The 54,527-nt window shown below is 43.9% G+C and overlaps 2 protein-coding genes across 2 annotated transcripts; both read right to left on the minus strand.

The window, feature by feature from the left end:
* Window positions 1-6,287: 6,287 nt before the first annotated feature.
* On the minus strand, window positions 6,288-23,001 carry LOC122735147 (zinc finger protein 345-like). Its single transcript, XM_043976487.1, has 5 exons — window positions 22,835-23,001; window positions 17,820-17,912; window positions 16,394-16,520; window positions 14,939-15,034; window positions 6,288-8,987 (listed from the first exon to the last, which is right to left on the minus strand). Exons 2-5 carry the CDS (start codon window positions 17,853-17,855, stop codon window positions 6,790-6,792), a joined length of 2,457 nt encoding a protein of 818 aa, XP_043832422.1. The 5' UTR covers window positions 17,856-17,912; window positions 22,835-23,001; the 3' UTR covers window positions 6,288-6,789.
* Window positions 23,002-32,057: 9,056 nt separating this feature from the next.
* LOC122744197 (zinc finger protein 345-like) lies at window positions 32,058-47,720 on the minus strand. Its single transcript, XM_043989624.1, has 6 exons — window positions 47,643-47,720; window positions 47,124-47,253; window positions 43,713-43,783; window positions 36,477-36,603; window positions 35,796-35,891; window positions 32,058-34,189 (listed from the first exon to the last, which is right to left on the minus strand). Exons 1-6 carry the CDS (start codon window positions 47,718-47,720, stop codon window positions 32,271-32,273), a joined length of 2,421 nt encoding a protein of 806 aa, XP_043845559.1. The 3' UTR covers window positions 32,058-32,270.
* Between the last annotated feature and the right edge of the window lie 6,807 nt (window positions 47,721-54,527).

Raw genomic sequence — 54,527 nt, forward strand, 5'->3', positions numbered from 1 at the left:
GATACTACCTCCCCTTTTACATTCCTAAGTCCTAACTCCCCCTGGTACCAGCTCCTGGTACCATTACTCCCTTCTTCCCCCTTGTCCCTCCTTACCCGGCTGGAGTGGTTTGGAGTGGTTTCACCCTTTCCCCCTCCCTTGATCTGACCTTTTCCCCCCTTCCCTTTCCCTATCGCTCTTGGAACATGTACCTATACCCTGATCACAAGCTAAATACACAGCTTGTGTGAGACAGGATTGGATGTTAGATTGTGAGCTTACCCTGTGCACGAGGGGACCCCCCCCTCAAAATCTCTATAAAAACCCAACTCATGAGCCCATTACTGCAGACCTCATCTCTGGCATGAGTTCGCCCATTCTCATGAGAATGTAATAAATCTGCCTCTGCTTGACTTGGTGGTCTCCTCAAGTTATTTGGGTAAACTGAGGCAAATTTTGTCCCAAACATTCAGTAAGCATTTTATCATCTAGGAAGGTCTTACTTCATTTATTATCTTTCTATAAAGGAAGCCTTAAATTGACATGGGATGGAATTTAGGGTCAAATTGATTGAGTCATCCCAAAAGAATTACAAGACTCAGTGACTCAGTTTCCCAAGTTTTATTGCAATACTGTGAGGGAACACGGAGAGAACCAGAAAAGTGGAAAGGTATCTCTTGAATAGGAAAAGAAAAGATAGTTATATTTATAGTATGGATAAATTGATTATCAGTCGTCTCATTATAATCATTTCCACCTTAGGGAGGTACAGGGGAGGGCTTATCCTAATTTGGAGTTCCTGGGGGCTTAAACCAACCCTCAGGGCAGGTACCTTTTTCCGTGGAGGTGTGTTTGGGGGGTTTACATGTCATAAAGTGAATTTGGGGACAAATTTGGCCTTTTCTGCGCATGTCACTTTTTGATTCCCATGTCCAGTTTCAAAATATCTTCATTTATCAGTTTAAATTTCTATACCCTATATCATTGTTATAGTTAAAATCCCTATGACCTGCCTCTTTATGTTCTTGTTATGGGTGCTGATTAATGTGGGTAAGGAGAACCTAGGCCCTGACTACTTGTATTAATGAAGACTCAAGTCTTAAGTTATCCATTAACTTGGGTCTGAATTCCTTTCAGAGCTCAAATCTAAATTAGAGCTTGGGTCTTAGGTTTTTCTGTTAACTCCTTTTTGCCTCCTACATCAAAATTATCTTTACATTCTCTATGATGGAAGGCTTTGTAAGATTCACTACATTCATATGGCTTCCCTCCAATATGAATTTTCTGATAGGCTTATAATTCATTGCAAGTCCTTTCAACACACATTATATTCATTAGTTGTTTCTGTTATGAATTGTGATATTTAGTAAGTTCTTAGTTTCATTGGTTAGCCACCCTATATTCATTACATTTATAAAACTTCCTTTCTGGGAGGACTCCCCAGATGTTCCATAATGTATAACCCCTTCCCAAAATCAGGTTTTTAAAAGTAATCATTTCTAACATTTTAAGGTTTGCAAAGCTCTTTTTATGTATATTCATTATGATGTTTGATAAGAATTATCATCTTGAAGATTATCCCACATTCTTTATATTGCTGATTTTTCTCCAGTATGAATTTTCCGATGGAAAATAAATCCTGTCTTCTGACTTAAGGCTTTCTCTTATTCATTACATTCATAAGTTTTCTCTCCAGTAAGAATATTTGGGGCAGCTAGGTAGCATAGTGGATAAAGCACTGGCCTTGGATTCAGGAGGACTTGAGTTCAAATCCAGCCTCAGACACTTGACACTTAACTAAGCTGTGTGACCATGGGCAAGTCACTTAACCCTCATTTCCCTGGAAAAAAAAAAAGAAAGAAAAGAAGAATATTTGGTGTTCAGTAAGTATACTTGTATTAAAAATGTGCTGTGAATACATTTTCTTTTCAAGGAATTCAGCTGATCATCCTTTATCAATACACACCAGTGGAGATCACAGGTTATATAATCTGATCCTTTAGAATTCTTGTAGATTAATGCACTGTGATAAATTTTTAAAGTTGCTTTTCTTTACAATGTTAGTTACTATAAATGCTGTTCTGGTCCTTTTTACTTTTATCAGTTCCTAAAAGCTTTCCCACATTTCCCAAAAATCACAGCATAATTTGTTCATCCATTCCCAATTACAAAGCAGCTCTTTTGTTTCCATTTGTTGGAAAAAAGTGCTTCTATAGTTTATTATTTCATACAAATTTATTTTCCACATAAATTTCTCCCTTGCATTTCTCCCTTAGATATTCCCAATTTCATCCCATATAACAAAGAAGATATTAAGTGAAGAAAAAAAAACCCCTGCACAACTGATCAGCACATTGGAAAAAAAACAACTCTGAAAATATATTCAATTCTCCAAAGATCAGAGACCTATCCAAAGGAACAGGGAAAGATATCTTTTAATATTAGTCTTTAAAATGATGCTTGTTCGGGGGCAGCTAGGTGGCGCAGTGGACAGTGCACTGGCCCTGGAGTCAGGAGTACCTGAGTTCAAATCCGGCCTCAGACACTTGACACTTACTAGCTGTGTGACCCTGGGCAAGTCACTTAACCCTAATTGCCTCACTTAAAAAAAAAAATGATGCTTGTTCTTTTGGTTTTATCGAATTTGTTGACAATTTCTTTGTGGCTGTTCTTCCCAATTATACTTTAGCATGAGAGTAGTTTGTTCTCTTGGTTCTTGCTTTGCTATATGTGAAATGCTCAAATATAGAGCCATCTCCACTCCAAATGTTCAGCTGGACTATTTGTGCCTGACCTGTGATAGAGCCTTGTAAGCTCATATTGTGTGATCAGTCACACTATACCTTCACCCCAACAGTGATATCATTTTGGTCCTCTTTTGAGCACTAAAGGGTGCCATAAAGGATGATACCATAGGTAAATCAGGAGAGGAAGGGATAGTTTACCTCTCAGATCTATGGAGAGAACAATTTATGATCAAACAAGAGATAGAGAATATTATGAAATGAAAAATGGATGATTTTGATTATATTAAATTAAAAAGGTTTTGTACAAACAGAAGCAATGCAGCCAAAATTAGAAGGGAAACAGAAAGCTGGGAAGCGATTATTACAGCCAGTGTTTCTGATAAAGGCCTTATTTCTAAAATATATAAGGAACTAAATCAAATTTATAAGAATGCAAGTCATTCCCCAATTGAGAAATGGTCAAAGGGTATGAACAGGCAGTTTTCAGATGAAGAAATCAAAGCTAGCTATTGCCATTTGAAAAAAATGTTCTAAATCACTATTTTGTGTGTGTGTATGAGGCAATTGGGGTTAAGTGACTTGCCTAAGGTCACACAGCTAGTAAGTGTTAAGTGTCTGAGGCCGGATTTGAACTCAGGTCCTCCTGATTCCAGGGCCGGTGCTCAATCCACTGTGCCACCTAGCTGCCCCTCTAAATCACTATTGATTAGAGAAATGCAAATTAAAACAACTCTGAGGTACCACCTCATACCTGTCAGATTGGCTAATATGACAAAAAATGGAAAATATTAAATGTTGGAGAAGCTGTGGAAAAATTGGAACACTAATGCGTTGTTGGTGGACTTGTGAACTGATCCAATCATTCTGAAGAGCAATTTGGAACTATGCCCAAAGGGCTATGGGACTGTGCATACCCTTTGACCCAGTAACACCACTACTAGGTTCTTTGTCCCAAAGAGATCATAAAAAAGGAAAAAGGACCCACATGTACAAAAATATGTATAGCAGCTTTTTTTGTGATGGCAAAGTATTGTAAATTGAGGGAATGAATACCCTTTAATTGGAGAATGGCTGAACAAGTTGTGGTATATTAATGTAATGGAATACTATTCTCCTGTAAGAAATGATGAGCAGGCAGATTTCGGAAAACCCTGCAGAGATCTAAGTGGACTAAAGCTGAGTAAAGTGAGCAGAACCAGAACATTGTATACAGTAACAGCAACACTGTGTAATGATCAACTGTGATAGACTTGGCTCTTCTTAGCAGTGCAATGATCCAAGACAATTCCAAAGAACTCTTGATGGAAAATGTTGTCCATATCCAGAAAAAAGAACTATGGATTTTTAATGCAGATTGAACCATACTGTTTCTACTTTTGTTTTTGTATTTGTGTTTTCTTTTTTGAGGTTTTCCCCTTTTGTTCTGATTCTTCCTTTACAACATGACTAATGCAGAAATATGTTTAATGTGAACGTACATATATAACCTATATCAAATTGCTTTCTGTCTTGGGGAGGGAGGAGGGAAGGGAGGGAGTAAAATTTGGAACTAGAAATCTTATGAAAACAAATGTTGAAAACTATCTGTACACTTATCTGGAAAATAATAAAATACTTTTGATTTTAAAAGACAACAACCAATTTCACTATTTTATAGTTCATGTCCATCTTCCCAAGCATCCATATTCATCCAATTTGCTGGGGTTCTCTTCACAGTACTGTAATATTTCATTTGGGTACCACCATTTATCTAGCCATTCTTCATAACTGGCATCTACTTCCTGTTCTTTGCTACCACAACATGTACTGATAGATGCTTTCTTTTTGTAGGGACTTCCTCAGGGCATATGCCTAACAATCGCATCTTTGGTTCCAAAGGATATGAACATTCAAATCACTTTATCTAGATGATTCCAAACTGCTTTGCAAAACTAGCTGGACTAATTCACAGTCCCAACAAAACATTACTGTGTTTATCTTCCCATATCCTTTTGAACACGGACTATTCCCATCTTTTGTGATCTTTTCCAATTTGCAAGATGTGAGGTAAAATTTCAGCGGTTTTGATTTGCATTTACCTTTTGATTTGAAGCACTTTTATATGGTTGGGTTTGCAATTTTTCTTTGAAGAATCATTCCTTCATTACCTTTTGAGTGTTAATCACTTGATTGTTTATCATTTGATACTAGATGTTCCTATAATTTGCCTATAGACAGCATTCCCAAAATCTTCATGCAGCTTTAAACTTTTTTTTTTTAGTGAAGCAATTGGGATTAAGTGACTTGCCCAGGGTCACACAGCTAGTATGTGTTAAGTGTCTGAGGCCGGATTTGAACTCAGGTACTCCTGACTCCAGGGCCGGTGCTCTATCAACTGCGCCACCTAGCTGCCACGCAGCTTTAAACTTTTAAGTTTAAAATTGCAGGCAGTCTTTTTGGACACTACGTACCATAAATATTAGAAATTTTTGATAAAAATTTTTGATCTTGGGGGCAGCTAGGTGACACAGTGGATAGAGCACTGGCCCTGGAGTCAGGAGGACCTGAGTTCAAATCCGGCCTCAGACACCTAACACTTAATAGCTGTGTGACCCAGGCAAGTCACTTAACCCCAATTGCCTCACCAAAAAACAAAAAAAACAAAAACAAAAAAATTTTGATCTTCATTACATTCATTTCACCTCTCTCCTTACCCTAGTTGCATTAATTTTATTAATAAAAAAACTTTGCAACTTCATGAAAGTAGTTTTTCTTGTAATTGCCTGTATCCCTCATTTGGTTAATTCACCCCTTAGTCATCTCTTGTTCTAGTTTTCTTCCAATTATTTCTTATGGCACCTTTAATATTCAGGTCCCATATTCATTTTTCTTATTGTAGTGTATGGTATAAAATGGTAGTTCTAAACTTAATTTGTTTTCCCAGACTGCTTTCCAGTTTCCCCAGCAACTCTTGTTGAATAGGAAATTGTTTCCTGATTACTTGTATTATCTTGGTATTTTGAAATGTAGCATTAAAGCTTGGTGAGAGATGTAGCTATGCTAAGTCATCCAAAATGAGTTTAAAGAATGACAACAAAAAACTAAACAAACAAACAAACAAAAAGAATGACAATGGAAGGACAATAAAAGAAAACAGAAAAGCTCTGCCAATATTTCCATCATTATAATTTTTTTTCACTGATAAGCATAGTAGTGCAACCATATATTGATTTTAAATTACTCTTCTGGAAATGCTAACAGAAAAGGTAGAAGAAAAGGGGGGAAGTGCATTGGAACAAGCACACATAGATGAAACCCATGATGAAGTTAAGGAGGGTGTTGAATGAATGATTCATAAGGTATGTAAAGAGGAAGCAGGCAAGGAATTAGAAAAAACCTTATACCTTATTCCAACTTTATAAAAAGGTGAAAAAGAGAACATTGACAGCTACTGATTCATATGCCTACTTTCTCTATATAAAATACATTTTTCAAGAATACTAGACATCAAAGGCACACTTGAAGATATTATGGAAGAAATAAAACAATTCTAGCAATCATAGACTTTTTGAAAAAGGGACTTCAGCAACTTATATGACTTTTTTGATGTTCCATTAGTTATATCTCCTTCAAAAAGCCCTTCCTACAATCATTTCTGTAGAGCTAGCATTTATAGTTCAAGGCTTGCAAAACCATATGCACATTTTATTTCAATGTATTTTCAAAGCAACCCCTATTGTCCCTCCTTTACAGATGGGGAAACTAAAGACAATAGAGGTTAAGTGACTTGCCAAGAGTCTTCCTGAGTTCCAAAAAACAGATTTGGTATTCTTACACACTTTACCATTTAAGTGCCTTATCAGAGTATTAAGGTTCCTCTCTAGTATTTTCTAATGTTCAGTAAGTATCTTCTTTCATCTGAAGGCTTTCCTGTAATTAAGTTTCTCTCCAGTATGTATTATAATTATGTACAAGTTCTAAGCTCCCCTATCTGACATTCCCACATCTGTTAGTTTTTTTCCTGTTTCTAAGATTTAAAAGCATACAATTTAATAATTTAAAAAATAATTTAATAGGACAAGATTTAAAAATGTGTCTTCTCTGCCAAAAGCTCATTATATTCCAAAAGTTTCTCTCCTATATTTCCCCTGTGGGTTTTCTGATGTTCCGTAAGAATTGTCTTCCTGCCAAAAGCCTTCCCACACTGATTACACTGAAATGGCTTTTCTCCAGTATGAATTTTCTGATGTTGAGTAAGGCTTGTCTTCTCTCTGAAAGCTTTCCCACATTCATTACATTCATAAGGTTTCTCTCCAGTATGAATTTTCTGATGTCGAGTAAGTCTTGTCTTCCTGGAGAAGGCTTTCCCACATTCATTACATTGATATGGTTTCTCTCCTGTATGACATTTCTGGTGTTTACTAAGTCCGGTCTTCTGACCAAAGGCTTTCCCACATTCATTACATTCATAAGGTTTCTCTCCAGTATGAATATTCTGATGCTCAGTTAGTGTTCTCTTCTGACTGAAGGCTTTCCCACATTCTTTGCATTCATAAGGTTTCTCTCCAGTGTGAATATACTGATGTTTGGTAAGTCTTTTCTTCTGATTGAAAGCTTTCCCACATTCATTACATTCATAAGGTTTCTCTCCAGTATGAATATTTTGATGTTCAGTAAGTGTGTTCTTCTGATTGAAAGCCTTCCCACATTCATTACATTCATAAGGTTTCTCTCCAGTATGAATATTTTGATGTTCAGTAAGTGTTCTCTTCTGACTGAAGGCCTTCCCACATTCGTTACATTGATAAGGTTTCTCTCCAGTATGAATTTTCTGATGTCTTGTAAGTCCTGTCTTCTGACTGAAGGCTTTCCCACAATTGTTACATGCATAAGGTTTCTCTCCAGTATGAATTTTCTGATGGCATGTTAGTCCTATTTTCTGACTGAAGGCTTTCCCACACTCATTACATTTGTAAGGTTTCTCTCCAGTATGAATTTTTTGATGTTGAGTAAGGATCGTCCTCCTGGTGAAGGCTTTCCCACATTCATTACACTGATAAGGTTTCTCTCCAGTGTGACTTTTCTGATGATCCATAAGAACAGATTTCCTGCTGAAAGCCTTGTCACATTTATTACATTGATATGGTTTCTCTCCAGTATGGATTTTCTCATGGCAGGTAAGTCCTGCTTTGTGGCTGAAGGCCTTCCCACATTCATTACACTGATAGGGTCTCTCTCCAGAATGAATTTTCTGATGACTCCTAAGTCCAATCTTCTTGTGGAAGACTTTCCCACATTCATTACATTCGAAAAGTTTCTCTCCAGTATGAATTCTCAGATGGTAGACAAGTCCTGACTTCTGACTAAAGTTCTTTCCACATTCATTACATGTATAAGTGTTCTTTCCAGTATGAATGTTCTGATGACCATTAAGCCCTGCCTTCTGACTGAAGGTTCTCCCACATTCATTGCATTCATATGGTTTCTTACCTTTATGAATATTCTCATTTTCAATAAGTGTTCCCTTCAGCCTGAAGGCATTTCCACATTCATTAGTTTCATAAGGTTGTTCTCCAGTATGAATTCTATTACAGATAGTAACATCAGCTCTCTGTGGGAAGGCCTTTTCATACTCATTACATGTGTAAGGTTTTTCTCTAGTACGAATTCTCTGATGCCGTATAAGTGCTGTCTTTTCGCTAAAAGCTTTTCTATATTTATTACATTCATATTTTTCTATAATATGAATTCTCTTATTCTGAGAAATGTTTATAGTACTGGAGAAAGTCTGAGTGCATTCATTTCCTAAATGTGCTTTCTCCCTATGTTGACTGTGATTTTCATTAAGGTCTGAATCATAAGTGATCAATTTCTCATGTTCATTATGCCTAGAAAGCATCTTCTTTAAGGAAATTCTTTTCTGTCTATTCACGTATGAATACCATCTGACTCTCCTTTGTTCTCTATCACACGGATGAAGATTTCTTCCAAGAGAAATCTTATATTGTGGAGAACGGATTGTTCCTTGGCAGAAGCCACCACTATATTTTTTATATGTATGTCCTCTAACTGGATTGGAAGTCTTCATTTCAAAGATCTGTTTATATCCAAAATGTTTCTCCCCATTGCTCTTCAGTTTTTCTAATAAAGCACAACATTCCCAGGCTTTGCCAAACTTGAAGACACGGAGATTACCCTCTTGAATTTTTTCTTGGAATGGTTCTTCCATGGAAAGGCCAATCTTGGTAGTGGATTCTCTAGCTTCAGGCCTAGTGTCCCAATCTGGAAGAAAATTTTAAAACTGTAAATATCCCTTGTTACACATGAATTATACTTACCCTGAGTTCTCTCTCTCCAGCAAAAATATTGTTCCCATCTACTTTTCCAGACCAATTACACATTGCTTCCCTTCAGAGACACTACAGTCTATAATGAACTGGCCTCCACAGGCTATCCCTCATATCTCCATTGTAGTCCTTCCTCACCTCTGCCTCTTCAAACTGATTTCATCTAAAATTCAGCTCAAGGTTGACTTCCTATATGAGGCCTTTCACTGTGCCTCAGTGATTAGCATCTCCACCTCATTGGCTTTATATATATTTTCAAATACTGTTATGTGTATACATTGTTTCCTCTTAGGAAATGTAAGCTCTTGGAGAGAGAGGCTGCTTCATGCCAAGAGATGCTCTCTGTCTTCCCTTTGCAAGTCCCTGACATAGTGCCAGGCACAATGCCAGGCACACAGGAGATGCTAAACAAATACTTGCTTGACTCCATAGGCTATTTTCTCATGGTCAACATTTTGGATATAAACAGATTCAAACTGAGGTCTTTTGAATTCATGTTTTGGGCTCTTTCCTGTTTTTTGTATACTAGTGGACAGACCATTTCTGCATAACACTACATGGCAGACCTAGGAGCAAAGCAGAAGCAACAGGAAACCACTTTTGACACGTACACAAAGTATTTTGACAAACAGTTGTCCCCAGTCATATGGTCTACCTTAAAAACTATTAGGTGGGCAGCTATGTGGCACAGTGGATAAAGCGCTGGCCTTGGATTCAGGAGGACCTGAGTTCAAATCCAGCCTCAGACACTTGACACTTAACTAGCTGTGTGACCCTGGGCAAGTCACTTAACCCTCATTGCCCTGCAAAAACAAAAACAAAAACAACAACAAAAACTATTAGGTTTGGGAAAGACCTTAGAGATCACACTCTCCAACTACCTCACATCACTTATTAGGCATCTGTGTTCCAAAGAGGTTAAAAGCACTGCTTAAGTCACTAGATCTAGCAAGTGCAGTGAGTTGTTCTTAATTTGAACCCAAATATAAATGTGCTCAACTCTCAGACAGAGCAAACAGGCTTTAGGAGATATTTCTTGTCCCCTCATCAACCTCCCAACCACAAATCCTGTTTCTATAGACCAGAAAGATACTGGTAGAAAGAGAAAGAACAAAATCAAGTGTACAACAATTTTGACAAAAATCAAGGACTAATTAAATTTATGTATGTTCCACAGCTAGGTAGAAATGATCCAGTAAAAATGACAATATTGCCAGAAATTACTTACTATAGTTATTAAGCATGTGGGACCTGGGGCTGTGGGAACACCTACTATTCATGTATATCATGCATAGTCTTTCTATAACTTCACAGATATATCCTAGGGACTTCCCTGAGGCACAGAAACATTAACTAACATAGGAAAAAAGATGCCAATCAGGAAAACACTGATAATAACGATGTCAATGGGAAGCTCAACAATAACAAAGTAATCAAAATTAATGTTGGGGAATTTTATAACCAAGTTGGGTTTCAAAAAACAACAACACAAGAGGCCTGAATCAGAAGTCAGAGGAGCTGAGTTCAATCTCTGCCTCGGTCACATGTGATACAGGTAACTTTGAATTAGTCAATTAGACTTTTCAAAGCTCAGTTTCCTCATTGGCTTGGATGACCACCAGGGCCCACTTCTCTAATCTGGGATCTGGTGAGATTCCTCCTTTGGTTTGTTGGTTTTTTTTCCAGGGCTATGGGGGTTAAGTGACTTGCCCAGGGTCACACAGCTAGTAAGTGTCGAGTGTCTGAAACCGGATTTGAACTCAGGTCCTCCTGAATCCAGGGCCAGTGCTTTATCCACTGCGCCACCCAGCTGCCCCGAGATTCCTTCTTTGCAGAAGTGGGAGACTACAGGTATGGAGTCCTGCACAACATGGCAGACTTAGCTCATGTGCTGATCAGCTTAGCTGAACTGTTTATTTTTCTCTTTCTTTGTCAAAAGGGGAAGGCTGTCTCAGAGGGAAATGGGAAGATCTTATCAGGAAAATTCAGATGAGATAAAAAGATAAAAAAAAATTGTTGACACTCTGGTAATAAGAAAAATGAAAATGCCTTATGTTTACTGCATCAGAGAAGAGAAAATCTCCACTTTGACATAGTTGTGGAGAAACAAGAAGCTGTTATTCTGCTGAAGGAACCGTGAGTAAATAAGATACTGTGGTAATATACATAGTAAGAGAAAGAAAGTTGCTCACACCCACTCTCCCCAGGGTCTCATTACCAGGCTATCTATCAAAAGAAGATGCAGCTTTCTCTTCTAAAGGATTCACAGCAGCTGGGTTGCTAATAGAAGGTGAATAAGCACTTACTAAATGTGTCCTGTGTTCTAGTCCCTGTACCAAGTACATGGAAGAGAAGGAAAAAAGGCAGACACTGCCCTTGGGGATCTCAGTCTAATGGGAGAGTCCACATGCAGATAAACGTGTACAAACAAGCCACACACGGGATAAATAAGAAATCATCAAAAGAGGAAAGACGCTAGAATTAAGAGGGATTGGGAAAGGATCCCTGTAGAAGGGATATAAAAGAAGCTGAGAAGCCACGAGGCAGAGATATGGGAAGAGCGCATTCCAGGCATGAAAGACAGTCAGAGAAAATGAGAAGGAGGATCTCCTGCCTGGATCAACAAGGAGGCCAGTGTCATTACTTCAAAGAATAACCAGAGGTAGACAAAGATAAGAAGACCAAAAAGGTGGGGAAGGATGGCTGGGTTACGAAGAGCCCTGACTGCCCAAGAGAAGATTCTGTATTTGAGGGAGAGGTGACGGGGAGCCACTGGGGTTGACTGAGTATGGGGGTGACGTACTCAGACCTGCACTTCAGGAAACCACGTTAGTGACTGAATGGATGGGAGTGGGGAGAGGCTTGAGGCAGGCAGACTCTCCCAGCAGCTACTGCAATAATCTAGTTGTAAGGTGAGGAGGGCCTGCACCAGGGTGAGGGCAGTGTCAGAGGAGACAAGGGGTTGTACTGGAGAGATGCTGCAAAGGTAAAATCAGCAGGTCATGACAAAAGACTGGATATAGGGGAGACAAGGACGACATCGGGGTTGTGAATTAGGACTGGCAAAATGATGGCATCAACAATAACAGGAAAGATTTTTAAGAACAGAAGATAAGAGGGAAAAGTTAATGACTTCAGTTTAAGATATCTACTGAACATCCATTTTGAAATGTCTGATAGGCATGTGGGGAGTTGATGAGCAGATTTGAGAGTCATAGGCATAGGGATGATCATTAAATCCAAGGAGGCTGATGAGACCAACAAGTGTAGAAGAAGAAGAGAGGAATGTGCAGAACTGTGCCTGGTGGGACAACCATGATTAGTGGGCAAGGCCTACATGAAAATCCAGCAAAGGACATGGAGAACAAGTGCTCAGTATGTGGGGAGATAACTAGGCAGGGGCAGTGTCGTAAAAACAAAAGGAAAAGAGAGTATGAAGAAGACAATGATCAACAGCATCAGAGGTCAAGACGGATGCACACTGAGAAAAGGCACTGGAGAGACCACCCTGGGTTGAATGATAAAGTGGGAAGCCAGAGGTAGAGAATTAAGAGGAGAAAGAGAGAAGTGGAGGAACCCACGGCAGAGGCCTTTTCTAGGGCACACAAAGGGCAGAAGAGATAGGGGATCATAGCAGAGCTAGAAAAATCAGCTGAGGATTTTTGAAGATGGATGAGATGTGAGAAGGTCTGCAGGCAGCAGTGAAGGTTCATAGACAGGGAGAGAGTGAAGATCAGTGAGAAAGTAGTGACCAGAGGAGGGCATTCTGCTGGGACATTAGAATGAATGGCATCGCATTTGTAGGGAGAACAGTCTGCCTTGGCAGGGAGTAGGGTCACCTCTTCCTGTGAGACAGGAGTGAAGGAGATGGTAATAAAAGACAGGAAACAAGGAATGGTTCCAATGGTTTGGTTGTAGCTCAAGTTTTGATTTTTCGGAACTAAAATTTAATAACTCAAATAAACATGGGGAGCCATTGAAAGGAACAGAATAAAGAAAACAAACAAAAAAGATAACTTATTAAATTTAATTTTTTAAAGTGATAGGAGAAAGATGAGACTAACAAAAATGTAATTAACAGCAGGGGCAGTTAGGTGGCTCAGTGGATAGAACACTGGGCCCAGAGTCAAGAATATTCATCTTCCTCTTGTGTAAAATGAGCTGGAGAAGGATAATGGCAAACCACTCCAGTATCTCTGCCAAGAAAACCCCAAATGTTTATGACCAAAGATGAGATAGAGAACATTATGAAATGCAAAATGGATCATTTTGACTACATTAAATTAAAAAGATTTTGCACAAACAAAACCAATGCAAACAAAATTAGAAGGAAAGCAGAAAGCTGAGAAACAATTTTTACAGCCAGTATTTCTGATAAAGGCCTCATTTCTAAAATATACAGAGAACTCAATCAAATACATACGAATACAAGTCATTCCCCAATTGAGAAATGGTCAAAAGATATGAACAGGCCGTTTTCAGATGAAGAAAATAAAGCTATCTGCAGCCATATGAAAAAATGTTCTCAATCACTACTGATTAGAGAAGTGCAAATTAAAACTACTTTGAGGTACCACCTCACATATATCCAATTAGCTAATATGACAAAAAAGAAAAATGATGAATGTTGGAGAAGATGAGGGAAAATTGGAACACTAATGTACTGTTGGTGGAGTTGTGAACCGATCCAACCATTCTGGAGAGCAATCTGGAATCATGCCCAAAAGGCTATAAAATTATGCATACCCTTTGACCCAGCAATACCACTACTAGGCCTGTATCCCAAAGAGATGATAAAAAAGGGAAAAAGTACCCATATGTACAAAAATATTTATAGGTACTCTTTTTGTGATGGCAAAGAATTGGAAATTATGGGGATGCCCATCAATTGGGAATGACTAAATAAGTTGTATATGAATGTGATGGAATACAATTGCACTGTAAGAAATGATAAGCAGATGGATTTCAGAAAAACCTGAAAAGATTTACATGAATTGATGCTGAGTGAAATGAGCAGAACCAAGAGAACACTGTACACGGTATCAACAACACTGTGTGATGATCAACTGTGATGGACTTAACTCTTCTCAGTAATACAATGATCCAAGATTGTTCCAAATGACTCATGGTGGAATGCTTTCCAAATCCAGAAAAAAGAACTATGGAGTCTGAATGCAGATTGAAGCACACTATTTTCACTTTTATTGTTGCTATTTTGTTGCTGTTGTGGCTTATTCTTGTGGTTTTTTTCCCCTTTTGTTCTGATTCTTCCATTACAACATGACTAATGTGAAAATACGTTTAACATGATTGTAATGTATAACATATCAGATTGCTTGCTGGCTTCAGGAGTGGGGAGAGAAGGGAGGGTGGGAGAAAAATTTGGAATTCAAAAAAATATATTTACATGTAATTGAAAAAAAATTTTTTTTTAAAAATAAACATAGAAAACCCCAAATGGGGTCACAGAGAGTCAGACATGACTGAACAACAATAATAAAAAGCAATCCAAAGGGGACATGACAAACAAACAGGCTGTGTCCAATCCTGATCTTGTTAGACACCATTCACAAAACAAGAGAGAAAGAAGCAATGTTCACAAGGAGAAAGAAAGGCTGCTGAGGATCAGGCACTAAAATGGTGAAAGAGAAAACTCTCCTCTGAGACTGCAGGAACAAACAAACAGGAAAGATGTGGGTGCAGAGAGCACTTGGCTGAGCTGAAGAGGAGGCTCTTGGAAGCAGCTCACCCCAGACAGCCTCAGCTCTTCTCCACAGGGGCCTCAGGAGCTATGAGAAAGGCCTGTCCAAGACTGTCCAAGTCCTCTCTACAAACAACCAGCTGTGCTGTTGCTGCTCATGACTTCCCTGCTTTTCACTCACTCACCTGGACAGGTGCTTCTTGGGCCATCTCCCTCTGACATCCAGACCACTTCCCCTCGCTCCAACTGGTCGATCACATCTGGTTTGGAAACAGCTAGTCCTGCACATTGGAAATGCAGAGAGGCTGGCTCAGAAAGCAGGCTCTGACTTTGGTCCATCTCTCACAGGGAAAAATGCAAATGCCAAGAAGGCCTAAGGAGGGAGACAAAGGACTGGGCTCTGAGGAAGGACAAGGGTTTGCCTCGAGGGGTGGGCCTGGCCTCAGGAAGGACCCACTGAGACCGTGGGAACCTCTCATGTCTCCAGTCTCTGCACTGGGACTTTAGGGAAGAATCTCAGACCTGAGGGGAAAAGGGACAATGGAGGAAGAGCCTCGGGGACCACTCAATGAACCTGTCAGTTTCCACCTGTACCAACCTAGACTCTTTCACCTGCACTCAGGCAGAAGGACCCTGTCCCATGGCCACAAAAGGATGATGAGCACTCTACAGTTTCTCCATGAGAAACCACTGCTGGCAAACCCTGGAAAGATGTCACAGTATTTACTTATCAAGGAGAGAAGCCAAGATGCATTGTTGGTGGAGCTGTGAACTGATCCAACCATTCTGGAGAGCAATTTGGAATTATGCCCAAAGGGTGATAAAGCTGTGCATAACCTTTGACCCAGCAATACCACTTTTGGGTCTTTTTCCCAAAGAGATCATGGAAAGGGGAGAGGGACCCACATGTACAAAAATATTTATAGCTGCTCTTTACGTGGTGGCAAGGAATTGGAAGTTGAGGGGGTGCCCATCCATTGGGGAATGGCTGGACAAGTTGTGGTATATGAATACAATGGAATACTATTGTGCTGTAAGAAATGATGAGCAGGAGGAGTTCAGAGAAACCTGGGGGGTCTTATGTGAGCTGATGATGAGTAAGATGAGCAGAACCAGAAGAACATTGTACACAGTATCATCAACATTGAGTGTTGGTCTACTGTGATGGACTAGATTCTTCTCACCAATGCAATGGCACAGAAGAGTTCCAGGGAACTCATGATAGAAGAACTGCGGAGTATAGATGCTGAATGAACCATACTATTTCTTTTGTTTTTGCTGCCGTTGTTTTTTCTATTTTGAGGTTTTTCATCATTGTTCTGATTTTTCTCTTATAACATGACTAATGCAGAAATAGGATTAATGTTATTATGTGAATATATGTATATATGTGTGTGTGTATATATATATGTATATATGTGTGTATATATATATATATAAAACCTATATCAGATTACCTGCTGTCTAGGGGGGGGGGAGGGAGGGGAGGGAGGGAGAAAAATCTGAAATTGTAAAGCTTATATAAACAAAAGTTGAGAACTATCTTTACATGTAACGGAAAACAATAAAATACTTTATTAATTATAAAAAAAAAAGATTCTCCAATAATAGGAGTCTGAGCTACCAGGGGCCGTCCTTACCCAGCCAGACCAGGTTGTGGTAGTTGTCCAGCATCACATCCCTGTACAGCTCCTTCTGAGAGGTACACAGGCGCCTCCACTCCTCCAGGGTGAAGTCCACAGCCACGTCCTCAAATGTCACTGACTCCTGAAACACCAATGACATTCCTGCACCTTCAGCTCCCCTTCCCAATATGGACCCAAGAGGACAAAGTGGGTTTTCACAGAAGCCTAAGAGGCAGAAGGGCCCTCAGAGGCCATCTGGTGCAGCCCACACCTGAGGAATGATTCCAGCCACCACTGCCTCAGTAGGTTGGGATGGCAGCTGAAGGCGGAATGCTTGAGCTCAGGTGTTCTGAGCTACAAGGGGATGAAAGTCAATCAGGGGGCTCTTCCAACTACAGCACCAACACGGCAACTCCCCCATCAGAAATATACATTGCTTCTAGTAATCTAACACAACAGATCTCCATTAGGTAACTCAGCTCGAGGCAAAATATGGACAATGACCCACAAGCTTTTCCTTGAAGGGTCTCCATCTGATGTGGGTAAAAGAACGTGCAATGGCAAGTAAAGGAAAGACACGAGAGTGTGCGCTAATGGTCACAGGGAAGTGGGATGCCTCGGCACAGGAGGTAGTCTTCAACCTGAACCTTGAAGCATACCAAAGGATTTTTTTTTTTTTGGTGAGGCAATTGGGGTTAAGTGACTTGCCCAGGGTCACACAGCTAGTAAGTGTTAAGTGTCTGAGGCTGGATTTGAACTCAGGTCCTCCTGACTCCAGGGCCGGTGCTCTATCCACTGCACCACCTAGCTGCCCCACACCAAAGGATTTAATGGATGAAAGAGCACTGAGGAGCCTGGGCCCTGCCAGTCCCTGGGCTATGCACCCTCAGGGAGCTGACACTTTAGTAGAGAGAGACAACACAGGAAGAGGTGGGGCTGGGGAAGGGGTTATTCCTGCATGGTGACAACTAAGATGCCAGCAAACGTCCCAGACCCCTGGCAGAGGTCTAGCCACAGTGAGAAATATGGTTTGGGGCTCGTTATAGTGAGTGTGTGCTCCTCACTTATCCCCAGTAAGTAGAGTTGACATATACGGGCAGCTAGGTGCCACAGTGGATAGAGTGCTGGGTCAGGAGTCAGGAAGACTCTGCTTCTGAGTTCAAATCCAGCCTCAGACTCTTACTAGCTGTGTCACCCTGGGCAAGTCACTTCACCCTGTCTGCCTCCATTTCCTCATCTGTCAAATGAACTGGAGAAGGAAATGGCCAAACCACTCCAGTATCTTTGCCAAGAAAACCTCACATAGAGTCACAAGGAGTAAGACATGGCTGAAACATCTGCACAACAACATAGATGCCATATTAGTAAATTAACTGGGAGTCGGGGGAAGGGTGGAGGTAATGGTCTCTGGAGGCCAGGTCCACAGTATGGGGACACATACCTGGTGGTCCTTGTTGGACAGGCGTGTGGGGGCCATTCCCCCTCCTCAATGCTCCCACTGCCTGGGGAAGCGCCCAGTCCTCAGAATTCAGAGCTGGAGAAGAAAAAGGAACCATCAGCAAAAGGACCGGCCCTCTCTTGTTGCCTCCAATATTCCTTAGATCACACCAACTCAGTCAGTACGATCTGCACACTCGCTCTGGGCACTGGGGCAAAAAAGGCAGAAACAGCAACGCTCCTTCCTCGTCTCAGGGAACTTTTAGGTGGAACTGATCTTCAGGCATTTGCTGCTAAAGGTTTAATGCTTTTCCAGGGGAAAAAATGTACAAACACAACTCACTTTTTTTTTTTTAAGTGAGGCAATTGGGGTTAAGTGACTTTCCCAGGGTCACACAGCTAGTAAGTGTTAAGTGTCTGAGGCCGGATTTGAAGTCAGGTACTCCTGACTTCAGGGCCGGTGCTCTATCCACTGTGCCACCTAGCTGCCCCTCACAACTCACTTTTTTTTTTTTTTTGCGGGGCAATGGGGGTTAAGTGACTTGCCCAGGGTCACACAGCTAGTAAGTGTCTGAGGCCGGATTTGAACTCAGGTACTCCTGAATCCAGGGCCGGTGCTTTATCCACTGCGCCACCTAGCTGCCCCTCACAACTCACTTTTAAGCTTAAATTGCATTTTTAACATTTTCTCCATCCTTCAAGACTAGACAGTTGCTAAAGCCATAAACCCTGAGTTGGAGACTTTGCATTTTCAATTGGTAGCATCTGTAGATGCTCACAAAGAAGAATTTAAATCTCCCTAGTTGTAGTTGGCACCAGTATACACCTAATATGCCCCGTATAAATAAAAGTACACATAAGAAAACTTAAGGAAAGAGAACCACATCCTGGGGTGGGCAGGGGAGGGAAAGCAGTATCAGGAAAAGTCTCACAGAGGAGTTGGTTCTGAGAACGGCCTTGAGGGAAAATAAGACTTCTGAGAGCCCAAGGTGATGAGGGTCTATCAGGCAGGGGCTAAGGATGATGGAGATGGGGGTGGCCTAGAAATACATGCAAGCAGTGGATGAAATGCCTCCCTTGGAAGAGAGAGCCAGGCATTTACTCCTGTGGACTGTCTAAAGCTTTTTGGGAATGCGATGTTGGTGAAAGAACCTCAGAACAGCATTCCTGGGTTGGTACATGGATTGGGGTCCAATGGATATTGATGAATTTATTTAGGGGAGCCAGAGAGACATGGGCCTTGAATACCAGGCTGAAGAACTTGCACTTTGTCCCAGGGAGCTACTAAATATCTGGGAGTACAATTATAGGTTCATTCCGAGGCCTTGGGAAGGACATTGTGCAAGTCGTCAGAAGACTGGATGGGAAGAGGCCAGAAGCAGGTAGATCAGGTAGGAAGTGAGTGTGATAGCAGGAGGGGTACACGACAGTGACCTCCGCCGGCGTCCTGGCCGTGAGGATGAAGTAAAAGAGATGATGGATGAATGAGATGGAGGGCAGGCGCTTCTCTACTTCTGTCTGGGCCTCCCAGCCTCCAGGCAGGGAAGTTCATCACAGCCTCTGTCATCCTTGCCCTCTCACTCATTCACATTTCACAAATCCCATCAGCTGCTGAGTCGCACAGGTCCTAATTCAGCACATCGCCTGCCGTGTCTTGTCCCCCTCAGAGCCAGCACCCGTGTTTATGCCTCATCGCACCTCACCTTCACTTGCCTTGTAACAACCTAATGGTTTTCTCTTCCTAAAGAGTAGGTCTGTCCCTGTTACCCCCCTATGCAGTGAACTTCAGCGATTTCTTTGTTGTTGGTCAATCGTTTCAGTTGTGTCCCACACTTCACGACTCCTTTTGAGGTTTTCTTGGCAAAGACACTGGGGTGGTTTGCCATTTACTTCTCCAGTTCATCTGAAAGATGAGGAAACTGAGGCAAACCAGGTGAAGTGATTCGCCCAGGGTCACCCAGCTAGGAAGTGTCTGAGGACAGATTTTAACTCAAAAAGATGAGTCTTCCTGGTTCTAAGCCCAGTAAACTATTCATTGTTCCACCTGAATGCCCAATAGTTCCTGACTAATATAAAACGTGCCATCTATCCTCTGGTGTTCCGAGCTCTTTAGAACCTGGCTCATTCACATCTTCCACCTTCCCGGGGCTCTGGCCTCCTCACCGTTCCTCTCACCCAGTGGTCCATCTGCTGACCAACCCTGAGCATTTCCCATGGCTGCACACCATGTCTGAACCGGCTTCCTTCCTCACCCCACCTCCCAGCTTCCTTCCTTTCTTCCCTGGGCAACTAAAATCCCACCTTTGACAAGAAGCCTTCCTCAATCCTCCTTAATGTTACCGTCTTCCATGCTGATGATAGAAATTATCCAGCACGTTCCCTTTGTATCAATTCATCAATTAATACAGATCAAGCACCTACAATGTGCCCTGTGCTCTGTGCCCGGGTACTGTGCTCAGCTGTTCACAAGGCATTTCATTTCATTTCACTGTGGGCATGTTATTTCCCTCATGACGCTGGGAGCTCCTGGAGGGCAGAAACTAGGGTGGCCCTGTCTTTGTACTCCAGCACTTAGCCCAGTGCCTGACACAGAGGAGGCATCTAATCAACGCTTGCTGACTCGACCGCTGCGTGTCTCTCCTCTCCCTAACCCCTCTTCTCCATGGCTGCCACAGTGAGAATTCTAAAGTTCCCATTGTTACCCCTTGGATTAGGTAGATTCCTTGTCTGTCACCATCTTGAGCCAGGCCATCTTCCCTGGCTCATTATACACTCACAATCTATAGGCACCTGAATCAGCTGCTTGCTCTCCCTTTCTGAAACAAGCTCCGTCTTCTTGCCTGTGCACACAGCCATCCTGAACTCCTTCCCCTGCCCTACAGAGAATTCCTAGCTCCCTGCAAGGCTCCATATCAATGCCACTCCATGAAGACCTACACGACCCGCCCTAAACCCCAGCCCAGTGCCTGCCCATTCCACATAAAAGATGATTTTGTATTCATTTTTATGTTTCTAGTGACTTACATATGTGTACATGATACTTCCTAGTGTGGGGGACAATTATGGATTTGAGTCAGATTAAACTCTGAGGATGGAGTCTGAAAGATACCTAGCCCCACTCCAGAATAGCTAGCCTCTCGCTTTGCTTAAAAGTTAATTGCTTGGGGCAGCTAGGTGGTGCAGTGGATAGAGCACCGGCCCTGGATTCAGGAGGACCTGAGTTCAAATCCGACCTCAGACACTTGAGACTTACTAGCTGTGTGACCCTGGGCAAGTCACTTAACCCCAACTGCCTCACCAAAAAAAGAAAAAGTTAATTGCTTGTCAAATTCTCACTGTCTCCTTTAAGTTTTATTGTTGAGATAATGGACTTGGGACAGTTCTGTAAACTTTAGAGATGGGGTCTGGGAGATATCCAGTGCCCCATTAAGTTTTATTACTTGTCACAGTTCTACCAATTAGCACTATTTACTTTACTTCTACTTAGTTCCCACATGCCAGCTACACCTTGGTTTATGGCCTGTAATAAAAATTGTGTCTCCAAATAGTCGGCTTACTCCTCTCACATGTCAAAACTCCAGTCCCTGTCAGTCAGATAAGGGAGTGATTTCTGCCTCCCTCTTTCTTTGACATTCCTCAGACTTGTACCCCTTCCCCTTCTCCCCTTTGTTCTTGGACATGTATCCATACATGGATCACAAACTGGGTACGCATCTTGGGTGAGACAGGATTGGATGTTAGATTGTGAGCTCATCCACCCTAGGTGTACGTGGGGACAGTCCTTTTCAAGATTACTATAAAAACCTAGAGGATTGGGCATATCTTTGCAAGACTTCAAGGTGTAATTGGGTTTTGCCCGTCCTCATGAGGATGTAATAAATCTGTCTCTGCTTGGCTTGGTGGTCTCCTCAAGTTATATGGATAAACTGAGGCAGTTTGTCCCAAACACTAGGACAGATTCTACATTCCTTTAAGGTAGAGATGGTTTTATTTGTCTTTGTACACTAAGTACCTGCCATAATATCTAGCACAGGGTAACCATTTAATAAGTAATTGTTTGTTTGATGGTTGAGCATTGAGAAGACTTATCAATTCAATGGAAAGGGGGTGGGGGAGAAGTGAAGGACTGAGAGAGGAAAAGACACTAACAATTCTGAGATCGGGAACTTCGGTGCCTGGGTAGAAGGGGGAATGTTCAACAGCATTAGCCCTGTTTCTAGACATGGAAGAGTGTGTATGGAGGTAGAGATGATTTCTATTTGGAAATAAGAATCAAGAACAAAGCAGGGGGAACGAAGAGCGAAGTTCAGCAGAATCCAGGGGCTGTATGGGAAATAAAGTTTGAAGAGAAGGAAAAGAAGAAGAGCAGACACAGTAGAGCATCGCCTGACTGACAAGAGGACGAAACAGGTCAGTGAGATGCAAGAGGGGAGGTAAGGAGGGATGGGGGGGAGGGGGAGACGCAGGTAGGGAAAGACATGACAAAGAGGGGAAGAGAAAGGAAAGTGAAACGAACAGGAAAATTACAGGAGAGAAAGGAGAAAATTAAGCTAGAGAAACACGAGATTAGGAAATATGCAGAAAGAGAAGAAAAGGAGAACTGGGAGGCAGAAAGTGAGACGGGGAAAACCGGGTAGGGAGGAGGGAAGAGCCTGGGAGGAGGACTGGGGAAAGGAGGAGGATGAGGAGGGGGAAGACGGTGAAGGAGGAGGAGAGGAAATCAGAAAGGAAGGGCGCTCCACACTGAGGACAACACAGAGCTCAACCCAAGAGAGTGAAATGGAACCACGGGCAGAAGTAAACCTAAGCCGGTAACCAGCGGGTCCCAAGAGGAAATTAACCACCAGGAAGGAGGCGGGGCTAGCACGAGAGAACACAGGGACTGCGCGTGCGCCACGGCACGCAAGGCGGCGCCGGCAAACCAATGCGTGCGCGTGTCTCAGGACGGGGCCGAAGCGGGAGTCAGGAAAAGAGCCCTGCGAAAAAGCAGACGCAGTACGAGGAGACGGGGAAGCTTACCTTCTCCCCAGGGGCACATTAGGGAGGAAGAACGTGGAGAAACATGGCGCCCCTGGTTTCTCCCTGACTCTCGCTGCCCACTCACTGTGCCTCAGTCTCCACCTGGTTGCCTGAGGGAGAAGGATGCCACAGTCCTAAGTGCCCGCGCCCGAGGCGACAGCAAAGTACGGAAGCCGGCAGAGTGCCGGAAAAGCTTGACTTCCAGGAGGAACCGTAGCCACGTAGGGCAAGGTCTCTCCCCCTGCGAGGGCAGGGCATTCTGGGAAACGTAGTTCAGAGGAAAGAGGAAGTTTCTAAGCCATCTCCTCCCCCAAATAAAAGACCGTTTTAATTCTAATTGGACAGTGTGCAAGAGTGTAATTCTTTACCGAAGAATCCCTAAGGAACTCCACACCCATTTCCCCCGTGACACTTGGGAACTACAGAACACATATTGATGCTCCCCCAAAGACCCTAAATACTCAGTTCCTGGACCTACTTACTTCCCATGAAGCATCCCTCTCCCCCCCCCCCCCCCCCCCCCCGCCACGCATAAAGGTGGTCACACCCTTGATCTTGCCAGCACCCACAAGCACATTACCTTCGTGTTCAAGAATTCTGAAATCTCCTTGTCTGTTTTCCGTTTAAGATGCTGAGTTTAAGGGGCAGCTAGGTGACTTGGTGGATAAAGCACCGGCCCTGGATTCAGGAGGACCTGAGTTCAAATCCAGCCTCAGACTCTTGACACTAGCTGTGTGACTCTGGGCAAGTCGCTTAACCCTCACTGCCCCGGAAAAAAAAAAAAAAAAAAAAAGCTGAGTTTAAGGACATCCAATTTGATGCGTCCAAAAAGCAGGCGAAGAGATGAGATCAGAGCTCCACAAAAAGACTAAGGCTAGGGGGCAGCTAGGTGGCGCAGTGCATAGAGCACCGGCCCTGGATTCAGGAGTACCTGAGTTCAAATTCGACCTCAGACACTTAACACTTACTAGCTGTGTGACCCTGGGCAAGTCAATTAACCCCAATTGCCTCACTTAAAAAATAAAAAAAAAATTTTTAAAAAAAGACTAAGGCTGGATAAGTAGATTTGGGAATCTTCAGCACAAGGAGCACTAGAGACCTGCCTGATGACCCTTCAGTGCCCTTTGGATACAATCTCTGGCCTTCTGTCAGTGGAACAGGGGAGACTGAGACACTCGGGGCCACCCTATCCCCACACAGCCTACCTCCATCAGTGTCTCTGTGGGATTTATAGATAATTCCAGAGCACTGCTCTTCTATCTCCCATTTCTGCCCCGTTGCATAGGCTCATGCCTAGAATGCCTTTCCTTCCTCCCCTTCTCTGCCTCTTATTAAAAATTGCCAAGAGGGGCAGCTAGTGGCGCAGTAGATAGAGCACTGGCCCTGGAGTCAGGAGGACCTGAGTTCAAATTTGATTTCAGACACTTAACACTAGCTGTGTGACCCTGGGCAAGTCACTTAACCCCAATTGCCTCACCTAAAAAATTGCCAAGAAAGAGATAGTGACCGATGATTCTCATTGCCATGATGAAATACTTCCTCTCATGAGATGCTTCATTCACTTCTGACTTCTGCTTCTCTTGAATACCACATACCATGGGGCTACTTACTCTTCCCCCTCTCCTTTAAGGGATGGTCTTGTTTTATTATTATTATGTTTCCATCCCCAGTGTTCAGCACAGAGCTGGGCACACAGTAGGCATTTCATAAATGTTTCTTGTCTTACATGACAATGTCTAGTTACTGGACATGTTAATCCATCTGAAGCCCAAGGATGTGCTAGAGGCTCAATATTAATCAGAAATCACCAATGGGGCTCATCTTCTTTTACACTTGCCCTTATCAATGGGATTTGCTCTGTGAAGAGAAAAGCAGCATTAGATCTGTCTGATTTCAGATATGAACCATAGGCAGCCAATTGTAAGACAAGATCAGAAATAATGAGGTGGGGAAAGGTCTTATTTACCAAGATGGGGGTCAAGAGAATTCTACCTTCACCTTTGAAGGATTGTTCTTTCCCCTCTCCCAGTGACTGACATCCACCTGTGGCAGACCTCAGACTGCAGGGGCACATGGCATTTCTCTTGACTGATGAACTAGTGGCCTTAGGAGGGGCCAGAGACTTATACCTGAATTCAAGATTTAGAATAGCAACAAATTAAAGTCCCAAGAGACTTTACCTCAAGCAGCAAATTTCACTAATTACAGATTAGGACTGGATTATTGTTCAAAATCTCATCTAGAATTTCATCTATTCACAACCATCATTTCCACCTCGGTTTGCAGATAAAGCCAAAGGGGGAGCCTCAAGCCATTTCTAGACTACAATGAGATGAGACCCTTTATCTGAGTCTATGTGGACAAGCAGGTCATAACTGGGTATAATGTCCTTCGTGAAAACGAAGGCTGCGGCTTCAGAACCTTGGTCAAGGACTGACTTGGGCATATTAATCATCTTTTTCTGTAAGTGCTCAAGAAGGTATGCAAGCTGCAGAACTTCTGGGATCTAGGTGCAGTCTGTCCTCAGCTCCCAACACTGTCACTACCAGCTGCTGTTCTAAGGGACGATGCTAGGACACCGATCAAAATTTAAAATTCTATAGACCCTTAAAACACAACAACTGTGTGCAAACGAGTGGACAACCAGCAGCAGATGAGGCTTAAAAAACAAGCTGATGAAAAGCTACACAAGTTGGACAGGTAGCTGTCATGCAAGTTGGAGAAACCCACCCTCAATTAATTGAATCTATTACCCCTTGTGTGCCACAGCGCCCCCCTCCCCCCAAACTAAAAAGTCTATCTGGTGATGGAAGCTCTGGGGAGGATGGCTTCTTCAGTTTCCCAGACCCAAAAGACCTGGTCAGCCTTGTCCTGCTGTTCCCACTTCTTCACCATAAGTTCACACACAGTGAAGAGTTGGTAGCAAAATGCAATTTCACTACATTTAACTCCTGAATTTCCCATATTTGAAAAACAATATTAAATGAGGATTTTTTATTTTAAATTAAGAAAAGAATAATAATAGTGATGGAGGAGGCTAAAAGGGTTAACAGATAACCTATCTATTGTAGCAAAAAGGAGTTAAAAGAAAAACTGAGGCTTGAGTGCTTATCAATAGTACCTAAAAAGGTTAACAGAGACAAAGGACTCAAGCTGTTAACCCTTTTTGTTTTTCAAATATGTTTGTCACAGATACATTTATGATACAATAGCATTCAGACCAAAAAATGGGGAGAAAGGGGGGAATAGCTTGTGTAAACAGCTTTTCTCGGCCTTCATAATACAAGGAAAATTTTTGCATGGTATATAGTGTTTACCACATCAGGATTTTTCTAGGACTTAAAAGTTGCATTAAAGAATTTCAATAGTACTTTAAAATGTTTAGTCTGTGACTTGGTATTTCATAGTATGGGGCAGTTATAATTAGTAAGACTGAAGCCTTTCCCTTTAGGAGACTAGCTTAGAAAAGAATATATCCCATTGAACTATCTCACTATCTTTTAACAGTCCAATAAGATGCTAAACTTAATTTAGCCAAATGAAATCAGTTCAGTTCATTTCAGAGTAACTACCCAAGTCCAGTTACAAATTCAGATCACAACTCTGGTGTGTGTGTGTGTGTGTGTTTTGCAGGGGTCTTCAAACCTTTTATTAAATCATAAGAATTTAAAGCAACAGGTACTTCATTATTACAAAGACTGTTATCACATTCACTTTAATAACTCAGTAGGGAAGTAGCCTAACAGCATTTTGCAATAAGATAAATTTCACATAACAGCATGTGTTATTATTTTTTTTGATGAAGCAGTTGGGGTTAAGTGACTTGCCCAGGGTCACACAGCTAGTAAGTGTTGAGTGTCTGAGGCTGGATTTGAACTCAGGTCCTCCTGACTCCAGGGCCGGTGCTCTATCCACTGCACCGCCTAGCTGCCCCATAACAGCATGTTTTTAAGCATGTTTTCTTAATTAAAAGAGAGTTCACATTTCTAATCATATGTCTCATGTTAGAGTTTAGGGCAACCCAGCTCATGAAGGAGATGAACTAGCTAGAGACTGCTGAGTCTCCTGATCAAACCAAAATCACAGAAGGCGTTTTAGTTCACTTCCTCATTAAATGCCCACCAGTCAGGGTTGAGTTTCACTTGTCAGAAAGCTCCCTTTCAGAAAGAATTTAAGGTGTTTAAGGGTCTTCCTTGAGGAGTTTGGTTACAAGAGAAACCAATGACCATCAATTTATTGATTACCAGCTAGGCTGGTAATAAATTAATTATTAATTACCCAGAAACTGTCTCTCAGTTTTCATTCATCTCACTATTTTCTCCTTGATACTCTCTTCTCTCATCTCGCTCTTTTCTCCTTGATATTCTCTTCTCTATGGGTTTTCAGAACCCCCTCCCCACTCCTAGTTCTCCTCCTACCTCTCTGACAATTTTTTCTCAGTTTCCTTTGATAGATCCTCCTCCAGATCATTCCCTCTAACTGTAGGTGCCAGGGTTCTGTCCTGGGTCCTCTTCATTCTCTGTACTGCTTCACTTGGTCGTCTCATCACCTCCCATGGATTTAATGACCACCTCTATGCTGATGATTCTCAAATCTAGCTTTCCTGCCCCAGCGTCTCTGCTGACCTCATCTTGCATTTCCAATTGCCTTTAAGATATCTCCAACTGGATGTCCAGTAGAAATCTTAAACTCGGGGCAGCTAGGTGGTGCAGTGGATAGAGCACCGGCCCTGGATACAGAAGGACCTGAGTTCAAATCCAGTCTCACACACTTAATACTTACTAGCTGTGTGACCCTGGGCAAATCACTTAACTCACGAAACCTCACGAAAAAGAAGAAAAAGAAAGAGGTAAAAACCACAAAATTAGAAGCTAAGGGAATTGAGGTTAGGGAACACATTAAGGCAGTCCGGATGAGTGTGATCAAAAGGCCACCTAACTACATTTCCCAGAAGTCACTGCTCCCCAAGAGGGGTTGGGAACCAGACCACCACGTGACTTCAGTGAACCAGGCCCCTTCCAGATCCCATCTTCTTGATCACCTCTGCTTCTTTCGGGCCTGGGCCTGAGCGTGTAGCTGGGAAGAGATGAGGAGGTAGGCCCGGGGCGGGCGCAGGTGTGCGGGGGTGGGGCTGGAGGCGAAACTTCGGCCTCGAGGCTTTTCACCTTCCCTCCCACTTCGCTAAGAACGAAAAGAGGAAAGGGCAGAGGCGCATGCGCATTTTCCCAAAGTCGCTGTCTAATCTTCACGCCCCCTATTTGAATTGAATAGCCCATTGGATAAAGGGGGGCGGTATTACGCTTATGGCCCAATCAAAGGCGCCGCAGTTGCCCGGGCCGCTATGATTCCCGTTCAGAGGAGGAAGGGATAATTTGCATACTCCCACCCCTCCACGCCCCTTCTCGCGTCGGCGTTCCATTGGACTGAGTGCGAGGGTCGGGTTAGGGCTGAGACCCAATCAGGTGCCTCTGCCGCCTGGGCTGCGGTGACTTTCATTCTGAAAAGGAGAGAGCCTGGTGGAGGGAGAACTGTCCTATGGTGTGCCACGCCCTTCGTAAACTGAAACACCATAGGACAGTGAAGGGGTGGGGTTAGAGCTTTCGCCCAATCAGAAGCGTTGCCGCTGCCCTGCCCCATCGTCATCCATTCCGGGTTTTCTCCTCCTCTAGGTGATCTCCCCCTCCTCCTCTACTAGCTCTTAGTCAATCGCTCAGACATTGATAGTGCCCCCAGAGTATTTTTGTATGGTCCAGTGAGCTAAGATTTTTTAATTACATTTTTAAAGTATTATTTTACTTTAAAATGTAAAAAATGTAGAGTTTTATTTTAGCTCATGGGCAGTATGTAAATAGGCCACGGGCTGGATTTTGCTGACCTCTGTGCTAGATGATTAAAACAAACCATGTATAGAGAATCCTACTTCGACTTGGACTCTGCTGTATCTCTTTCATAACAGTTGAGACCACCTTTGGCAAGGAAATGTTTCCTTGATTTACACATCACCTAATACCACAAAACACTGTATCACTTAACAAGGTCATTTGTGAACATCTTTCCAAAAATCACCAATAATTATGCCATATCAATGTCTTTAAAGTGGTATTTTGTTCTACCAAATCAAATGTTTTTTGATCATTAAACAGTAAGAATAGGATGCTATATTCTTTCATTTTTTAGCCAGTTGTTTGATGGTAAAAATGTGGTCTACTGCAGAGGACTGTTTCCTACAATCACATTGTGGTGTGGGAAGGGGTTACCTTTGGGTTCTTGAAGACTATGAGAGTGAAGTGAAAGTTCTGGTAAGGAATATAAGGAAAGACACTGAGTAAGTTTCCATCACTATCCCGTATTTTCAGTCATGTGTGACTCGGTGACCCAATTTGGGGTTTTCTTGGCAAGATACTGGAGTGGTTTGCCATTTCCTTTTCCAGCTCATTTTACAGATAATTCTGATTTCTAAGTATCAGCCAAGTGAAGTATAGAAATTCTCTTCACCAATAAGATAGCCATTTGATAATGAATTCTTTGGTCACAGCAACACAAAATAATACTAATTTAAATTTAATAATTAAATAATACTAATTTAAATGGTCTTCAATCCTGTATTTCCCCTTTACGTTTCAGTAGTGATAACAGCAGAGTGGTGGAAAGGGAAAACATGCTAAGAATCTATTTTTTTTTAGATAGTTCATAAGATTTATATTAGCTACTGGTACTTTGAGTGTGAGATCCTTTAACAATGACCATATTCCCAGAGGAACTTAATAGTATTAAGCTTAGCATTCCTACTATAAATGAAGTCATACTAAAGAAGTTATAGCCTAACAGAAAGATGGTTCTATGCTTAGAGAGGAAGCTCACTACCTGCTAAGATAAGGTGTCAAATACAGGAAGCTCAGGACTTGTTTAAGAAGCCATTCTGGATGGCTTGAATTGTTAGGAAGGCTTTCCTGATATCGAGCCTAAATGTGCCTCTTTGCAGTGTCTGCTTCTCTCTTCTAAAATCCAAATAAAGCTGCAGCTGGTGGGGGTTTTCTGTAAAACTACAGTGGAGATTAAAAAAAAAAAAGTTGTTGCTCAAGATACCTCTTCTCTATGTCATATTTTTCCCACTTTGGCCTCAGACACACTTTTGACGATCTTTTCTCAGTCAGTTAACAAGCATTTATTACTTACTATGTGCCAGGCACTATGTGCTAAGCCCTGAGGATACAAATACAAGCAAAAAAAAAAAAAAAAAGGCCCTGGGCACAAGGAGCTTACATTCTAATGTAGGAAGACAATATATAGAAGGGAAGTTGAAAAACAAAAGCTGAGAAGTGGAGGGAGGGGAAGGAGATGACAATTTGGGGGAATTGTGGTGAAGTCTAGAGAATGAGGAATGACTGGTTTGGGCTCTTCCCCCAAGTGGAAGTTCAATGAGATTCCCAATGGGGAGAGTAGCAAGAGGAAATAAGGCCAAGAGTAACACCTTGGGGGAACATTCCCCTTAAAGGTCTAGGGAACAAAAAATAATCAGTAAAGGGCAGGGGGGGGGGGAGGAAGCATATAAAATCATATGAGAATCAAGTAAATGCAATGATTCTGAAGAGAGAATATGCAAAAGTGGGTAGTAATCCATAGTGTCTAAGACTTCAGATGGAAAGGGATGAAAGCATGGCTACTGAATATTGTGATAAGGAAGTCTATGCCTTTTTTTTTTCTTTTTCTTTCTTTCTTTTTTCTGGCAAGGCAATAAGGATTGACTTGCCCATGGTCACACAGCTAGTGAGTGTTCATTGTCTTGAGGTCAGATTTGAACTCAGGTCCTCCTGAATTGAGGGCCAGTGCTTTATGCACTGTGCCACCTAGCTGCCCCCAGTCCATGACTTTGGTTTTTGTTTGTTTTTGTTTTATAAGTGAGGCAATTGGGGTTAAGTGACTTGCCCAGGGTCACACAGCTAGTAAGTGTTAAGTGTCTGAGGCCAGATTTGAACTCAGGTCCTCCTGACTCCAGGGCCGGTGCTCTCTCCACTGCGCCACCTAGCTGCCCCAGTCCATGACTTTTAAGAGGGCAGTTTTAGGTGGGTGGCTGGGAAGAAGTCAGACTAGAAGGTATTATAGAGATGGTGGTGGTGATGAGGAATTAGAGACAATGTATATAAGAATATTTTAAAAGAAGTTTGGAAGAGAAGAAATGTGATGGTAACTGCAGGAAAAATACAGCTGTGTGAGAATGATGAATTTGTTGCTGTTTTTGTTTTGGTATTGGGAGAATTGGAATATGTTTAAGAGGCAGTAAAGAGTAAAAAAGATTGGGGGGAGGAGGGAGGGGGAGGGGAGGGGAGGGGAGGGGAGGGGAGGGGAGGGGAGGGGAGGGAAGGGAAGGGAAGGGAAGGGAAGGGAAGGGAAGGGAAGGGAAGGGAAGGGAAGGGAAGGGAAGGGAAGGGAAGGGAAGGGAAGGGAAGGGAAGGGAAGGGAAGGGAAGGGAAGGGAAGAGCGAGCACACACAAGAGCAAGAGCATGTGTACTGGAATAAAGTTCTGGAGTAGTAAGGAAAGGATAAGATCAAGGGCACAGGCCAAGGATTTAGCCTTAGCAAAATGTACATATTCTTTTGTGACTAGAAAACAATTTGGAAGATTGGGAGTTAAGGGGGAATGGACAAAAATGAGACTGCCATAATTTTCTCAGTCAAGAGTATGTTTTACAGGCCTTGGCAATCAAGATTTGTTATAGAAAGGGCTCTAAAAGGAAGGGATCTCTAGTCCTTGCCATACAAGGAGGAGGACTGGCCTTGGCCACATGTTTCTTTATATGTATCCCTCACTGCTACTGTACTGCAAGTTGATGGCCACTCTTCCCACGAATGCCCTGTAGTTTCTTAAGTAAGTACATCTCAGGTTGTTGGAGGGTTTTGTAGTTACTGCTTTTACTATTCATCTTTTTTTTTTTTTAAAGCGAGGCAATTGGGGTTAAGTGACTTGCCCAGGGTCACACAGCTAGTAAGTGTTAAGTGTCTGAGGCCAGATTTGAACTCAGGTCCTCCTGACTCCAGGGCCAGTGCTCTATCCACTGCGCCACCTAGCTGCCCCTACTATTCATCTTAATAAATACCTTTCCTATGAGCTAAAAAAAAACTTATGTTATATATTGTCTTCATAAGATTTAAAGAGATACATATGGTCTTAAGGACAAAAAGGTTTGGAAGAGCCACTGGGAAACGAGACAGGAATTTGCTTCATTTATAGGGATTTCCTTTTAAATTCTTTAATATTAAGTGAATATGTACTTTGGCTGAAGGCTTGCTCATGCTATTTCAATGCAAAATCATTGCATTCACAAAGTTTCTTTCCAGTATGATTCCTATGCTGTTTCTTCTCAAGGAAGAATTTCCTATAGTCATTACATTCTGTTTCCTCTAGTATGAACCCACTCATGTTGAGTAAACAATCAGCTAATCTAGGAAGCCCTTTCCTTTTTCCTGAGTTTTCTCTCCAGTATGAATTATCTGATGTTTTCTAAGGTCTTTGTTTTGGTAAAAGGATTCCCCACATTCATTACATTCATAAGCTTTCTCTCCAGTATGAATTTTCTGATGTTTGGCAAGAGGTGTTCTATGGCGAAAGGCCTTCCCACAGTCTTTACATTTATAAGGTTTCTCTCCAGTGTGAATTCTCTGATGTTGAGTAAGATGTGTACCTCGGTGGAAGGCTTTCCCACATTCATTACATTTATATGGTTTCTCTCCAGTGTGAATTCTCTGGTGTTGAGCAAGACGTGTTCTCTGGTGGAAAACCTTCCCACACTCTTTACAGTTAAAAGATTTCTCTCCATTATGAATTCTCTGATGTTCAGTAAGTCCTGTTCTCCATCGGAAAGCCTGCCCACATTCATTACAGTTATAAGGTTTCTCTCCAGTATGAATCCTCTGATGCTGAGCAAGTGGTGCTCTCTGACGGAAGGCTTTCCCACATTCTTTACATGTATATGGTTTCTCTCCAGTATGAATCCTCTGATGTTCAGTAAGGTCTGTGCTCCACCGGAAGGCCTTCCCACATTCATTACAATTATAAGGTTTCTCTCCAGTGTGAATTCTCTGGTGTTGAATAAGACTTCTTCTCTGGCGGAAGGTCTTCCCACATTCTTTACATTGAAAAGGTTTCTCTCCAGTATGAACTCTCTCATGTTCATTAAGTTCTGTGATCCACCGGAAAGCCTTCCCACATAGATTACATTCATAAGGTTTTTCTCCAGTATGAATTTTCTGATGTTGAGTAAGTTCTGTGCTCCTAGGGAAGGCCTTCCCACATTCCTTACATTCATAAGGTTTCTCTCCAGTATGAATTCTTTGATGTTCAATAAGGCGTATTCTCTGGCGGAAGGCATTCCCACACTCTTTACATGTATAAGGTTTCTCTCCAGTATGAATTCTTTGGTGTTGAGTGAGTCCTGTCCTTCGGCAGAAGGTCTTCCCACATTCATTACATTTATAAGGTTTCACTCCTGTATGAACTCTCTGATGACGAGTAAGTTCTGAGCTCCACCGGAAGGCCTTTCCACATGACTTACATTCATAAGGTTTCTCTCCTGTATGGATTCTCTGATGTTCAGTAAGGCGTATTCTCTGCCGGAAGGCCTTTCCACATTCATTACATTTATAAGGTTTCTCTCCATTATGAATTTTTTGATGTTCAGTAAGTCCTGTCTTCCGGCTGAAGGCTTTTCCACATTCATTACATTCAAATGGTTTCTCTCCAGTGTGAATTCTCTGATGCCGAGTAAGTCCTGTCTTCTGACTAAAGACCTTTCCACATTCATTACATTCATTAGGCTTCTTTGAAGTAGAAATTTTTTGATGTTGAATAAGGTTCGTGCTATTGGGGAAGGCCTTCTTACATTCATCACTTCCAAATGGTTTCTCTCCAAGATGTATTCTATGGTTGTCATTAAGGTCTGAATCATAACTAAAGAATTTCTCACAGTCATTAAACTTAGAAAATATCTTCTTTGAGCAGATACTATTACATTTATTCAAGTGTGAATGGAATCTGCAGTTCTTTTTGTGAATATCACACTGATGGAGGTTCTTTTCAACAGCTACTCTATGTTGGGGGAAAAGGACTGGTCCTAGATAGAAGCCTCCATTACATTTATTATATGCATGTCCTATCCCTTTTTGGGGAGCTTTCTTTAGAGTGTTTTTAATTTGCCTTGACTGTTTCACCTTACTTCCCTGCTCCTTTTCTAAGTTGGCATTACATTCCCAGGCTTCTCCAAACTTGGAAAGAAAGAGACTCCTCCTTGTGAACTTTTCTTCTATACAGATGTCCATCTTTGGAGCTGATTCCAAGGTTTCAGGGCTAGTATCCCAATCTAAAAGAAAATTGTAAATTGTAAATATCTCCTGTTTCTTCTGTTTACCACTTGGGTCTGTGTTCTCTCTCCTCCATTAACCAAAATTATTGTCAAACTTATATTCTGTTTTATGTTTAGTCAATTATATTTTATAAAAATAATTATCCTGGAGGCAGCTAGGTAGCACAGTGTATAGAGCACTAGCCCTGAAGTCGGGAGTACCTGAGTTCAAATCTGGCCTCAGACACTTAACACTTACTAGCTGTGTGACCTTGGGCAAGTCACTTAACCCCAATTGCCTCACTGAAAAAAAGAAAAGAAAAGAAAAGAATTATCCTTAAGACAACCTTGTGAAGTAGTTAGGTAAGACATTTTCCAAATGAAGGAAACAGAATCCCATAATCTACCTTTTCCCTAACTTCCCTATTTCTGTCAAGGGTACTTCTATCCTTCAAATGACCAAAGTACCCAGCCTGAGTGTCCTCCAAACACCTCATTCTCCCTCTAATCACCTGTGAAGTCTTGTTGATTGTATTCCTACAATCTATCTTTCCACTCATGACTATGACTCTAGTTTAGGTCTCATCACTTCTCATCAGAATTACCTGGTCTCTGTTCCACCACTTTTTCACCTTCTTTCCATACAGTAGCACTTGCTATGAGAGGGATATTTCTTTTTTTTTTTTTAGTGAGGCAATTGGGGTTAAGTGACTTGCCCAGGGTCACATAGCTAGTAAGTGTTAAGTGTCTGAGGCTGGATTTGAACTCAGGTACTCCTGACTCCAGGGCTGGTGCTCTATCCACTGCGCCACCTAGCTGCCCCGAGAGGGATATTTCTTTTTTTTTTTTTAATTTTTTTGTGGGGCAATGGGGGTTAAGTGACTTGCCCAGGGTCACACAGCTAGTGTCAAGTTTCCAAGGTTGGATTTGAACTCAGGTCCTCCTGAATCCAGGGCCGGTGCTTTATCCACTGCGCCACCTAGCCGCCCCCGAGAGGGATATTTCTTAAGCACAAATGGGACTATCTCACTCCCTTGCCCAAAAAATTCACAGAGTTCCCTTTAATTCTCTAGAATTGCATCCAAGTTATTCTGTTTGGCACTTACAGCCCTCCTCATTTCACATTATGTAAAGCACGTTATTACAGCCACATAATCCTTTTAAAATGTTCACTAAGAAATTGACCCCCCCCACCCAAAAAAAAGAAAGAAATTGACCAGAAGGTGGCATGCCAGCCAGATGGATAGCTTTGTCGCAAATAATACACACCAAATGTATATTTTGTGTTAAGACACACATTTAAAAAAGGATAATGAATAAAAAAGGAAGGAAATCAGAATGGACACCGAGAAAGAGCAAACAAAGTAAGGAAGAAAAGAGCAAGCTAGCCCTTCCTAAAAACACCCCTCATATCTGAGAATGGCAGTCCATGGGTGTGGGAGTGGGGTGGGGTGTCAGGAAAGTCTTTCATTTAAGTGCAGAGAAGCCAAAACAGCTCATCAGGGAAAGCCTCCCGGCTCTTCCCTGGCAGAGGAAGTTTGGGGGAGACCTCCCTGACCCATGTTTTCAAAATCTTTCCCCCTCAAAGATTAGCTGTGGTTGGTTTATTGTCTCATTCACTCACCTGCATAGGGGCTTCTTGGGATATCACCCTTTGGCATGCAAGGTACTTTCCCTTGCTCCAACTGGTAAATCATACCTGGTTTGGAAACAGCCAGCCCTATTGGGGAAAAAGGAAATGTGTTAGGTTCATCTCAGGATGTGACCAGTGTCTCTTTTGGAGACAAATGACCAGGTTAGGAAGGCCCAGAGAATGACACAAAGACCTCTTAAGGTAAGACACCCTTAACTCTCTAGGAAGTAGATGGGAAAGGACATAGGCTCAGATGAAAGGGACAGAAGGGAAGAATCTTGGGGCTGCCAGACCACAGCGAGAGGCAGGAGCTCAAGCCGACACCTTCGATTGGTACAAACCAAAGCGCTTTTACAAGTTTCCTTTTAACCCTATAGCATGTAATGGGGTACCAGAGTGCACAGCACACTGGGCCCAAAGTCAGGAAAACCTGAGTTCTAATTCAGCCTCATACACTTGCCAGCTGTGTGATCCTGGAGAAGTTACTTCACACCTGTTTGCCTCAGTTCCCTCATCTGTAAAACTGCACCTATCTCCCAGGGCTGAATGATAGTATTTGTAAAGTGCTTTGAAAACCTATACAAACAGCGCTATGTAAATGCTAGCTATTAATGAAGAAAGACAATCCCTCCAATGGCAAGAATATGAAGCAAAGGGGGAAGCTGTTCTTACCCAGGCAGACCAGGTTTCTATAGTTCTCCAGCATCACATCCCTGTACAGTGCTTTCTGAAAAGAGTGCAGGTGCCGCCACTCCTCTGGGGAGAATTCCACAGCCACATCCTTGAATGTCACCAGTTCCTGAAATACCAAATATATTCACGTGGATTTGGGAGGATGGGTATGGTTGGTTTCTAACAGAATCACTAAATCTAATATGCGGAAGGACCTTCAGAGGCCACCAAGTCCAACCCAAACCCAAACCACAGAATCCCGTCTGCTCCTTCCCCGGAGGGTGGGGCTGGAGCCTCAGCATGAAGACTCCAAGGAGGAGGTACACAAAGCACCTGTCTTGCTTTCAGAAAGCTCTGATTTGGGGCAATCTTAATCTTACATTGAACCTAAATCTCACTCTTGGCAACTTCCCCCCATCGTTGCTAGTTCTGTCTCTAGCAACCAAACGTTACGTCTAATCCTTCTTTCCTATGTTGTTGTTTTTCAGTCATGTCCAACTCTTGGTGACCCCACTGGGGGTTTTCTTGGTAGAGCTACTGGAACGGTTTGCCGTTTCCTTCTCCAGCTCATTTTACAGATGAGGACACTGAGGCTGACATGGTGAGGTGACTTGCCCAGGGTCACCCACCTAGTAAGTATCTAAGGCCAGATCTGAATTCAGGGAGATGAGTCCAAGCCCAGGGCTCTATGCACTGCGGCACCGCCTAGCTGCCCCTCCCATAGCATGGCCATTTAAATACCTGGAGATAGCTATCCTCCCTTCTCCAGGATCTTTTTATCCTCACACCCCTCTGGCTGCCTTCTTCTGGGCATGTTTCACTTAATAACTGTATGTGATGACTCTGTGCTTCTTGGGCGTGACTAGGGCAAACGCTCTCTCCTTCCAGAGGTGAGGCCTCTCTGAGGGCAGCAGTGGACAGATGGCTTTTCTGACGGTCACGTCCCTTGCTTTACTCCTATTCAGTTTAAAATCTGAATTTCCTTAGGATTTGTTGCCTCACAACATCTTCTCTAACCTATCCTAGAGACAGTAGTTTTTGGAAGCCGAGTGTTATAGAAATTTATCATCATCCTGATTTACTGATCTAGAGAAAATAACAAAATTTACCTGGAGAAAAAAAGTCCCAAGGGAAACCGTGAAAAAAAGTAGGAATGAAGGGAGCCTAGCAATTCTCCCACTGGGCCCTCCGTACCACCAGGCAATAGGCCCTGCTTGCCTCAGTTTCCTCATCTGTAAAATGAGCTGGAGAAGGAACTGGCAAACCACTCCAGTATCTTACCTACCCTTAGCTTCTCCCTTAAGACCAGGGGATCCTTTCGCCCGCCCTATACATGTGGTCAAGATGTGAATTCCTTGAGAACATGGATGATCTTGCTTTGCTATTTGTATACCTAGAGTTTAGCAAATAGTAAATGTTTAATAAATATTTCCTTCCTTCCTTCCCTTCTTCATTTAATCAGCAAACTATTTTGTACTGGTTAAAAAACTGAATATTTGATCAATGGAACAGAGTGGCATAGTGTTTAATAAACCCAAGGACGCTTATGACTGAGTTGGGATTCCTTAATTGACAAAAAAGGTTGGCAAAACTGTAGGGTAATTTGGCAGAAATTAGGTTTAGACCAACACTCATACCACCTGGGCCCCAAATAAATACAAGACCTAAATACAGAAGGTACTGTCATAAATAAATTAGAGGAAAAGAGAGATAATTTTCACAATCAAGGGTGGGGAACAATTATTAACTAAAGAAGGAATAGAGATGATCATAGAAGTAAAAATGAATAATTTTGGGGGCAGCTAGGTGGCACAGTGGATAGAGCACCAACCCTGGATTCAGAAGGACCTGAGTTCAAATCCGGATTCAGACACTTGACACTTACTAGCTGTGTGACCCTGGGCAAGTCACTTAACCCCAATTGCCTCACCCCCCAAAAAAATTAATAATTTTTGAAGCTTTGAGTAAAAAATAAATGCAATTAGAAGGTAAATGGTTAACTGGGGGGAAAATCTTTTAACCAAGAATCTTGGCTCTATCATAAACATTTATTAAGTACCTACTGTGTGCCAGGCAGTGCTAAGCACTGGGGATACAAAAAGAAGCAAAAGACAGTACCTGTCCTGAGGCAGCTCATAGTCTAATGGAGGAGATGACATGCAAACAAATACATGCAAAGGGAGCTCTACACAGAACAAGAAATAATTAAGAGAGGGAAAACACTGAAATTAAGAGGGGTTGTGGAAATCTGCCTATAAAAGACAGGATTTTAGTCAGGACTTAAAGGAAGCCGGGAAGGTCAGTAGGCAGAGCAGAGGGGGGAGGGCACCCAGGCAGGAGGGATGGCCAGAGAGAATGCCCAGAGCTAAGAGACAGAGGGTCTTGTCCATAGAACAGTCAGGAAGCCAGCGTCACTGGAGCAAAGAGTACGTGTGGGGAGTAATAAGGTGTAAAAAGACTGGAAAGGGAGGAGGGGCGAGTTATGAAGGGCTTCAAATGCCAAGCACAGCATTTTGTATTTGCTCCTGGAGGCCATAGGGAGCCATTAGAGTTTATTGGGGGGTGTGGGGGTGTGGTCAGACCTGCTTTCATGGCTGAATGGAGGATGGCCCAAAGGGGGAGAGACTGGGGGCAGGCAGCCCCCCACTCCCCCCAGCTCGTCCAGGGGCAAAGTGATGAAGGCCTGCATCGAGCAAAGGCAGTGTTGGAGGAAAGGAGGGGGTGTGCCCGAGAAGCCTTGGCAACAGCTTGGATGGGGGGTGGGGGGGAAGTTGAGAATGACTTCAAGGTTGGAAGCCGGAGGGAATGGGAGGGTGGTGTTCCCTTCAACAATAATAGGGAAGATGAGGAGGGAAGGAGGGTTTGGGGGAGACAAAATGAATCCTGTTTTTGACAAATTGAGTTTAAGGTGAACACTGCACGTCCAATTCAAGATGTCCAACAGGCGGCTGGAGACGTGAAGCGGGCGCTGAGCAGAGCGACCCGGGCAGGCCGGCTGAGCCTGAGAATCACCAGCACAGAGATGGCCATTCAGTCCATGGGGGCTGACAAGATCCCCCAGCGAAGGAGCACAGGGGGAGGAGAGGAGCCAGGACAGAGCCCAGGGACACCCAGGGTGAGAGGGTGTGATCCGGAGGAGGTGCCAGGGAGGGGGACAGAGAAGGAGCCATCAGAGCGGGGAGGAGGAGAGAGTGATCCACAGGGTCCGAGGTAGCAGAGGCCGAGGAGCACGGGCATGGAGAAAAGGTCACTGGGTTTGGCAACTAAGCAGTCACTGGTCACTTTGCAGAGGGCAGTCTGGGCGGAAGAACGAGGTCAGAAGCAGAGAGTGAGAGGAGAGAACATGGGGGACCCTGTTGTAGCCACAAAAGGGAGGAAAGATATAGGATGATCGTCAGCAGAGATGGAAGGTCAAGTGACCCTTCTGTGTAGGGGAGACCCCGGTGTATCTGTAGCCAGGAGGGAACACTCCAGGAGAGAAGAGATGAAAATAAGTAAAAGTGGGGATGACAGAGAGGGCAGTCAGTTTGTTGGAGATGGGATAGAATTGGGTCACTTTAACAAGGACAGGGGGGGCAGCTAGATGGCGCAGTGGATAGAGCACTGGCTCTGGAGTCAGGAGTACCCGAGTTCAAATCTGGCCTCAAATGATTGACACTTACTAGCTGTATGACCTTGGGCAAGTCACTTAACCCCAATTGCCTCACTTAAACAAAACAAAACAAAACAAAACAAGGACAAGGGTCAGCCTTGGCCAGGAGGGAGGCCACTTCATCCTGTGAGACAGGGGTGAAGGAGGAGAAGGTGTCAGAAGGCATCTGAGTGATGGGAGATGAGAGCAGGGGAAAAGAGGGAGCTCATGGTAGATGGCCCCAATTTTTTCTGTAAAATATGACGTTCTCAAGGTTCTCAGTTGAGAGCTTTGGGGAGCGGGAGCCATGGGAGCTGGTGGATGAATGAGGTTGGGAAGAGCCTTGTTGGAGTGGGGAGAATGAGGTGATGAGGAAGGTAGAAGAGGATCGCCGTGCAGCAGTGAGGGCCCGAGGTTGTGTAACACACCTTGTAAGGGACCCAGTCAGAAGGGCTGCATGATTTTCTCCACCTTCATTCAGCAAGTGTGTAGGCATAAGGACAAGAGATGGTAGGGGTGGTCTCGGCCGAGGCTTGGCAGGCCTGGACATATGTAATGCATGATCTGATAAGGGGACATGGATTCAAGAGAGGAGAACAGTGTGGAGTCCAATGGGCACCCCAAGGGGTCAAGATGGAGAGAAGAGGAAAGAGTTTCTAGTGCAAGGGAGATGGTCTGGGAGAGAACTGAGGGACCAAAGGGTGGGAGGTCATGAGGATGAAGAGTAGGCAAAGGGGCAGGTGAAAAATTCTAGAGTCAGAGGAGCTGGGTTCAAATTCTACCCTGATGCTTACTGTGTGACCCTAAGCAAGTCACTTGGCCTCTCAGCTTCAGACACTGAACCAGACAGCCTCAGGACCTGCCACCACTCTATGTGTGATCCTCCCCTTCTCTTATGAAAGGTCTGATATTTAAGTTATAGAAGGGAAATGATGTAAGAAGAAATATACAAAAGCAAGAGCCACTCCTCAAAAGATAAGGATATGAACAAGCAATTTTCAAATGAAGAAATATGAGACAACAAAAACTGATAGGAATATCTCCAAGGATCTGTTAATAGGTACTGTTGCCAGCCATACTTAATCACGATGCAGAGATGTTTTAACAACCAGCAGGTAAGAGGAATTTTATTTAATCAGCAATTTCTTTCCCCGGCATTCCCAGGGCACAGAGATGATTTTGACTCCAATTCTCTTCATGTGCTGTTAAATTTTTTCTTTTCCATTAATAAATCTCGTGGCTACTAAGTGATGTTTGTTAATGCCAATAAATTCTATGTTGGAGATGAAGGAAGAAAAGAAAATCGGAGTGAAGAGATGTCCCCAATTTTCCTAAGGTGGGGGCTTGAGCTAAGTAGAAAGAGTTCTGTATTTTGGGTGATTCCCAAGGTCATTCCAGAACATACTCATAGATTGCCTTTTGAACCCAGAGAGATAAAGAATTAATTAGGTGAGGGGGTAGCTAAGTGGTACAGTGGATAAAGCACCGGCCCTGGATTCAGGAGGACCTGAGTTCAAATCCAGCCTCAGACACTTAACACTTACTAGCTGTGTGACCCTGGGCAAGTCACTTAACGCCCATTGCCCCACCAAAAAACAACAAAACAAAGAATTAATTAGCAGGCTGAGGGTAGATGGTCCAGTGTTTGTCCTTGGGACCAACTGAGAGCTCCTACTCACACCATGTATCGTACGTGTATCCTTAACAAGGATATACATACATTGCCATAATAAGCCTGGATATTGAATAAGGGGCAGCAAACGATTTTATTTCCTGGAGAGAGAAAATAACAAAAGGCAACACCACTTTTTAAACATAAACTCTTTTTAAAAAGCCTAGCAAAGGGGGTCAGCTAGGTGGCGCAGTGGATAGAGCACGGGCCCTGGAGTCAGGAGGACCTGAGTTCATATCTGGCCCCAGACACTTGACACATACTGGCTGTGTGACCTTGGGCAAGTCACTTAACCCTCATTGCCCCGCCAAAAAAACTCCAAACCCAAAAATCCTAGCAAAGGGAATGAAAAAAGAGCACCCCCTAAAACAGAGAGAAAATCAGGTTTACAGAAAGCCAAGTCATTGGGAGGACAGGGAGGGATGGAACTAGACGTGGGCACCGAGGAGTGACAGAGCAGGGAGAGTGGATGCATTCATGCAGCTGTTTGCTTACGCTTACTCTGTAAAAGGCAGAGAAACTTCTCGACTCGCCTAAATGAATGCGTCCTCAGAAAGGTGGAAGCACCAACATGGGGGATTCTCTCCGCTATATGATTCTCCACAACTACAAGGAGCTGCCAAGGTAGAACTGCTGGGAGTCCTGGGAGGTAGGGACCGGTCCCTTTGTGGGTTTGTGATAGAGAAGAAGAGGCTCTGCCCTGCTCAGACCATACCAGGCGTGTTCATTTCTGGGCACAGCACTTAGTGAGACGATGACAAGCTGAACAGCCCTCTGGGCCAGACCAGAACGGGGAACGCCTGAGAGTACAAGTCGTACGAAGATCAGCCGCAGGAATGAAGATGTTTAGGCTAGAAAAGCCTCAGAGGGACCCCACAGCCACCTTGGAGCGTTTCAGAGGCTGCCCAAGGAATAAGGATTAGACTTGCTCCCTTTGGCCCCCGAGGGCTGAACTGGCATTGACGGGTGGAGGGGACAAGAGGGCAAGGTGAGGAGCGATATGAAGAAAAGCTCCCCCCCACCCAGAGCCAACCTCCCACAGAGGAATGGGCGGCCTCCCAGAGTGCTCTGCTCAGGGTCCCAGCCCCTTCTATACCAGGCCAGCTGGCCTCCTGCTGCCCTCACCCCCTCCCACTGATAGAGTGGGCTCTGCCCCACAGGCTTTGGCCTTATCTTGCCACAACCAGGCCCCCACAACCTTTCTGAGCTACGGACAAACATCCTGCATCCCTCGGTCTGCCTTTCGCCCTCCTCCCTTTGTGTTGTCCTTCCCTACTGGAGTAGAAGTGCCTTGAGGGCAGGCACCATCTTGCTTGTATCTGTGGCCTCGGTGTTCAGCACAGTGCCTGGCACTGTGGGACCTTTAATGAATGCTGTGTCTTCCTTTGACCTTCTTACATTCTGCGAATGTAAGAAATGTAGAGAAAATGAGGACAGAATCCCATGAACTTATGAAGAGGGAAGAAAGCAGGGCATGCATAATAATGGAAACACACCATAAGGGTATAAAGGAAAACACTAAAAGGCCTCAGCGTTCAGACTAATCCAATGACAATGAATGACAGGTCCAGAAGATGGAGGAGGAAATCGATGCTGCTCCTCTCCCCAGAGAGGACAGGCCGTGCTGGGGAAGGCAGCACACACCAACAGGCTTGCCCAAGGCACTGACTGCTCTGGCTTAGGGCGGGGTCTGACTAACTTGGTGGGGGGTGAAGGGAAAGGGAGATGCTGGGAATGGGCAGTGATGTTTAAAAAACCCCAAACACGTTTTAAAATAACTTTTTAAAAATGAAATACAATAAAATATGGGGGGTTGGACTAAATCTATGATTCTTTGAAAGACCAAGTTTATTGGGTTATAGGAGATGGAAAAGGCATGTACACAACATGAGAAGCAAGATGTTACTTCAGCAAACAGGAAACGCTCACGTACTTGGTGATCTCTAGTGGGCAGGAGCACAGGAGCCATTGTGTTCACCTGGGCAGAGTTCTCAGAAGTTGGAGCTAAGGAGAAAAAGGAAACCGTAAGCTCACTTTTTTGTGGAGCAATTGATGTGCACAAAGTAAGTCGATATTAGACAACCTGTGGAGGGAGAGGGTACTGACCAGTGTGGGTAGGGGCCAAGTGAGAGGTGCCTGAAGGGGGTTCTGAAGGGAAGTAAGGATCCTGAGGGGTTGAGGTCACCAGTGAATTTCGGGCACCCGTGGGCATGGCTGCAGACAGAAGGCGATGGAAGAGGGAGTAGCTTGGGTCTCTTTGTGTGTGTCTCATTTATGGAAGGAAAACCCCCACCAAGTCACAACTGACTACACTTGGCTATAGCTTAGATTGGTAATGATGGGAATGAAGTCTGCATCACCGGGGGCACCACAGTGACATGCCAGGCTGAGTAACCTGGACTGTGAATTCCTATGAGCAGGGGACAGATACTCACACTTGTCCCTGGGGAGGGTATCGGCTAGGAGTGGAAAACCAGGTGGGAGCCTCGTATGATAGCACAGGATGAAGGGCCTGACAAAGGCCATGGCAAAGAGGACAGAGTCCAGGACGGGAGGGATGAGATGCCATGGAGATACTTCCCTGGGCCCTGCCCGGCTGCACCAGTTCTGCACTGCTGCTCCCCCCCCCAAGTCTACATTCTAATTCCACAGCATCTCTCCTTTCCCCCCACAGAATCCCCACCCGACTTCACTCCTTCATCCCTTCTCCTGGACCACCGTAATCACCTGTCTTCCCTGTCTCAAGTCTCCCTCCCTCTCCACTCCCTGCTCCAAACAATTGCCAAGGTAACCCTTCTAAAACCCAGGGCCACCCACATCATTCCAGTCGGTCCCCATTACCTCAGCAGAAAGTCCTCTTTTCCCTTCCTGTGCCTCACAGCATCTTGAGCTTCCTTCAAGCTAAGCCACTTCCTACAAGAGGTCTTTGATGACCCCCACCCCACCCCCTACTCCAAATATCTTACTTACCTCCAGAATAAAAATCTGAAGGATTTCATTTTGAAACCAGGTCTTCCTAGCTTGCCTAGTCTGAAAGTACAGTGCCTGTTCACAGGTCCAATTCCCAAACTGACTGGCATGGAAGCTTCGCCATGCTCCATTTTCTGGCTGGGCAGGCTTGCCCCTCCTGGGGCACCTAGGGGCTCACCAGACTGATACTAGACTTCATGTGGACACTCCACCAGCTTCAGCCTCCCCAGGGAGCAGGGACCGCTATGTCCACTGTATTTACTTACAAACTATTTTGAGTTTGAGCACCTAGGATCTAGAGGGAGGGAGGGCAGTGGCTAGGGTCTGGAGTCAAGAATACCTGAGGTCAGCCTCAGACACTTACTAGCTCTGTAACCCTGGGCAAGTCACTTAACCCTGTTTGCTTCAGTCTCATCTGCAAATTGAGCTGTAGAAAGAAATGGCAAACCAGCATCTTTGCCAGAAAACCTGAAATAGGATCACAGAGAGTTGGACATGACTGAAAAACAAATAATTTTGAGTTCACTGATATGTCTACATGTCATTTCCTTTGGTAGAATGTAAAGTTGATGGGGACAGCTAGGTGGCACAGTGAATAGAGCACAGGCCCTGAATTCAGTAGGACCTGAGTTCAAATCCGGCCTCAGACACTTAACACTTACTAGCTGTGTGACCCTGGGCAAGTCACTTAACCCCAGTTGCCTCACCCCCCCCACCAAAGAATGTAAAGTTGATGTCAGGAACTATTTTTATTCTATCTTTGGCTTTAAGCATACTGGCTGCACTTAGTAGGTGCTTCATAAATGACTCATGTCATTTCTGGAACAATGAAAAGAACACTGTTAGTCTTCTTGCAGTCTGAGAGCCATTTCTAAATCTATGCTCCTAAAACATGGTTACTGATTGACCATAGAGGGAAAGGAATAGGAAAGGGCCACAGATGATTTTAAGGTTGGGAACCTATGAGAATGGGAATATGGTAGTGTACTCAGTAGAAATAGTCATGTTTACAGAAAAAGAGTTTATAGGAGAGAAGATAATGACTTCAGATTTGGAAAGGGGGACTGCAAAAGGGAAGGGAGAATGTGAAAAGGAAAGGGGGGTGAAGAGAAAAGGAAGAGTAAGATAGTTGGAAACAAAGACTCTGAGAGTTAGAAAGGGCTCCAGAGGGTCTCTGGAGAATACAGGAAAAGGGAGGAAGAAAGGAAGAGAAGAGACCAGGATGAAGACAGGAGGGTAAGGGCATGATGGGGCAAACAGGAGATATGAGTCCAAAAAGCTGACTCTAGCCTGGCTCCCTGAGCAATCTCCCAGTTGTATCCCTGACACTAGCCTCCTGACTGGTTATTTTCTTTTTTCTTTTTTTTTGCAGGGCAATGAGGGCTAAGTGACTTGCCCAGGGTCACAGAGCTAGTTAAGTGTCAAGTGTCTGAGGCTGGATTTGAACTCAGGTGCTCCTGAATCCAAGGCCAGTGCTTTATCCACTGCGCCACCTAGCTGCCCCCTGACTGGCTATTTTCACTGGCTATTCTCCCCGCCTGGAAGGCTTTCCCTCCTAGCTTCCCTCAAGGACCAGCTAAAATCCTACCTTCTAAAGAAGCCCTCCCAGGTTTCCCCTTACCGCCAGTCCCTTTCTTTAGTGATTATCTCCAATTCAGCCCGTCTACTCTAGTTTGTACACAAGTGTTTGTCTGTTGTCTTCCCTAGTGGATTGTAAGCTCCTGGGGGGGGGGGGGCAGGGGCTGTTTTTCGGTCCTTTCTCTAGCACTGAAAACATTACTTTGCGCTTGATAAATGTGTCATTCATTCCGCATCTTGTTCGTACACGGGTGTTTGCTTGTTGTCTCCCCCACTGGACTGCGTGCTCCTTGAGGGCAGGGACTGGACTGACTCTTGCCTTTCTTTGTAGCCCCAGCGCTCAGCCCAGAACCTGATACACAGTAGGCGCTTAATAAATGCTTTGTAACTGACTGGGGGTAGAGGAGGCGGTGTCATCGCAGGAGTTTTCTGAACCCTGAAGAACTGCCTCGTGACACCAGAGTGAGCCTCCTTCCCCTTGGCCCAAAAGGCAGATAGATGCAAGCTACCCCAGGCGTCAGTTACATAGAAGCCAAGGGAGCCGTGACGTCAGCAGTGACGCCAGGGAGACTGTCACAGGGAGAAAGCGGAGAACTGAGAGCGTGGGAAAACAGCGGCCAATTCTGATTGGATAAAGCGTTTGGCCCGCCCCCTGAGCGGTCCAATGGACGCGGCGATCAGCCGACGCCCGTAGGCACGCCGCCCGCCTTCCCCCCCCCCCCACACCCCCCACGCCACTTCATATAGCGGGAGGAAGACCAAGAAACATGGCGCCCGAAGCTGCGCCAGAACCTACCTCGCCCTCTAGAGAGATCAGCCCTCCGCCCGTCCCGCAGCCCGCACCAAGGAAAGGCCGAAGAAGAGTCCGGGCAGTTGAGAGAGATGCGAGATCCGGAAGTGGCTGACTTCCGGTGCCAACAAGGAGGCTAGGGGAGGAAGTTACGTAGAGCGCGGAGGGGGCGGAGCCACGGATAAATCACTTCCGTCTGGGCGGCAAAGCCTTCTGGGAAACCTAGTTCGGCGGTTACAGATTTGTGCGCGTGCGCGTTGTGTTCTTAGCCTGTGCGTTAAAGGTTGCTGGAGGCGGCGACTTACTCTGGACCTGTGGTCCCCAGACAATTGAAGTCCAGAGGGATGGGGAAACCAAAGACGCCCGGGGATCCTTCCCCCATCCACTGCGTCCTCCACGCGGGCCTCGAAGGCTTTCCCTTCTGCCCCCCAGTGCTTTCCCCCTGCCCCAGACCGGCCCGAGCGAAGGGGCCGCCTCCTCCAGGGAGCCTCCCGGGATTCCCCGGGCACTCCATTCTCAGATTGCCTTCTCTTTTCTCAGGTCGACTTCCCCAGCCTTAGAATGCCAGCTCCTTGAAGGCGGGGCCTCCTTTTGTCTGGGCATCTACAGGTCAGCCCAGGGCCTGGCGCAGTTTGTGCAGGGAAGTGAAGGGAGGACGGGGCTGCACTGGGCTTGGAATAGTACAAGAGGCGCCGGAGAATCCACAGGCGAAGAAATAGAGGACAAGCGGCCAGCAAAAATGAGCCTGTATTAACAGGGGTCCGGGATGATGAGGGAGCGGCGTGGCCTGGGATCGCTGTGATTCCCAATGTGCTGCCCTAAGTCCGCGTGGTATTCTGCCTCTAGCACGCCCACTCCGGCTAACGGGACAACTTGGCTTTGTCTTTGGGTTCCGCCTGCCTCATGATGGGACCGCTGGGGACAGGAAAGACGATGTTTGAGAAATTACCCAACATTAGCATGGGGTAGCTTCTGAAAAAATAGGTGTGAGACGTGCCTGTCACATAGAAGGTGCTTAAAATATGGTGGTTGGCCTTCATTTTTTATTTATTTTGGTGATGCAATTGGGGTTAAGTGACTCGCCCAGGGTCACACAGCTAGTAAGCGTCAAGTGTCTGAGATCGAATTTGAACTCAGATCCTCCTGAATCCAGGGCCGGTGCTTTACCCACTGCTACCTAGCTGCCCCAGGTTGGCCTTCATTTTGACGAGGGAAGAAGTGAATACCACTGGTGGTTGGATATAACAAATGTAGAGCAAGTGTCAGTACCTCCCAAATTATCTTACAGATGTCGTGACCTAGTGATTAAAAAAAACTATTCCATGGGAAACAATCTTTATAGCCAGTGTCTCTGATAACAGCCTCATTTCTCATATACATAGAGAATTGAGTCAAATTTATAAGAATACAAGCCATTCCCCCAATTGATATATGGTCACAGGATATGAACAAGCAGTTCTTAGATGGTGAAATCAAAACTATAGTCATATTTTTAAATGTTCCAAATCACTATTGATTAGAAAAATGCAAATTTTAAATAATCTGAGGTACCACCTCACACCTATCAGGTTGACTAATATGACAAAAAAGGAAAAGGATAAATGAGAGGATGTGGGAAAATTAGGACACCAATGTATTGTTGGTGGAGTTGTGAACTGATCAACCATTCTGGAGAGCAATTTGGAACTATGCCCAAAAGGCTATAAAATTCTGCATACCCTTTGACCCAGCAATGTCACTACTAGATTGGTAGCCCAAAGAGATCATAAAAAAGGGGAAAAGGACCTACATGCACAAAATATTTATAGCTGTTCTTTTTGTGGTGGCAAAAAATTGGGAATTGAGGGGATGCTGAATTGGGGAATGGCTGAACAAGTTGTGGTACATGAATGTAATGGAATACTATTGTGCTGTAAGAAATGATAAGGGGGCAGCTAGGTGGTACAGTGGATAAAGCACTTGCCTGGATTCAGGAGGACCTGAGTTCAAATCTGGCCTGAGACACTTGATGACACTTGATGACACTTACTAGCTGTGTGACCCTGGGCAAGTCACTTAACCCCAATTGCCTCACCAAAAAAAAAAAACCCCAACAAAGTTTCCTCCCTTCCAAACTGCCTTTTTTTAGTTAGTTCTCCCAGGCCAATAAGAAAGGAGATTAACAGCCTCTTTTCCACAAATCAGGTTTTATTAATGGGAAGGTGAAATTAACAAAGTCAAGGACAAGGGAATAGGGGAAGAGAAAAATGGATAAGCTCCCTGGCTCTAGCAAAGACTGACACAATCCCCAAACTTGCTTCCAGCTCAGCTAATCCAAAGAGCTGGTTTCATTTCTATTAACTTGTCACCTGGGGTCCGTAGCTTCAATAGGAGACAGCTGTGCAGACCCTCTCCGGTCCGCTCTTGGAAGCTCACCAACCAGAACCAGCACTCCCAACCTCAGCATTCTCCTTTTCTACTTTTTCTCTCCCTGCCCCAAAAGGGAGGTCCTTCAGGCTGGATGGCTGAGATTGGTTCCCCTAGTGATGTCAATAGTATACATCACTCAGGGCAGGCCAGGTGTGGCCTATATCTAATTATCTCAAGTAGGTACTTAGTCGATTTCTCAAACAATACTAGATCATTCAGGTGGGACCCCTGGGCATCTGCCAAATTCCATTATTTTATCACATTCCCCCTTTATTTCGTCAGGAAACATGGGGTGTTTCCTTGATGAAACAAGAACACTGTACACTGTAACAGCAATATTGTATGATGATCAACTGTGATAGACTTAGCTCTTCTCAACAATACAATGATCCACCACAATTCCAAAGAACTCATGATGGAAAATGTTCTCCACATCCAGAAAAAAGAACTGTGGATTCTGAATGCAGATTGAACCATACTGTTTCTACTTTTGTTTTTGTATTTGTGTTTTCTTTTTTGAGGTTTTCCCCTTTTGTTCTGTTTCTTTTACAACATGACTAATACAGAAATATGTTTAATGTGATTGTACATATATAACCTGTATCAGATTGCTTTTTGTCAGGGGGAGGGAAGGGAGGAAGGGAGAAAAGTTTGGAAAAATCTTATGAAAACAAATGTCGAAAACTATCTTTACATGTAACTGGAAAATAAAATATTTTATGATTTAAAAAAAGAAATGATGAGCAGGCAGATTTCAGAAAAACCTGGAAAGACTTAAGTGGACTGATGCTGAGTGAAGTGAGCAGAACCAGGAGTACACTGTACATAGTAACAGCAACATTGTGTGATGATCTGTGAAAGACATAGCTCTTCTCAGCAATACAATGATCCAAAACAATTCCAAAAGACTCATGATGGAAAATGCTCTCTGAATCCAGAGATAGAACTGTGGAGCAACTATTTTCACTTGTTTTGTTTGTTCTTTCTCATGATTTTTCCCTTTTGTTCTGATTGTTCTCTCACAACGTGACTAACATGGAAATATGTTTAAATTGATTGTAATATAATGCTTGCTGTCTTGGGGAGGGGAGAAGAGGGAGGGAGGGAAGGGGGGAGAAAATTTTAGAATTCAAAATCTTATAGAAAAGCCATTCTATTTTGGAGGTGGTGGGTCTGGACCTGAACTCAGATGGGGAGGGAAATGCTGATGAGACTTCCTCTTCCAGTGGAGATGGTTCATAAAACCTGAGTTAAGACTAGCCTCAGACACTTATTAGCTGTGTCATTCTGGGAAAGTTGCTTAAAAACAAAACAAAAACTCTGCCTCAGTTTCCCTAAATGTAAAATGGAGATAACAGCACCTGCCTCCTTGGATTGTTGTGAGGATCAAATGAGAATATTTGTTAAAAGTAATTAACACAATTCCTGGCAGAAAGTAGGCACAATAGTATATGGATGTCAGTGGATACCAGTGTTTAGGGAAGGCGAGTACCTCTGATGAGGGTTGCTTTCCACCTTTGGTGTCTCACCTGTGGCTCCAAGAAGCTGAAGCATGCACAGCAGCCACACCCCAGTGAGACATTTTGGCAAATGGACTAAGCCAGCCTGAGGATAAGCAAGGTGTCTCAAACCTGTGGGTAAGTTAGGTGGGGTGTCTATCCCAAGCACGTGAAGACTTCCCTGGTGAAGTGGGTGGGTGAAGGAAGCTTGTTAGACATCACAGACACCAAGGTCACCCACGGCATCCTGGGTCATTGTCAGTGGTCCTAACTTGTCTTGCCACTGGACTTCAGTGACTATGGGAAAGTGAGGGCAACGACTCCACACAACTCTACCTCACTTAAATCCAATTTATGCACAGGTCAGCAGGCATCACCCATATAATTTGATCATTTCTACCACATTTTCAAAGTCCTATGGCAATAGGCAAGTGACAAAGCACCAGATGTGGATATACTGGGAGCTGTAGTCAAAAACCTGCACACAGACAGCCAAGGCCATAGGGTCATCTCACTGGACTGAAGCAGCAGTGGTATTCAGCAGCATTCTGGGGCCCCACCCCCACCCCCGGTGTCTGAATAGTCTTTTTTTTTTGGTAAGGCAATTGGAGTTAAGTGACTTGCCCAGGGTCACACAGCTAGTAAATGTCAAGTGTCTGAGGCCAGATTTGAATCCAGGGCCAGTGCTCTATCCACTGCAACACCTAGCTGCCCCCTGAATAGTCTTTTGTTTTTTGTTTTTTTAAGTGAGGCAATTGGGGTTAAGGGACTTGCCCAGGGCCACACAGCTAGTAAATGTTAAGTGTCTGAGGCCAGATTTGAACCCAGGTACTCCTGACTCCAGGGCCGGTGCTCTATCCACTATGCCACCTAGCTGCCCCTGAATAGCCTTTTAAAGACCACCTCCTGGTGTGAGGAAGGGACTAGAAAGGGTGCCCTAAAAGCTTCCTCTGTGGGCAGGAATCCAACCCTGAAGAAGAAACAAAAAAATGTACAAAAACTTTTGGGAAGATGATTCCACTCACCATCAGTACATGGAATGTGCATATACTTATAGACGACACAAAATCCAGTAAAGCTGAAGGATGACCAGCTCTTGGTACAAGAGAACTCAGCAGCTATTGAGTCTAAATAGCAGCCCTGCCTGAAACGAGGCTGGCAAATGAAGGCCATCTTACCAAAGTCTAAGCTGGATGCATGTTTTTCTAGAGTGGCCACAGTGAAGGGGAGAACCTTGAAGCTGGCAGAGGTTTTGCAATCAAAGCCAATCTAGTCACCAAGCTTGCATGCCTCCCAAAGGGAGTGAATGACAGGCTCATGACAATGTGACTTCCCTTGTAGGAAAGTGCCATGCCACCAACATCATGCATGTGCTCTGACCATGATGCACCTTGATGAGGTCAAAGAAAAACCTTATGAAGACTTGGAGACTCTCATCCTCAATGCACCGAAAATAAGGACAAGTTTGTGATTCTGGGTGACTTTAATGCCCAGGGTGGGCACAATCCGAGATGGCACGGAGACAGAAACAGCCAACATCAATGGTCACTTACTACTGAAGACTTGAGTATCTCATGACCTTCTTGTCATCAACACTGTCTTTCATTTACCTAAAGGCTATAAAACTTCATGGATACACCCTAGCAGCACACTGACTTTTGGTAGATTATGTCATTATAAGGAGAAGAAACAGACAGGATGTAAGAGTAACAAAGGTGATGAGTGGCACAGAGTGCTGGACTGATCATAGACACATCCTTTTCACCTTCAACATTCCCATTCAACAAAAGCAACAGGCCCCAAGGCATCAAAAGACTTAATGTCAACAGATTAGAGCCCTTCTCCAAGTGTGAACAGTTTGTTGCTAACTTGGAGGAAAGCTGAGCCATCATTGCAACAGTGGAGCAGAAAAGGAGTGGGCAGCTTTCTTTCTTTCTTTTCTTTTGTTTTTTGTGGGGCAGTGAGGGTTAAGTGACTTGCTCAGGGTCACACAGCTAGTAAGTGTCATATATCTGAGGCCGGATTTGAACTCAGGTCCCCCAATCCAGGGCTGGTGCTTAATCTATTGCGCCACCTAGCTGCCCCCTGAGTGGGCAGCTTTCAAAGATATGATGTATAGTACTGCATTTACTCATCTGGGCCAGAACACCTGCAAATATCAAGACTGGCTTGATGAAAATGATGGGGAAATTCAGAAGCTACTAAATGAAAAATGAGAACTCCACAGTTTGCCAGCAGTTTGTCAGCATCCATCTCAGGAGGCAGGATTTTACTCCATCAAAATTCAAGTGCAAATGAAGCTTAGAGAGATGCAGGATTCTTGGCTCAGTAGGAAGGCAGATAAAATTCAGTTTTACACTGACAGTACAGTCCACAGTGCTTTTTATGATGCCTTTAAGATTATTTATGGGCCAACAACATATGGTGCATCTCAACTACTCAGTGCTGATGGAGCCACATTGATTAGTGATAAGGACATGATCCTGGAGAGGTAGGCTGAACACTTCCAAAGTGTTCTCAACAGACCATCGTCAACCAATACTGAAGCCACTGGCCATATATCTCAGATAGAAGTCAATCCCTCTCTAGCCAAACTTCCAACTGAAAAAGAGGTTTTGAATGCCATTATGTTCCTCTTCTGTGGCAAAGCATTTGGTGCTGATTCTATTCCAACAGAGGTTTACAAGGCAGGGGCAAGTCACTTCACCCTATTTGCCTCAGTTCCTCATCTGTAAAATGACCTAAAGAAGGAAATGTCAAAGCACTCTAGTATCTTTGCCAAGAAAATCCCAAACAAATCCCAACAAAGAGTTGGACATGACTGAAACAAATGAATAACAACAACCTTGCCCTGTGAGCTGGGAATTTAAAGAACAGTCTCTGTTTTCAAGGCACTCGCAAGAAGCCTAATTGGGGGACGGGGGAGGGGAAACAACAGTTTAACAACTATGCACAAAGAAGATATAAGCAGGATATGTTGAGGAAGGATCAAAGGAGAAGGGGAGCATGGGAAGGAAACAAGCTTTTATATAGAACCTAAAATGTGCCATGCACGGTACTAAGCACTTTTACAAATATTATCTCATTTGATCTTCACAACTACACTGTGAGTCCAGTGCTCATTTTACTTTTGAGGAAACTGAGGCAAACAGAAGTTAAATGACTGGCCCACAGTCACACAGCTAATAAGTGTCTGAAGCTTTATTTGAACTTAGGTCTTCCTGACATGAGGCCCGGTACTCTATCCATTTTTCCAGGAGGGAGAAAGAGAAACGTATTGTTATGGGATTAAGTAAAGACCACTTGGACAGAAGGAAGCATCAGATGATGAAACCTTTTGCATGCAATATGCCCTGGGATCTGGGTTAATACTGAACCTTGCTCTGCAATGCCACCCACTCAATCTTCCCCAGGCCAACAAGCTCCTGCCTTACTGAGAAAATTAAGTTCATGTTTCCCATGAGCTCTCTTCTCCTTCCCTACATTTTATAATTTCTTGGCA

Source organism: Dromiciops gliroides, chromosome 1 (genome assembly GCF_019393635.1).
Source record: "Dromiciops gliroides isolate mDroGli1 chromosome 1, mDroGli1.pri, whole genome shotgun sequence".
Taxonomy (NCBI): Eukaryota; Metazoa; Chordata; class Mammalia; order Microbiotheria; family Microbiotheriidae; genus Dromiciops; species Dromiciops gliroides.

Bases quoted from the DNA above. Each gene is read 5' to 3' on its own strand.
- LOC122744197 (XM_043989624.1), bottom strand. From the start codon at position 47,720: ATGCCCAGACAAAAGGAGGCCCCGCCTTCAAGGAGCTGGCATTCTAAG. The intron at 35,892-36,476 runs GTAAGAACAGCT...TTTCCCCAATAG, and splicing joins TAGAAACCTGGTCTGCCTGG to GGCTGGCTGTTTCCAAACCA. The intron at 34,190-35,795 runs GTGAGTGAATGA...ATTTTCTTTTAG, and splicing joins CCCAAGAAGCCCCTATGCAG to ATTGGGATACTAGCCCTGAA.
- LOC122735147 (XM_043976487.1), bottom strand. From the start codon at position 17,855: ATGGCCCCCACACGCCTGTCCAACAAGGACCACCAG. The intron at 16,521-17,819 runs GTATGTGTCCCC...TTGGTGTTTCAG, and splicing joins TGTCCAACAAGGACCACCAG to GAGTCAGTGACATTTGAGGA. The intron at 15,035-16,393 runs GTAAGGACGGCC...TCCAATGTGCAG, and splicing joins CCACAACCTGGTCTGGCTGG to GACTAGCTGTTTCCAAACCA.